This window comes from Beta vulgaris, chromosome 4, assembly GCF_026745355.1.
Source record: "Beta vulgaris subsp. vulgaris cultivar EL10 chromosome 4, EL10.2, whole genome shotgun sequence".
In the NCBI taxonomy this organism is placed as follows: domain Eukaryota; kingdom Viridiplantae; phylum Streptophyta; class Magnoliopsida; order Caryophyllales; family Amaranthaceae; genus Beta; species Beta vulgaris.
In genome coordinates, this window is record NC_079205.1 from 35,044,778 (window position 1) to 35,116,866 (window position 72,089).

Below are 72,089 nucleotides of genomic sequence, written 5' to 3' on the forward strand. Positions count from 1 at the left end.
TTGTCAAAAAACATGTTATTAATGCATCAGTTATAATTAATTAGGAAATCATTAGAATAGGGTAGGCAAACCATGAACACAAAAGTAAATGAAGTCACTGTATGTAGATAACTAATTTTCCCATCATTCTCTACATTATATTACATTTTAGAACCAAGTCAAAAGCAAAATATAGAGATTTTGGGTTAGAGACTAAAAGAATATAGACCAAATGATATTGATTCATCTTCTTGTTCGCATCTTTACTATGAAGTGGCAGTCGTCTATATAGATTTTTAGTCCAATAATTCGACAAATCATTCATGAAATTACACTGAACATGCAGAAAAGAGGAAACACATCAAGCTACTACTATAGTATGGGAAGTGAGATATAGAGCGAATATAACTATTCCAAAAATACTACTTTTTTTTTGATAATTTATTTTGCCTTTCATTAAAACTCAAGAGATGGGGAGACTCAATTCCAAACCAGGTATCCCCTTATCAAAGGAGAATTTTTATAGTGTTTGAAACATACCAGAGTGGAGGTGCCCAACCACCTCTATCAAAAGATACATCAGTCCACAAAAGATCCATTATTACAAAGGAATTACCATATCAGTCATCAGGTGCTAGGCAAACATGGGAACAATTTCTTGGAGCTACATAAAGGAATCTAAGTACAGGCGTACTAAAAACAAAACAAGCATCAATGAATTCAGAGGTTCGCATTTTCTTTTTTTTTTTTGGACTGAATGAAGGCAACATGAACTCGCGAAGCTAACAGAAAAGTTAGACTATTGGGCCCACGCAAGGAATTCATCCCTTCTGCTCAAGCCTTGTTTAGCCATGGAGTCTGCCACAAAATTTGATCTTCTCCCCTTGTATTTGATCTCAATAGCGCCATTAAAAACCGGGCTCCTTATGTAATTTAGAATGAAATTCAAATTCCATGGTCCCCCAGAATTGTCGTTGCACCATTTAACAACATTAGCCGAGTCGGATTCGATACAAAATTTCAGGCTTGATGTACGATTGCTGCTCACATGAATTTTAATAGCCCGATGTATATCGAGCACCTCAACCCAATTCCATAAAAGGTATTGGCATGAAAAAAGACAGATGAATATTCCACAATTATTGCGAAGAACACCTCATAAGGCTGCCTTGGATTGAAATACATCCACTGAAGCATCAACATTCCATTTAAGTATATCATTAGAAGGTGGGGATCATTCATTCGAAGTGGAATTTAACGAGTTAAGTGGTAGTGCACATACCGAAGGTGACCATGAAAGACAAGATGGATTACGATTTTACGAAGGATCTCCTCCGAACTATGAGGGAAAGGGTCCCCCACCCTTTAATCCACCAAGATATCCTTAAGAGGACAGTTCTTGCAATTGTCGCAAAGAGCATGATGAGTTCTCAAATATCCCCGCATTCCGCTCTTTCGATAGTGACCATAAGATGATGAAGAAGCTGGCAAACCATACTTTTTTAGAGAAGACACCTCTGCTTCGTAATAGCCATTGATCGAAGGTGTGCCTTAGAGAAGGGAATGACCCATTCAATACCCTAGAGATGAAACCACCATGTCCATAATTTCCAGGAAAGGTCACAATGTAGAAATAGGTGATTGGAGCATTCTTCGAAGGAGCCACATAATACACACATTGATTCCTCCAGAGGAATAACGCCTAACATGGCATGTTTCTTTTTTGTATTTAACTTGGCAAGAATAGCGAAGCAAGCAAAGATTTCTATTCGATACGGCACGAGCCCACGCCATATTCCTTTAACTGCATCAAAGCGATCTAGATGATGGGATTTGGCAAGTTCTTGGGTGCACGACTTTACCGAAAAAATGCCAAATTTATTCGGTTCCATATGAGATTGTCCTTGCCATTTGCGAGAAGAACTGCCCTCCTCGTATGGAATTGAGTGTTTCTCGCTCCTGAAGATCTGGAGGCCATAAGGTCCTCTTCTAATTCAGACTCCACTGCCAAGAATTCCCATCACAGAACCCACATGATGCCACTAGAGCATCTGGGGATTTGCTAAGGAGAAACAAACGTGGGCATGGATTTTTAAGGGGTATCTCACCCACCCACAAATCATGTCAGAAGAGTGTTTTGCTGCCATCACCAATCTGCTTCCTTACCATCTCTGTCACAAAGGTTTTCACGGTGTCATGATTAAAAATTATGTTGCATATATATTTCCAAGGTCCACCACACCTAGGAGGAGCAGTGTCGTATGTGAAGAGCGAAAAGTACCTGATTACTTCATGCCAACGGGAGTTAGGCTCGTGAAAGTAACGCCACATCCCCTTGAATAATAGAGTCACATTCTTAAGGTGCAACCAAGTTGTTTAGGAAGTTCAAGAAACTTCCAAGCAAGAAGAGGAACCATATTTTTTCGTAGCTCCCACCCCAAAAAAAATTCCTTTGAAGTTTTGTGATTTTTTCTATTACCCCTTATGGAATTGGGAAAATAGACATGTAGTAAAGTGAAAGATTTGTGAGTGATGATTTTATAAGTGTTGCTCGCCCTCCCGTTGAGAGTGGGCTACTCTTCCACAATGCAAGCTTTTTCCTCATTCGTGCAATTATTGGGTCCCATAAATTGAGCCGAGAAGTTGTGCCACCAATTGGTAGACCCAGGTTAGAGAAATGGAAAATTACCAATCTTACAATGAAGGCTCTCGGCATTGTTTTGTAACTATGAAGATGAACCATTGATACCAATCAAAGAGCTTTTATGGAGGTTAGTTTGTAGCCCGGAAGCAATCTGGAAAGCAACTAGAGCCATTTTAATTTTTTGAAAATATTCCAACTTCGAGGCACAGAAAATACAGTGTCGTCTCAATTTCAATTCCTTCCCATAAGGAGAGCACGGATGCTTTTTTGTATGATGAGATTTAGGGACTCAACAATAAGATCAAAGAGAAAAGGTTATAGAGGGTCACCCTGTCGAAGACCATGATGTAACTTAAAAGGAGGTGATGGGGAGCCGTTAATAAGAATGGAAGCAGATGTCATTGTCACACAAGCTCTAATCCAATCACGCCATTGTGAAGGAAAACATATTTTTTCAAGCGTCCAATACAAAAATTTCCATCATACGCTATCGAAGGCTTTGTGCAAGCCCAGCTTCAGAATAGTGGCCTTCTTTTTATTGCGTTTGCATGATTAAATTAGCTCACTTGCAATAAGAGCCCCGTCAAGTATCTTCCTACCTCTTATGAACGAGGATTGTTGAGGACCACTTAGAGAAGGCATCACCTTTTGGAGTCTTCTGGCAAACAATTTGGCAATTATTTATACACACAACCTACCATGCTGATAGGTCTATAGTCCTTGAAGCCATGAGGGGAATCTATTTTGGGTATTAAGCCTATAAAATCGTTGTTGCAGCCACGTGGAAGGCGAGAGTTAAGCTGAAATTCCGCCACAATATCATAGAAATCCCATTTGACGACTTCCCAAACACTCTTTACAAATTTGAAGTTAAACCCATTCGGACCTGGAGCTTTAGAGCTGTCACAAGATGCAACGGCATTATTGATCTCATCGTGCGTGAAAGGAGAAGTGAGAGTTTCGACTTGAGAGGAATTCAGCTGCTTGAATTCACGGTTTTCAAAAGTGGGCCTCACTTGGTGATCTTCTTTGAAGATTTTAGAGAATAAAGATACGGCCTCCTTTTTTAATTCGTCTGGAGAATCAATAAGGCCTCCCTCAGAATCAACAAGTTCAATATTGTTCTTGCGACGTCTTATGGAATCAATTATATGAAAGTAGCGTGTGTTCTTATCCCCTTCTCGTAACCATTTGGCTCTTGAATTTTGGGGTCAATATGCTTCCTTGTGCATGTACCATTGCCATAAATCCAGCTGAGCAGATTTTCTGTCATTGAATTCTTGCGAGTCAAGCATGCCATCATTTGTGCACATGTCATACCCATGAATTCTATCTTCAAGTTTATAGATATTATCGTCAATGATTCCAAACTCTAAGCGATTCCATGCTTTCAGATTGTGCTTGACAGTTTTTATTTTGTCCACCAAATGTAATGACGGGGATTGAGCCCATGCCTCTTTGATATTTTTTAGGCATCTCGGATGTGTGAGCCAACAATTGATGAAACGAAACGGGCGAGGGCCCCCATTCTTATTTAATGATTGCACAAGTAAAGGGCAATGGTCCGAGATCGATATTTTGAGTATAGAAGCCTTTAGTGAAGGATGGAGGAGATCGACTGCCATGTCACAAATATACGATCCAAATTGCTTTTTGGTTGTCCCCTAAACCAGGTGAACTTCCCATTGGAGGTAGGTATTTCGAGAAGTTGCAAGTTCTGTATGAATTAATTGAAGTCTTCAGAACCAGTAGGGGTATGAGTTGACTACCCCTATGAGATGGCTGTAAGATTTCATTGAAGTCCCTTATTAACAAACATGGTACACTGAGGGATGTACAAAGATGAAACAGATCATCCTAGATTTGAGCTCTAGCCTCCATATGATAAGAGTTGTATAAATTAATAATACAACATTTGAGATTGATGGATGAAATATAACCTGAGAGAGCAATCCAATTCTTATCACAAATAACAGATTCAAATCAGAAGAAGTTTTTATTCCATATTGAAATTAATTCTCTAGAGCTTCCATGGGATAGGCATGCGAACCATTCGAAATTGTCATCCTTCCACAAAGAGTTAAGGATTCGAGGATTAAATTCCTCTAACTTAGTTTCTTGGATGAAAATCATGTTAGGATTATGTTGATTAATCAAGTTTGCGAAGCACACTTCTTTTTATTTTTGCACCAATTCCACGAATATTCCAATATAAGAGAATCATTAATCTGGTGAATATCTGAGGGGATGAGGTCAATCAGACCTGATTTGCAGTGCAATTAGACTTTTGAGTCTTGAGAATCTCCACAATTCTGTTATGTAGTGCTGACATAGGGCCATCAAAACGGATGCCAAATTTTTTCGCCAACTCGATAATGGCAGTAGCACATATGTTTTCAAAGTCATGATCATGATATGGCTTTTCTCTAGCTTGACAATATAACACCGTTTGATTCCCAATATACATAATAAGTAAAGTGGAATAACACCCTCATTCATTTAATATAGTTAACCTTATGGGCAGGAGCTAAAGACAAATCAGATGCTCACTTGATCATTCTTGATCATAGTGATATTTTGCTAGATTTTCAGTCATTTTTGACCGAATTTGTAGTATATTTGCGTTCACCCTGTTTTATATTCATAATATAGATGGAACTACCTGAGATGAATATGAGTTGTAGAGTTGGCAAAATGAAGCAATGAAAATACAACACACGATGAGAAATGGTATGCTTGCACCATACCCCATATCCGCTCAGACAAAGGAGCACATAGTGCTATACAAACTTGTATGAGGAACTTCAAATGGAAACAACTTTCCAACAACAAATTGGATGAAGGTAATTCCAGTTGGATGTGAAATCTTGTTTCGATGTCTTTCCAACAACTATTCATAATCTTGATTTGGATATAAAACGAAGAAGTTATGCTCGTTTTAAGTTAAACTGTCCTACCATATCATAAAGAATGGTGCGCCCGCACCTGATTTTGGAACCATTCGAATCTGCAAAAGAAAAAAACTTGAGGCTGCTTAAAAACAAGAGTTTTTGTTTTAAGTTTTTATTATGCACTTATTCTAGACCATAGCAAGGACTATTAGGGTTCATATTAGAGAGAAAATTTGAAGCTTTTGGCTAGATTATAGAATCATAGATTATAGTTTGTGATTCCTACAGCATCAAAGAAACTTTTTATTCCATTTAATTTCAAAGTTTCAGTTTTATTCCATCTTTTCATGGTTGTTCTTGTTCTTCCTTATTATTAGTTCTTCTTTATTAAAGTTTCATAATTGATATTAGGGGTGTTCGCGGTTTGGGTTGGTGCAGTTTGGGATGTAACCCAACCCAAACCGCAAATATACGGTTTGACATTTTTCCAACCCAAACCGGACCGCACTTTTGGCCAAACCAACCCAAACCAAACCGCGCAAAACGGTTTGGTGCGGTTTGGTTTGCGGTTTAACCATTTTTTCCTCCGTGACATTAATTTTTTTAATCTAAGAGTAAAAAAAATTGTTAACAAATATAAAGAGTCCAAATAAATAGGAAGTTGACTTCATAATTAAATATAAATTATTATTTATCAAAAGTGTCCAAGTTATTTACCTCAAACTTCTTTTTTTAGTTGTATGCCACCTTGTCAAGTGTATTTAAAAAAAATAAAAATAGATAATTTTTTTTGAAAAAAAGATCATATAAGATTGCGGTTTATGGTGCGGTTTCGGTTTACAAAAATTAAAACCCAACCCAAACCGCGAACCGCGGTTTGCTTGAAATCATAACCCAAACCGCAATTTTGAAATCGCAAACCAACCCAAACCGCGAAAAAACGGTTTGGTTTGCGGTTTGGTGCAGTCCAGACCGCACTCTGAACAGCCCTAATTGATATATCTATTAGATTAATTGTCTCTTAATCATGTTTAGCTCTAGATTAGTCTTAGATTCCATGTTTAATTGCTTAAAATCCATGATTAGTGAGTAGTTTCTTATCCACGGTTAGGGTGAAAGTAGGGAGTAGGCTTAATTATTTTGTAATTGTGATTGTGATGTTCTAAAGATGTTTATGCATTGATCTTGGATTTTTGAGCCCTTAGGATAGATATTGATCACATTTATACTTTGGTATTTTGACTTCAAATGTTCTTATATCAAATTGTGAACTCTTTTATCATCTCTAAGAATCAACTTAATTTATAGGCCAATATGTTGGGTATAAATTAAGGGGATCCTTTATTTGGGGTCATCTAAATTTATTGAATCTCTTAATCAATAAACTAAAGACCATTTGAGATAGGATTTAATTGATTGATTAAGTGATTATTTGTTGAACCCTAGTTTTGATGATGACAACGGAACAAAGATGCAAACGAAGAAGTGGACTATCGAGTTATTTAAGTGCATGAATTTCAAGGTATCATTGAAAGGAACAAAGAGAATACTAAGTCAAGGAAGAAATCAAGTTGTATTTTAAATACTAAGTGAAGATGTTTCCCTATTTGATACTGGAGCAGCATTGGAGCCTGAAGAATAAAGCGAAGAGTTTTATTTCTAGTTCCATTGTCAAGGAACGAGTAAAGATGGTAAGGAATTGTCGCAGTTTTTATTTGAGAATGATAGTTTGTTCCTTTGTAAGGAACAAACGAATTGACACTAAACTAATAAGTGAAAGGAACTAACAAATAAAAGGAACTAGAGTTAGGTTGAAGCATTACAACGGTACATTGATGACAATTAAGAAGATAATGCCTAGAATATAGGTAACCGTTTTTATCTAAGGAAAAATCTGATTTTATGGAAAATCTTTAAAAAGATAATAAAAATATTATTCGGTTTTTACGGAATTTATTTAAAGATTATATCTTTATTAAAATAATTTAGTTTCAGATTTAATATTTAATATGCTTTAAATTAAATCTGATTTTCGAGTAATGCTCAAAGTAGTTACTATAATTTAGGAGCAGTAACTAAAAACACTCCCACGTCTAACAGTGATTATGGGATCATGGGATGTTTTGAGGAACGTGTTCCTTGTGGTAAGGAACATCATGGGATAATGGTTTTTCACAAATGCATGTTTTAATTCCCACGTTCTAGATTACTGTCACTATAAATAATAATGTCTAAGTAAGTTCCAAATTGTGTTTGACTAAGTGTTTTAGTGAGTTTAACTAATTAAAGTGTCAGTGCCTTCATTCTCTCATAATAGCCATCAGTTCTTTGCTTTCTTACTCTAATTCCACTAAGCTTATTTCGATCAATTGTATTTTGGTTTTCGGGGTAAGGGGACTTTGAGTGAAGTTCTGTGACAGAGAAGCTTTGAGTAAAGCTAGAAGGAGTGAGAAAACTTCGAGTGATGTTGATATGATCTGTGTTTAAGGGAACAGTGGCCCAGAAACTTGAGTTTAGGAACTCAAGGTGTGGCTCGTAAGTAGAATTAGGTTGTAACAGTTTACAGAAAATTTCGAGTCAAAGTAAATAAGACGAGAAACAAAGTAACAAAGGAATTATATTTCAATAAATGTATTGAGTACAATCTCTGTAAACATTTTATAGTGAAAAAATAAACTAAGTCCTCTGATTCTGTTTCGTAGCTTGAGAGTGACACGTGTTGGTGTCGACGGGGAGTTGAATGTAGACTGACCTGTTTTCAATGTCAACCTGAGTTTGAGTGTGGGATGACGTTTTGTCAACGTCAACCTGAGTTTGAGTTTTGTTTGGGTATATTCGAATGAGGGCTGACAAAGCTTGAATCTCAGTCGAATATGTTTGAGTGTGTATCTGAACAGTCGGCACAGGTTTGATGTGCTTGTTGACTAATTGTGGAGAGAATTCTAAGAGAATTTGATGAGCTCTTGAGAATAATGATTTTCCCTGTCCTCAACTGAGAGATGTGAGGTATATTTATAGGGAATGGGGATCCCTTCATGGACTTGGTATTAATTCATGGGTTTGGGACCCGTTTATGACTTGAAAGTCTTTTTTTTTTACCTTTGCCATTTGACCATCTTATTTGAACTAGTAATATGGGCTAGCCCAAATATTTTAAAAACCCAAATTATATTTGTTTAATTTAATTTGGATATGTTATTTGAGTGGACTAAATTAATTAAATTGGGCTAATCATATTTATTCTTAGCTCAATAATAATCAATTTATTTTAATGTAAAATACTAATAAATTTTTAGTGTCTACAAATTGCCCCCTCGAGACCATGTCACGTATACGACTTGAAGTTTTTAAGGGTGACAGGGTCTCGATAAATTTGAGTTTCACTTGATAATGGTTTGACAACCACTGTGTTGTTTGACGATTTTCTTTTTACAAGTAGAGTCATGAATTTTCCCAACTCTATCAAGTCTTAGATTTAAGAGTTACAATCTTAATCTGGTTAGGATTTTCTGTTATCGACTAAAACAAATCGTATCCTACTAGGTTTTGGCTTTTGATGCACCAGTGTACAAATACACGCACCTTCTGCAAATCAAACCACGCCATCATCTTCCTGTTATTTACTTTTTTTTTTCCTTTGACTCTCGAACACCCACCAATACTGTTGTGCATGTACATGTTATGTTTTATGCACATGTTATGTTTTGATGATGAAAATTATTATAATATGTTATAGTATGAAAGTATGTAACAGTTGCAACAGATGCATGAAGAAAGAAATTAATAAGAAGACTTTGAAGAAAAGAAGAATCAAGATTGAAGTCAAGTTTATATGTTCTTAGAATAGTTACTTTGTTAAAATGTAATATGCTCTAACTTGGTGATATGCTATGTGCTAAATTAGAAATATAAAGTTAGTATAATTATTATTTTCTTTGAGTTAAGAAAGTAAATAATTTATTAAAATTATATATCTATATAAAAAGGAAATAGTTTTCAAAATCAGAAATAAAAGGATTAGGAAAACGTGTTTTTAGAAAAAGATTTTATAAAACCGTGTTGAAAAAGATTTTGATAAAAAACGATTTTGAAAAAGATTTTAATAAAAATTGTTTTGATAAAAAGTTTTTAAGAAAAAGATTTTAAAAATGATTTTCATAAAAAACGTGTTTTAAAGAAAAAAGATTTTTACAAAATCAGTTTTTAAAACGTGTTAAAAGATTTTTTCAAAACATGTTTTTAAAATGTTTTTAAAAGAGTATTATAAAACTGAATTTCCTAAAAACAAGTTTTATAAAATCAGATTTTATTTTGGAAAATACTTTTGAGTTGAAAAGAAAATCTTTATGGAAAACATATCTTTTTGAATAAAGATAAAGAGGAAAAAAGATAAAGTTTGATTTTCTAAAAGAGATTTAAATTCCTTGAATTAAGGAATTGAAAGATATCCTTTGAAAGGATATTCGTCCAATCCACGTTATATAAAAGGGATTCATAATTCACTTTTAGATCTCACGTTTTCAGAGAGAAAAATCGAGTCTATTAAAAGCTGAAAACTATTTCCTCTGGCACTGAGCATAGCACTGAGCGAGTCAGATTTAAGTTACTATTTCACAATTGTAATTGTCCTCTAATTGCTTGACTAAGAAGCACATCATTGAGGATCGTTCTTTCTTTGTAACTTTAACATTATGAGAGTGTCAACACTTAGAGTTAAGTGTTGGGAGTCATTACTAGGGTTAGTAGTGAGGGGAATCTTATTGTATCAAGAGTTTGATATTTTAGGATTCAAAGAAATAAAGAGTTTTGTTTCTTGTGGACGTAGATCTCAGAGGTGAGATTGAACCACGTTATATCTTTGTTTGTGTCAAATCTAATATCTTTTAAGTTTATTATTCGCAAAAACTCAAATCAGCGATTTACGAGTGTTTGGCACAGTGCCAGGCACTGAGCCACAAAAGGATTTTTGCGAAAATCGATTAGACTTCACCACTCAATTCAACCCCCCTTCTTGAGTGTCACCTTGTGTTCCAACAAATACTAACTCCTTTTTCCTATCCTGCATTAATATTTTGATAGCGCTCAAGTGTCATCACCAAATACAAAAATTCTAAAGAAGTCAGAGGCTTCTCCATTTGCATCCAACAAGATACTAGTGGTTATACTCTACACTTTTCTTTTTCTTAAAGGTTTGTGAATGTTTATTTAATGTCAAGGCACATGTATAATCCATCATGATCTCCTGTGTTGGAATTCTTCATCAACATCATCCGAATGTTTTTTTCTTTTTTAAGAAAAACTCTTGGCTTTGCATACCAATTTGTTTACTGTTCCTTTTTCCTTTTTTTGTTTTACTTAGCAACAAATTTCATGTGTTAGAAGAACACACGTTCAAACTTCAAACCTTGGCATTGCTTTCTATGCCATGATGCTTGAATCTTGATATCCTATTAGCCTGTAGGCTATAAATAAATAAATCCCCAAGAACCCCATATCCGTGATCACTGATTTCAGGCACTTCCTCTACTTCTTTCAGAATATATAGCAGTACTGCGTCGCCCGAAAATTAAGACTCGAGCCTTCTCACAACTCTACGTCCAGTAAGTTTCAATCTTCGCACCCCTTTTTTTTCATAATATCCATGCTTAACAAACCAAAAACTTGTTGCACCCTTTTTTCTTCTACCGGTGATTATTATATACATGTTACTCAGTTTGTGCCTTGCCTTTTTTTTTGTTTGTATGGCAGAGGGTTTGTATGTTTGGAGGAGAGAGAACTGAGACTTTGTAATTTGTTTTTTTTTTTTTTTTTTTTCTGGACTGTATGATGTACTGCAGTTTATTTGCTATAGACTCGCATACCCGGTGTGCACTTGGTTTGACTTGTTGTATAATGCAACACCAAGCAGGTGACCTGGCTCTACACGCCAACATCTGCGTGTGATATATGTAACCAGTAGGAATCCACTTAGTATTGCATGCAGCCTTATTCGTACTACGGTACTAGGCAACACCAATTCAAAGTTCTTGAGAAGAACAACTATACAACCCGCATCTTGCAAGTTATATATATATTTTTTGTTTCATTAATGGACTTCTGAATTTCACCTTTTCAGTTTGAATTTCGGTGATTTATCTTGTTGCCCCTATTTAGTCTCTTTGTTTCACACCCTTTTTTTTTCCTATGTGAGTGTGCATTTTTTTTTTGGCACAATTAGGTCTTGAACTACTTTGTTTGACTTGCAGCACATCATATTTTGTGAGATACTGAACTTCTAGACTATCTTTGAAGCGTTGCAGAAGCTCAAGACTAGTGAGGTGATGATTTTGTTACACCCTTTTTGTCTAGAATATTTTATTAGTATATTATTTTTTTGTGCATGTGTACCCGTGTATTTTTGTGTGTGTGTGTATGACAGGTTCACTTGAAGATGGGGACTTCGTCGTGATGGGCCACATGTCTTTAGCACTGTGAGCCTGTCAGGGGTGTTACTCATATGTCTTTAGCACTACGACAGTGACACCTCCAGACAGTCCCTTGAAGACGAAGACGAAGGCGGGGATTCCGTCGTGATGGGCCACATGTCTTTAGCACTGTGAGCATGTCAGGGGTGTTATTCATATGTTTTTAGCACTGCGACACTGACACCTCCAGACAGTCCCTTGAAGACAAAGACGAAGGCGGGGATTCCGTCGTGATGGGCCACATGCCTTTAGCACTGTGAGCCTGTCATGGGTGTTATTCATATGTCTTTAGCACTGCGACACTGACACCTCCAGACAGTCCCTTGAAGACGAAGACGAAGGCGGGGGATTCCGTCGTGATGGGCCACATGTCTTTAGCACTGTGAGCATGTTAGAGGTGTTATTCATATGTCTTTAGCACTGCGACACTGAGACCTCCAGACAGTCCCTTGAAGACAATCAGACTCACCCTCAAGGTATGTTGTGTAGCCCATGATTATTTGTTTTGTCAAATGATTATTTGTTTTGTCAAATGATTGTTCATCAAGCCAGCGTAGTTCCAATGCACGTATGTTTCTTTCAACATATGCAGTTTATCCTCTTGCTTATGAGTTAACGATGCTCTTACTTTTCAAGAGTAGTAGGGCTTCAAAAACTTGTCGTTGATAGGCCCCACCCGTAATCCGTCAGCGTCAACAATTTTATAGGCCCCATTAGTGTACACCTCTTTGACAACGTATGGACCATCCCATTTAGAACTGAATTTACTTCCCGTCTTGCAAAAAATAATGATGGATCTCTTAATTGCTAGGACCATGTCTCCAACTTGAAAGGAGCGGGGTCGAACTTTCTTATTGAAAGCGCGTGACAGGCAAGCTTGGTAGCACTCAGATTTTTGTTGTGCTTGGAGTCTTTTTTCGTCAAGCGCCTCCAACTCTAAGTCGGAGTTTATCATTTTCATCAGAGGTCAAGCCTTCTTGTATGGCAATTCGCAATGATGGAATTTGAAATTCCAGGGGGAGAACGGCCTCAATGCCATACACGAACGAGTATGGGGTTGACTGTGTGGCTGATTCATATGTCGTTCTATATGCCCATAATGCTTCCCCTATTCTTTCATCCCAATCACGTTTGGACTTCGCAACCACTTTGCTCAATAAACTACAAAGTGACTTGTTGAACGCTTCAGCTAACCATTCGCAGGTGCATTGTACATGGATGATCTATGTTGTGTGAATTTAAACTTCTCACATAAGTTTTTCATCAACTTATTGTAAAATGGTGTTCCATTGTCCGTGACAATTCGTTGGGATACACCATATCTATAGATGATGTGAGTACGAATGTAGTCAACAACATTTTCTTTTTTCACTTCACGTAGGGGGATGGCTTCTGCCCACTTAGAAAAATAATCAGTCGCTGCCAAAATATACGCTTGTCCAGCAGATGACTTTGGTGTAATTGGGCCGACTACGTCAAGTCCCCATGCTTCAAATGGCCAGGATGCGACTGTGGGGTGCAATGGCTCTGGAGGTTGATGAATGAAGTTAGCGTGAAATTGGCGAGCTTCACATTTCTTTGCATAGTCCATGCTATCTTGTACCACGGTTGGCCAATAGTAACCCATTCTTTTAATACGGTCATGTAGTTTTGGACCTGACTGATGAGCGCCACAGACTCCAGAGTGAGCTTCCTCCATGGTTTGTTTTGCTTCTTCATCTCCAAGACATCTTAACCAAAGACCATGAAAGGATCGTCGATAGAGAGTCCCCTTATAATATATAAACCGTGAGGCTCGACGACGAATCTTTGTCTTATGTTTTGGATCACTTGGCAATTTTTCATGTTCCAAATAATCAATAATTGGTTGACGCCAATCTTCTTCGTCGATTTGATAGACAGAGATTATGTCGACTTCTTCAGCATATTCGTCAACACCATCGTCATCAGGAGTAACAACCCATTGTTTGCAAACGGATACATTCATTCTTTCTTCTGCCCCAGTGCCAAAGTGGCTGCAAGCCCAGCTAGCACGTCAGCCATCTTGTTGGCACTCCTTGGAACATGTTCTAACTTGACGGTATCGAATTTGTCAAGCAATTGTGATGCTTGCCTTTGATAAGGGATTAGATTATTCTTTTTGACTTCATATTCACCTGACAGTTGTTTTAAGACCAATTGGGAGTCCCCGTGAATGTCTAAATCTCTAAGTCCCATTTCGATTGCCATTTGGAGGCCTATTATGAGTGCTTGGTACTCAGTCATATTATTTGAGCACAGTTGAGTTAGCACAAAAGACAACTCCAGCTCCCGCACCGTCATGACGAGCGGCGCCGTCAAAGTACATTTTCCAAGGTGGGAGTATTTCAATGAAAAACACGTCTTCACCTGGCAAATCGTCTGATATCTCCCCTTCTGCAGGGACTGGGTGGTCCGCGAAAAAATCTGCTATCGCTTTCCCCTTGACAACCTTTTGCGGAACATACACAATGTCATATTGTTTCAAAAGCGTAGCCCACTTTGCAAGTGTGCCAGACAACACGGGCCTTGAGAGAATGTATTTTATTGGGTCAGACCTTGAGATGAAACGTCATCCCACACTCAAACTCAGGTTGACGTTGACAACAGGTCAGTCTACATTCAACTCCACGTCGACACCAATATGTGTCATTCTCAAGCTACGAAACAAAATCAGAGGACTTAGTTTAATTTTCATTATAAATTATTTACAGAGATTGTACTCAATACATTTATTGAAATATAATTTCTTTGTTACTTTGTTTCTCGTCTTATTTATTTCGACTCGAAATTTTGTGTATACAGATTTTGGCACGCTCGTGGGACTACTCTGCCTCTCATCTCTTTTCGTCATCAACAACAAATCTGAGAAATGGCCTCAAGAAGAACATCTCTCAATCTTCTGAAAACTCTGCTGACACCACACGAATGTAACGTTGGGTGATTATATGGATGATATGACTCTTGGTTTTCGCACCAGAGGAATGAAGAAGGCTGCTATTGTTGCCGCCGCTGCAAAGCTCCGAAGTGCGAACGTTCCTACTAGGCCAAGAAAGCTCTCTAAGCCTACTACTACTGAATCATCTGTCGTGCATGGCTCATACAAGGAGCGTGAAACCCCTGTGTTTGGCTCAATCGCTTTGGCTGAACGTGAGCCATCATTGATTGCTTCTCAAATATGGAAGCAACTCTCATCTGATAAGTCAGACAGACTGACTGTCCACACTAGCCCTCTCTTTGACCCACTCAATGTGGGGAGTGACGATGAGACAAGTGATGACATTGTTGACTCATCACCTAAAGATTATCGACTTAGAGGAACCCTTACTTCTCTCAGTCAAACACTGCTGCTGTTATGGTGACTTCGGCTAAGACAGTTGAGGAACAACTTGCTGAAATGAATAGCCTACTCCAAAAATTAATGAAGATGAGAAGAAAAAGATGCTCAAATCTGACTCCAAAATGAGCAAATTGCTGCCCTCAACAAGAAACTTGAGGGGGGCGACGCAGCATCAAGATTGGATATATAGGGGTGAAAGCGAAGGCGATAGTGGTGAAGACGATCGCCGCCCACCCACAGCTCGACAACTTGAGTTATTAGTAGCTCACGCTATCAAAAATCAACTCGGGTAAAGTTCTCAAGGCAGTCATCGGTATATAAAGCCTTATACCAAAAGAATTGACAAGCTGCATATGCCACTTGGCTATCAGCCCCCAAGTTCCAGCATTTCGATGGGAAAGGAAATCCTAAGCAACACATTGCTCACTTTGTGGAAACATGCAATAATGCTGGTACCACAGATGATTTCCTGGTCAAACAATTCGTTCGTTCTCTTAAAGGCATGGCCTTTGACTGGTACACTGATTTACCCTCACAATCCATCGACAGTTGGGATCAAATTGTAATAGCCTATATTTTAAGCAGGTTTAATAACGACTTTATAAATGAGATTTGATAAGTATAATAGCTTATATTTTCAGACACGTTTTAGTCAAAGTTAGCTATGTTCATATTAGTAAAAGAAATTACTTTGAGAATTATTTTTTTTATCGTCCAAAGTAAGTTCTAAGCACAAATAAGTTAGTATGGATTTTATATAATAGAGATATTGAGTTAAGGATTTCAAGCTTTGAAATAAAGAGAAATCCATTTTTAATTACAATTTATCTCTCCTTGAGTCATCTACTTTAGATGCTAAAGCATCACTCTCTCCTCTTCATAACTTCTCAATCAAGTGCCAAAGTGTATTATTTTCCATTGATCAATTATTCTCTTCAAGATTTCAGTTTAATTACCCAAGTGGTTAAGAATTGGGAGAAACCTTAAAACAAAAATAAAACCCCAAAACCTCAATTTTCTCTCTCCTCTGATTTTATACCCCGTACTGTGCATGCTCAATTTCTTCATTTTAGATTCGGAATTTACCCAAACTTATTGAATCAAAGTTGTAGATCTCGAAAAGGTATTGAACTTAGACCCAAAAATCACTTGATTTGGAGATCGGAGCTATGAGTTATGGTCTTTGCAAGTTTGGTGTTGCTACCTTCATTTCTCTCTCCTTTGTTTTTATTCCGACAATCTGTTACCCCAATTATCTACAACATGCAATCAATCTTTTGCTCTTTGTTGCTGAATCAAAGTTGTAGATAACTTCGAGCTAATGAATTTTGGCACAAAAATCACTTGATTCGGGTTTGGAGCTATGAGTTATGATCTTTGTAAGTTTGGTGTTGCTACCTTCATTTCTCTCTCCTCTGTTTTTATTCTGACAATCTGTTTCCTCAATTATCTATAACATGCAATCCAATTTTACTCTTTTTTCTGAATCAAAGTTGTAGATCACTTCGAGCTAATGAATTTGAGCACAAAAATCGCTCAATTTGGAGTTCGGAGCTATGAGTTACGCCTCACACAAGTTCAGCACTGCTGTTGTACTTTGTGTTGCGTTGCTGTCGTGGTTGGCTTGTTTGCCCATGTTGTCATTGCTAACTTGTTGCCTTGTTGCTGCCATTGTTGGTATTCCTTTCCATATGAAGGTATAAGCTAATTTTTCTTAATTCCCATCTCCTTTGATTCCAATTCAAGTGTGGTGCAATTGATTTTATATTCATTTTAGAAATAAACTTGGTTCTAATTTTGTTATTGATTAGCAAATATAGTTATGATAAGAGTTGTTAAACTTAAAGATTGAAATTTTATCTTTCTTATTGGATTGAAGCTTCTAATATGAAGTAAGCCCTTAAGTAAGTTTATAAAAACTGATTTTTATAAATTATGTTGTTTGATAATACTCTCTGAAATCAGAATGATTTGTTAGAGATGAAATTGATGTTGTGAGTTGGATTAGTAGAATGGGTTGTATATAAAGTTGTGGTGGTTAGTTCATGGAAGAGCTTAGAAAGTATGAGTAATTCAATTTGTTTATCTAAATTGTTGTGAGGATGGTTAATGATTGTTGTTATTGTTTTGAGGTCGTTGTTGGAGTATGTATATGGAGATAAATTATGAAGTTCGAGCTATAGTGGTTATCCAGAATGTCGAATTATTTGGAATTGTTTCAAGGTACACACATGTCCTTCCACCTTTGAATCTATATTCGTGTTTTATGTGATTTCATGTGCTGAGCTTAATAAGCCTTTTATATAATACAAAATTATTCAAAGTGTTATTCTGTGTTTACAAGAGTTGTTAACTACATATTTGGTTTTAAGCTAGAGCGAAAGCTTTTATGTGATGAGTTTTACTGAGTGATATTTTTATGAAGAACTGATTGGAGGTAGTTGAATCCTTCAATAATATCGATGTGTGATATTATTAAACCTACTTGTTTCCACATCGAATTTATAATAAGCTTCTTATGCTTAGTAAGTTGATCTTTTATATGAAAGTGTAGCTATGAGAATTAAAGCAAGGATCTTTAGTATATCTAACTATATAAATGGTTTTACAACAAGTACTCCGATTTATGAACTAAGCGGGACGTCGACTCGATATATTATGAACTTGCTTTCGATTTAAACTATAGTTATATTTGAAAGTTTCAGAGAAAAAGAAAGGAATTTTGATCAAGGATGTTGAGTTAAAATTTCAGGTTTAAACAATTGTGAAAATATTGTGATATAAGTTTATATGGAATTTGAAAGTATGAAAAACTCTTTATTATGGTTTGAGATTTTGATTATATATGATCATGAACTTTGAAAATTATGACTGGAGTTATGAGCAAATATGGACTCGTAAATTATAAATCAGGTTTTCTAGTTCTATTAATGACGGGGAGGATCTTACTCCTTTAAATTTTTATGAAGAAGTTCTCATAGGAAAAAGTCTCTCAATTTGGGTCAATTTAATGAACATTATTTTCGGATTTAAGTTTGGAAACACGTAAGTCTAGTGAAACAAGTTATATCTTTACAGAATATCATGGATGAATTATGTTATATGGAGTTTGGAATCTAAGTTAGAATGAGTTTGCTGTGAGATGGGTACTTGTGAAGTTCTGTTTAAGAAATACAATTGTCGTTTTGAGGATATTATTAGAAGTAGTCAAATATTCCAAGATTCACTTATGGCGTATAAACAAGGCTGAATGGTATCACTCGATGATATTTCCGAAAAACATATGGAGCTTGATTATGTAAGAATGAAGATTTGTGATGTCATAATTGAAGGATGAAGTAATTGTTGGGAGGTTCTAACTAAGAATGAAGATGTTATGTGTGGACTAGATTAGATAGTTAGGGAATAGTAAATTGGATTGAATTTCAAAGGTCAAATATTAATTTATGAGTTAATGGAGTTGTTAAGAGGTTTGTGAGTTCAGAGGATGTGTAGGATTTGAGATATGAATGTCGTATCAGTGAAATAAAGGATCCAATCTTGGTGGTGGTTTAGAGAAGTATCGATTAGAGAGATATAATTTACAATACTTATGTAATAAAAGATCATATCCGCAAAGGGGTCAAGTAAAAGAGTTTGGAGCATAATTTCGTCTATTGGATGAGTAAGATTATGAAAATGGATATTGGAAAGAAAAATATAAATCTAGATAATAGAGAGCATGGTAATTAAAGTTATATAATGACAATACTAAGCGTATGGTGTTAAGCTAATATGAGCTTTCAGTACAAATACATGGGGACGTATGGTTGTGAATTATAAATTTGAGAAGGATGAGGACAACGAGTGGAGTATTGGGAAATATGGAGTGAGATATTTTCATAGTAATTGTAGGTGATTTATGATAATGTAATAAGGTTATATTCTGGCAATGAAAGTTCATGTATTGGGAATAAGAAAACCTTTAAGGGGAAAATTCATATCATGAGAATTTTGGAATGCTATAGTTTAGATGCTATAAGTTAAAGACGGAAGTCCAAGTACAAAGAGAAACTATTATGATGAAGGGAATTGCCAAAACATGTTGAGGATACCTTATAGTCTACAAGTAAAATATTACAGGTTAATCGCACGAGCTTAGAATTGGGTCTCGATTATAGTTAATTATCTTATAAGTCTTTGAGAAACATATTTTACATTTTGATTATGTTATGGGTTCGACTGCGGAGAGACATTTGATTTCGAATACGTTTTATGTATATTACTTCCTTTAAAAGAATATTTAGGTAAGTGAGATTATTTGAGTTCGAGTTGTGTTATAATAAGATTATTGAGGTTCAGGTATTTTGGATTGTTAATTACATTTCAACTTTGTTTTGTTTTATATTAATTTACGGATGGAAGTTTAAGTCGTTGATACACTTTGGAATTGAGTATGCGATACGAATTAAGAACAAGAGTAAAGTTTTGAAAGATATAAGTTTGTGTTATTGAGAAAATAAGCATTATGATTTAGTTATTGTTTTATGGGGAAAGTAAACAATAATGGAGCGAGATTCAATATGTTTATGGAGGGTATTGTTCCTTTGAGAGTCATGACCCAAAAATTATTGAGGTTAAGTTTTGGAAATTCCTAATTCGAAGTACCGAGCAGGAAGTTATGTTCATTTTAAGTTCAGTATTTTTGCTGTAATTATTTTGACAAAAGTTCCAAATGTTCAAGTTAACTCAACCCTTTTGGTAAAGTTTAAATGAGCACACTAAGTGCCTATACGACTTTTACAAGCAGTAAAGAATTGATTATTTCCTTATATCTTTACACGTAACTAATATGTGAAATTGTTGACGTAAAACAAAAGATTTCAAAAGAAGATCCAAGTCTTGCAATGATTAGCAACACCATAGTAGTTGTGATTCTTTTCCTCTTCATGGATAAATATGTGTTCTTTGGAACACGTGTGAATTGATAAACTGTGCATTTAAACTATTTATTAAATAAACTATGGATACAAGTGGGTAAAGGCCGATACCAAATAAGGTACGGTATGAACAACAACCCTTGGAGGATGGGTGATCTCCTTTCGAACCCTCGCTGGGTGGGTGAAGTCCAGCAGATAATAAAAATGGGACATGTCCTGGTTAAGGCTTGCAAGCATAAATATTTAAACGGTGGGGTGACGACCTCCATTAGCTTAGAGACAGTCGGCTCCTTGTGTAAGGACCCCTCTCTATTCGTGTTCGCTTTACCCAAAGAAATTAAATGCTATAGACCCAAAGGGGTTTGAATGATCTAAGTGGTGATCTTCATGATAAAAATTCTTACTTTAATGCGATTGTGCAAGGATAGTAATCCTGAAATTTTTAAGCAAGCAGCTTACTTGTGAAGCATGCCGAATTCTAGCATGAATTGTGTATGAATGGTCTTAAGCCACCAAAAATGGGGTTTTGGGATGAGCTTATGTATTCAACTGTTGTTGAAATTTGTCCTTATGGCAAAGAACTTATTATCTGTAGTATATGTATGAGTACTCTTTATCAGACTTCTAGTTAAGGGTTCTTGGTGTCGTAATAAAGACTTTTCTAACTATTTGATTTTAAGTATTTTTGAAGTTTGGGATTGTTCCACTTGACGAGTAATAAACCGCACAACTATATTTTAAGCCACTAAAATGAATTTCTGGTTGGACAGTGTGTGTACTCAGTTTTTCTGATTTTGTTCTTGGAACCTGTCCTGGTGGGGGCAGGGTTCATTGTTAGTGATTTTGCAGGGTTGATGTCGAGGACTTGGAATATGATTATTGATCAAGAAGAAGATTTTTATGTTTTGAGATGGTGAACTGAGGTTAAAGTTCGATGCGTTTGGAAGTATTTGTAATCTGTTATTTGATTTTCAAGTTGTTATGTTGTGGGCCCCTGACCCACAGATCCAGAATCATTTTTATAGGTTTTGTTTCCGCTGTGAATAAATGTAAATTCGAGGATTGTTATGTGTTGATTGTGTTTAGTGTATCTTAAGTGTGATTAGTTAGCAACTCGGAAGTGCGGGCTGTTACACAAATGGAGGAGGAATTCCTGAACAGGTTCTATAGCACTAGACGTATTGTCAGTATGACTGAACTAACTAAGACTCACCAGTGGAAGGATGAGCCAGTCATCGATTACATCAATCGTTGGCGCGCATTGAGTCTAGAGTGTAAAGATCGCCTGACTGAAGTCTCTGTTGTTGAGATTTGCATTCAAGGGATGGATTTGGACTTGCTTTATATTTTACAAGGTATAAAGCCTAGGACTCAAGGAGAGAATCATGCAACTTGCAATGTTGTCGAAGCTAATCACGCCTCTGCAATGTTAGATTCCTATTGGGAGGCTCAAACTCTGCAGTTTGGGAGTCTGGAGCCAGTAATTGTACATGTGTTGTGACTAGTTCTTCAAGTTGATGAGGTGCCATTTGTTGAGAACAATAGCCCAACTAGCAACCAACAAGAAGTGGATGATGAAGGGTGGACGTTAGTCACTAGAAGGAGACCTAGACGATAGTCGAAGCCTCAACCAAAGGTTGCTTGTCGTAAGAAGAAGCACCAAAAAAGGAAAAGCTCAAGACGCTCGAAAGAAAAGAAAACGTCAAAAAAGCATACTAAACAACAAGTATTGCCAATTGACTTACTTGAACAAGACCCACTTACTCCTGTGATCTTGGAAGAATTCTTTCCTGAAGATTACTTTACTACTGTTACTGTTAATGCTACCTCATTCATTGAGAATAATGAAGAAAAAGAAGAAGAGGGAGATCAAGAGAAGGTTAAAGAAAATGAAGTCTCTGTTAAAGTGATTGTTCAACATTCAGGGTCAGAGATAGATGCAAAGATATTATCTATCTTAGAAGCTCTTCCTACACGCATGGGATGGAGGCAGATCTTTCATTTGCCTCGAGAAATGTGTCGATAGGTGGCTCTTGCACTTCAGCATCCAGAACTATACCTTGTCAAAGTGAAAGATGCGGGAGAGCCAATAGAAAGTTCGGCTAAATGTACGTCATGTAATTTTGCCTTGGCCTTCACTGATGAAGACTTATTGTTGGGTTCAAAACCTCACAACCGACCCTTGTTCGTTGCTGGTTATATTTTTGGCCAGAGAGTGAATCGTATCTTAGTGGATGGAGGTTCAGCTGTCAACATCATGCCAAAGTCCACCATGATTGATTTGGGGATTACTATGGAAGATCTTTCTGATAGTCGTCTAATGATCCAGGGGTTCAATTTGAACAGTCAGCGTGCCATAGGTATAATACGTCTTAACCTTGTGATGGGAGAGTTAACATCATCTACTCTCTTCCATGTTATAGATACAAAGACGTCATATAAAATGTTGCTTGGACGACCATGGTTACACGAAAATGGGGTAGTCGCATCAACCCTTCATCAATGTCTGAAATTTTATTGATGAGGAGAGAAGAAAATAAATGGAGATGTAAAACCCTTTAGCATGACAGATTTGTACTTTGCCGATGCTAAGTTTTTTGAAGATGAAGAACCCTCGAGTGAAATGTTGCCACCTAAAATTTCTTCAACGGGGAAAAGGGGTACAAACAAAAATGGTGACATTCCATCATCATCAAGCTCTAGGGAGTCAACCAGCACTGAGATGCAACAACAAAAATACAACGAAAAGGTAAAAGAAGAAGTTGTTGCTCAACCCCTTAAAGCATTAAAGAATTCAGTAACTACTACAGTTTTGCGATATATTCCTAAATCACGTCGTAAAGAAGGAGAATCACCTTTTGCAGGGCATCAGGTCATGAAAGTAGGGCCAAAGGAAGAAAAGGGAGTAGATGAGACTACTCTTCAATGTTTAAAGCAAGAAGTGGTTGTTCCTTTTGCCCAGAGCCAACCACAATCAAATTGCTAAGCCTCCGACATCGGAATCTGTTGATCAATCTAGGAGAAAATGGCTTAAGAAGGGTAAATTTGACCCAAACGCTTATAAGCTCTTGGCGAACTCTGGTTATGACTTCGAAAATCCAGCGTCCATGGGAAATGTTATTGAGGTTGAGCCTCATGGAATCAATGACACACAAAAGAAATTACAAGAATATGGCGTTGAGGTACGTCTGACTAAAGTTGGTTTGGGATTTGAAGCTCCAACACCCATCAAAATTTCCGCACGGCGTAGAGGGACAACCTCTTCTCACAATATATTACTATGGAGGAAGTCGAAGAACATGAGGGTGAAGAAGGTGCGACCCAGCAAAAAATATCGGTCTTTGATCAAATACAGTCGCTGTCATAAAGAACCATACATCGGTTTTGACAGACTTGGTGGAACGAGCTAAATGAAGGTGTGAAACCAAAAACACAACACCCTTAAAATTCTCGATTCTCTAAGAAGAAGCATTGTCTTTAAACGTCTTGGCGCATCGACTCAATGATAAACAACCAAGAGTCCAAGACAGTCAGTACAAAGTCGCATCACAAGAGGAAAGATGAAGTCAAAGGCGAGGACGCACCTCAAAGTGTTATTCCATCTCGCATGAGGCGTACACAGGTGGTAGACATCATTGAACATACACCTTTGAAAGCCAAAGGTCGTGTCATAGTGTTAACAAATCAAAGGAGTTCGCCTAGTCAAGAAAAAGAAAAGGATGTTGAATTTGTTTCTTCAAACCATATCACAGGGCATGAGGCTCCTGAAAGTGACGAGGAGATGGAAACAAATGAGGCTCCTAAAACTCTTGAAGATGGGGGGCAAGCCACCGTTGATGAGTTAAAAGAGTTAAACCTTGGAACTCAAGAAGAGCCACGCCCTGTCTACGTCAGCGCTTCTCTTACCCTACCGGAAGAACAAAAATATTCCATGTTACTCTCTGACTATAAAGACGTATTTGCATGGAGCTATAAGGAGATGCCAGGACTGACCGAAAGTCGTTGTCCATCGTTTACCATCAAAAGGGTGTCAGTCCAAAGAAGCAATCTCAAAGACGTTTCAGGCCAGAACTAATTCCTGAAATTGAGGCAGAAGTAAACAAGCTCATTGATGCAGGATTTATTCGTGAAGTCAAGTACCCTACTTGGATAGCAAACATTGTGCCAGTACGAAAGAAAAATGGACAGTTACGAGTTTGTGTGGACTTCCGCGATTTGAATGAGGCGTGTCCAAAGGATGATTTCCCACTCCCCGTAACGGAAATCATGATTGATGCTACCACTGGTCATGAGGCTTTGTCATTTATGGATTGTACAGCTGGATACAATCAAATCCACGTGGCTCCTGAAGATCAAGAAGCAACTGCATTTCGTACCCCTAAAGGGATATTTTGTTACAAAGTTATGCCTTTCGGCTTGAAAAATGCCGGAGCTACGTATCAGCGTGCAATGCAGAAAATTTTCGAAGATATGATGCATCAAATTGTGGAATGCTACGTAGACGACTTGGTGGTAAAGTCTAAGAAGAAGGAGAATCATTTACATGACCTTCGTCAAGTCTTCGAAAGATTGCGAAAATGGAAATTAAAGATGAACCCTCTCAAGTGCGCTTTCGGCGTCACCTCAGGAAAGTTTCTAGGCTTCATTGTAGGCACAGGGGCATTGAAATTGATCAAGCAAAGATTAAGGCCATCCAAGAGATGCCTGAACCTAAGAACCTAAGGAGTTGCGTGGCCTCCAAGGGCGTCTCGCTTACATTCGAAGGTTTATTTCCAATTTGGCAGGCAGATGTCATCCTTTTAGTCATCTCATGAAAAAGGATGCCCCATTCAAATGGGATGACTCATGTAAAAAGGCCTTCGAAAGTATCAAGAAGTATTTGTCTTCTCCCCCCGTCTTGGGGGCACCAATAAAAGGGAAACCACTCATCCTTTATATCGCAGCGCAGGAGCGATCCCTGGGGGCAATGTGTGCTCAAGAGCAAGAAGATCGTAAGGAGACAGCTCTTTATTATTTAAGCCGAACTTTGGTGGGTGCTGAATTGAATTACTTCCCCATTGAAAAAATTTGCCTTGCTTTGATTTTTGCAATCCAAAAATTATGACATTACATGCAAGCACATACAATGCATGTCATCTCAAGGTCTGACCCAATAAAATACATTCTCTCAAGGCCCGTGTTGTCTGGCAGACTTGCAAAGTGGGCTATGCTTTGAAACAATATGACATTGTGTATGTTCCGCAAAAGGGTGTCAAGGGGCAAGCGATAGCAGTTTTTTTCACGGACCACCCAGTCCCTGCAGAATGGGAGATATCAGACGATTTGCCAGGTGAAGACGTGTTTTTCATTGAAATACTCCCACTATGGAAAATGTACTTTGACGGTGCCGCTCGTCATGACGGTGCGGGAGCTGGAGTTGTCTTCATTTCTCCAGAAAAGTGTATACTGCCATACTCTTTTTGCTAACTCAACTGTGCTCCAATAATATGGCTGAGTACCAAGCACTCATAATAGGCCTCCAAATGGCAATCGAAATGGGACTTAGAGATTTAGACATTCACGGGGACTCCCAATTGGTCCTAAAACAACTGTCAGGTGAATATGAAGTAAAAAGAATGATTTAATCCCTTTCAAAGGCAAGCATCACAATTGCTTGACAAACTCGATACCGTCAATTAGAACATGTTCCAAGGAGTGCCAACAAGATGGCTGACGCCTAGCTGGGCTTGCAGCCACTTTGGCACTGGGGCAGAAGAAAGAATGATGTACCCGTTTGCAAACAATGGTTGTTACTCCTGATGACGATGGTGTTGACGAATATGCTGAAGAAGTCGACATAATCTCTGTCTATCAAATCGACAAAGAAGATTGGCGTCAACCAATTATCGATTATTTGGAACATAAAAATTGCCAAGTGATCCAAAACATAAGACAGAGATTCGTCGTCGAGCCTCACGTTTATATATTATAAGGGGACTCTCTATCGACGATCCTTTCATGGTCTTTGGTTAAGATGTCTTGGAGATGAAGAAGCAAAACAAACCATGGAGGAAGCTCACTCTGGAGTCTGTGGCGCTCATCAGTCTGGTCCAAAACTCATGACGTATTAAAAGAATGGGTTACTATTGGCCAACCATGGTACAAGATAGCATGGACTATGCAAAGAAATGTGAAGCTGCCAATTTCACGCTAACTTCATTCATCAACCTCCAGAGCCATTGCACCACCACAGTCGCATCCTGGCCATTTGAAGCATGGGGACTCGATGTAGTTGGCCCAATTACACCAAAGTCATCTGCTGGACAAGCATATATTTTGGCAGCGACTGATTATTTTTCTAAGTGGGCAAGCCATCCCCCTACGTGAAGTGAAAAAAGAAAATGTTGTTGACTTCATTCGTACTCACATCATCTACAGATATGGTGTACCCCAACGAATTGTCACGGACAATGGAAACCATTTTACAATAAGTTGATGAAAAACTTATGTGAGAAGTTTAAGTTCACACAACATAGATCATCAATGTACAATGCACTTGCGAATGGTTTAGCTGAAGCTTTCAACAAGACACTTTGTAGTTTATTGAGCAAAGTGGTCGCCAAGTCCAAACGAGATTGGCACGAAAGAATAGGGGAAGCTTTATGGGCATACAGAACGACATATAAATCAGCAACACAATCAACCCCATAATCGTTGGTGTATGGCGTTGAGGCTGTTCTCCCCTTGGAACTTCAAATTCCATCATTGCGAATTCCATACAGGAAGGCTTGACTCTGATGAAAATGATAAACTCCGACTTGCTGAGTTGGAGGCGCTTGACGAAAAAAGACTCCAAGCACAACAAAAATCTGAGTCTACCAAGCTCGCCTTCACGCGCTTTCAATAAGAAAGTTCGACCCGTCCTTTCAATTGGAGACATGGTCCTAGCAATTAAGAGACCATCATTATTTCTGCAAGACGGGAAGTAAATTCGTTCTAAATGGGATGGTCCATAGTTGTCAAAGAGGTGTACACTAATGGGGCCTATAAAATTGTTGACGCTGACAGATTACGGGTGGGCCTATCAACGGCAAGTTTCTAAAGCGCTACTACTCATGAAAAGTAAGAGCATCGTTAACTCCTAAGCAAGAGGATAAACTACATATGTTGAAAGAAACATACGTGCATTTGAACTAAGTTGGCTTGATCTTGTAAAAGCAATTTGTTGATATTTTACAAGTACGTAGGCAGCTAGGGTAACATAAAAATTACTCGAGTGCAGCCACACCACGAAAAAAAAAAAATTATTCAAAAATTGTAATACTCCTGGCCCGCAAGAGTATAAACTGTGTACGGCGAAACAAAAAATCAAAAACAAAAATAAATGTATACTCCTGGCCCGCAAGAGTATAAACTGTGAACGACGAAGCAACAAAAAAAAAAAGTTCCTAACTCCTAGCCCTTAAGAATGCAAATAGTGAAGGACGAAATCAAAACAAAAGCAATTCTTGGGTTAATGAACAATCATTTGACAAAAGAAAAAAATCATGGGCTACACAAAATACCTTGAGGGTGAGACCGACTATCTTCAAGGGACTGTCTGGAGGTGTCAGTGTCGCAGTGCTAAAGACATATGAATAACGCCCCTGACAGGCTCACAGTGCTTAAGACATGTCACCCATCACGACAGAATCCCTGCCCTCGTCTTCGTCTTCAAGGGACTGTCTGGAGGTGTCCGTGTCACAGTGCTAAAGACATATGAATAACACCCCTGACAGGCTCACAGTGTTAAAGACATGTGGCCCATCACGACGGAATCCCTGCCTTCGTCTTCGTCTTCAAGGGACTGTCTGGAGGTGTCAGTGTCGAAGTGCTAAAGACATATGAATAACACCCCTGACAGGCTCCAGTGCTAAAGATATGAGGGCCATCACGACGGAATCCCTGCCTTTGTCTTCGTCTTCAAGGGACTGTCTGGAGGTGTCAGTGTCGTAGTGCTAAAGATATATGAATAACACCCCTGACAGGCTCACAGTACTAAAGACATGTGGCCCATCACGACGGAATCCCCGCCTTCATCTTCGTCTTCAAGGGACTGTCTGGAGGTGTCAGTATCGCAGTGCTAAAGACATATGAATAACACCCCTGACAGGCTCACAGTGCTAAAGACATGTGGCCCATCACGACGGAATCCCCGCCTTCATCTTCGTCTTCAAGGGACTGTCTGGAGGTGTCAGTGTCGCAGTGCTAAAGACATATGAATAACACCCCTGACAGGCTCACAGTGCTAAAGACATGTGGCCCATCACGACGGAATCCCCGCCTTCGTCTTCGTCTTCAAGGGACTGTCTGGAGGTGTCAGTGTCGCAGTGCTAAAGACATATGAATAACACCCCTGACAGGCTCACAGTGCTAAAGACATGTGGCCTATCACGACGGAATCCCCGCCTTCGTCTTCGTCTTCAAGTGAACCTGTCATACACACACACAAAAATAAAATTACACGGGTACACATGCACAAAAAAAATAATATAAAGATAAAATATTCTAGACAAAAAGGGTGTAACAAAATCATCACCTCACTAGTCTTGAGCTTCTGCAACGCTTCAAAGATAGTCTAGAAGTTCAGTATCTCACAAAATATGATGTACTGCAAGTCAAATAAAGTATGTTAAGACCTAACCTTGTTATAAGAAAATACACACACTCACGTAACAAAAAAAAGTGTGAAACAAAATAGGCTTATTGGTATTGCAACAAAAAGAAAACATATAACTTACCGGATGTGAGTTGTATTGCTGATCATATGACCATGCAAATTACGGTAAGCTATCATGATTTTGACAAAGTAAAGAAATTCATTTAGAGATACTTCACAGTTACAATTGCACACTCATGAAACTTTGGGGAAAAAAAAAATTATTTAAAGGAGAAGTACTAAAGGCTGCGTGACCATATACTGGTGGTTGTACATATACTAAACAAATTCATGTTGACACACGTAGGTATGAATTCACAATTGATTATACAAACTAAAAGAAAACCTAAAGTGATATACTTCCCCAGAGTTGTGCGATATCATATTCATCATAACATTAAAAAAATAAAAAATTAAACCGACAAACACACGACAATGTCAAGCGAAGACCATTCTTTTGTATCTTTGGTGATGAGGACGCTAGGGAATAAAGAAATCAAAGTAATGTTAGTGCTGCTGCTGCATGGTGCAGCTGCTGCACATTAATCATACAAAGGACAAAATATATATGTATATATATATATCAAGATCGAAGAAGTATTTGCGCTGCACTGATCATACGAAAATCTGAGAGGACGCAAATACGCAGGTCAACACAAATGATGGGAAGCAAATATCACGTACTCATGCAACAGAACAAGTTGAAGATTTGGAGAACAATAAGAAATAAACAATCTTTAAAGTGTTTGACCTCCATTGATGAACTTGAAACAAAACAAAACCCAAAAAACCCCCCACCATTAACTCCCTATTGAAACCCTTGCAAAACAAAACAAAACAAAAAAAAAAAAAAAAAAAAGCAGACAAGCAGCTAGTAAAGAAATTGATTCCATGATTTTGATGATGAATACGGAACTCAAGTAATCAAAAAAAAAATATCTTGCTTCCTATTGTAAATCAACCGAGATACAAAGAAGAAGAAAAAGAATTGAAGTACACCTGTAAACCTGTTGATTTTGTGATGTCGACGATAATGAAAAATCTTACTCTGCATATTAAACCAGTTATGAGCAGTGGCGTATCCACGATTCCAACCCTATGGGTTCGGAGCCGGTAAAAAAAATACATTCATTCAATCAAAGTTCAATTCATTAATTTAAATATCAAACTACAATAGCTAAATAGAATGTTAATTCATTACATTACATCAATAAAAAAAAAATTACAGAAGCATCCTACGAGTTTTCATACTTTGAAAACATTTTAATACATCATCATCACTAACTTGAACAAAAAGATCTCTCTCAAGAAATGTGACTAAGCTATCATTCAATAGTTGATCACCCATACTATTCCGCAATTTGTTCTTCACATAAGTCATTGAAGTGAAGACTCGTTCCACACTTGCCGTTGCCACCGGAAGAATTAATACTAGTATTATGAGCAAGTAAACTAGTTTATAAGAATGATGCTTTTTTGTTTCAACAAGCATCATAGAAAGTTCATTAATATCATTCACTCCTCCAAACCTTGCTTCTTTTTTCATGTCATCATAAAAATATTGAAGTTCATGTCGAAGTGTTGTCATATCATTACATGGGAACTCTTTTGGATAAAACTCGGCAAGCCTAAGCCACTTTTGTGTATCAAAGGCCTCAAATGAATTGATAGGATTCAAGCAAGACATACATATAAGCAACTCCATATTTTTCTCATCAAACCTATTGTTAAGCTCTTGAAGTTGCAAATCAATAACACTTAGAAACATTTCAACCCGAAAACGATGAAGATTTGGAACTTTGGCAAAGAAGCGTTTTGATCTTCCACGAGGAATGTACAAATCATTCATATCAACAACATCAATCTCATTTTTAGCACAAAAAGAAGTAACCATCTCCAAAAATCTTTCCCATCCATGGTCTCTTAACTTTTGCAATCGATCCTTAGTTAAAGAGACAAATGACATGGCATTAACAATATCTTGGTCCCCTCTTTGCAATGCTTGACATAATTTTTCCGTTTGTCCAAATATTTCTGACATCAAGTGTAACATGAAAACAAACTCAAATGACTCAAATGTTGACATAATAGCAATAGCTTTCATACGATCCTCTTTATTACCCTTACTTGCTCCAATTTCAATCCTTGGTTTAATCCTTGTCCACTCTCAATTTCACCTAAATCTAATGCCTCTAGAACTTCTTGAGCTTCTAACTCCCGAATCATCTCCCTTCTTTTGCAGGAAACTCCAATAACGTTCAATAAAATTCCAAGTTGCTCAAAGAGCCAAATACAATCATCATTATCTTTAGCAACCGTTTATCTCACCCCTCATATTACTAGCCCCGTCATAACCTTGACCACGAACTGCAGACAAACTCAATGAATGATCCATAAGCAAAGTTTCAATTGCATTTTTTAATGTCAACGCCATGGTATCCTTAACATGCACAATTACAAGAGATCTCTCACTTATTTTCCCTTTTTTATTAACATAACGCAAGCAAAGGGCCATTTGTTCTTTTTGAGACACATCACTAGATTCATCAGCTAGTATTCCAAAATAATCACCCCCAATATCATCAATAAGAAGCCTAGTAGTTTCTTTTGCACAAGAGTTAATAAGGTCCTTTTGGATCATAGGAGAAGTCATGGTATTGTTCCCTAGAGCATTACCTAAGACAACTTTGCTCACATCACTATTATTTTCAGCAAACCATGTTAGAAGTGCAAGAAAGTTCCCTTTGTTATCCGAGACGTTACTTTCATCATGTCCACGACATGCTAACCCTTGACCCAAAAGAAACCTTAGACATTTCAATGAATATGTCAAGCGAGATTTATAAAGGATCTGAGCTTCTGCAGTATAAGAGCTAAATGACTCAATCACAGACGACTTTGGCTTAGTGAAAAAATCAAATTTTTCTCTAGCTTTATTATGAGAACTATTTAGATCCCCAACATGCATTTCAAATCTTTCAGTTTTGTTCCAACCTCTAAAGCCTCCATTAACAAAGCAATCATGTGTCCCCAAAGACTTGATTTTGTCTTTGAACAAATAGCACACAAAGCAAAAAGCCGCATCTTTTTCAACACTATATTCAAGCCAATCATACTTATTAAACCAAGTAACATTAAAACGACGCATACCTCCTATCTCTCTTTGAGGAAATTCATGTAAGAGTGGGGCACAACGTTTTTGGGCTATGTATCCTCTCCTCACGGCATCTTGTTCATTTGATGGGAATGCCAAGATTGGGATTCTTTTTCCGGGGTCATGTGGAAGAAGATCAACATCATAAGTGTGATCATCGGTACTAGCATTTGAATTATCTTCTCTTTGTGGTGTACTTTGAAGTGGTGGTATGGATGTTGAGGGCTCATTATCACGAATTCCACCTTCTTGTATTGGATTTAGAGGTTCTCTTGAACTAGGAGAAGAACAAGTGGATGATTTTTGTGACTTGTTTCCCGCACGATCTTTCCAAAAAAATTCTAAACCCTTCATAGTCACAATACAATCTACACAATAACACAAGCAAGAAATTTCAACTCCATGAGTCTAAACACTACAAAGTTCACTCACATTAATCATTCATTCATCCACAATCTACAATCTACAATCTACAATCCACAATCCACAATCCACATTCATTCATTGAAAATTTATTCAACATTCACAAATCACAATCCAAACTCCAAAGTCCACAATTCACATTCATTCATTGAACATTCAAATCTAAAATTCATAAAGCAACAAATTCATTCTATGAGTAATTGAATATTGAGTAAGTGGCTAAGTGCTAAGTAAATAAGTAATACTAACAAGTAACAATTTCACAATCCAAAGTCCACATTCATAATTAAATTGAAAAACAATAAAACTGGGTTCGGGAACTACCTGCTGGCTGCTGGTCGGCGTCGCGGTGGGGACTGGTCGTGGGCCGTCGTCGCAGCGTCGATGGCGGCTGGTCAGTCGGCAGACGGCAGATCAGATGTGACTTTGGGTCGCTGCTAGGGAGTTAGTAGTTAGGGTTTTGGTTTGGGAGGAGAATGGAAAATGTTGGCTGGGGTGTGGGGGAAAAGAAATGAGAAGGGTTAAAAAAAAAAAAGGTTGTACGAGGTTTCGAACCTCGGACCTCAAACTCCAAATCCCGCGGCCCATGAGACACAAAACCACTGGGACACATGCTTCTTTCATGTTTTATTTCACACGCATATAGTATATATCTAATATCTAAAATATTTTTTAATTTTTTTAAAAAAAAACGGGGCAATTTTTTTTCCAAAAATCAGTGGGATCACCTGAACCCAGTGAACCCATAGTAAATCTGCCCCTGGTTATGAGGTAATTATATGGTGCGGTCAAATTGTTTGAAAAAAAAAAACAAACGCACCAAAGAAATAAGAAGGTAAGGTATGGGGTTACCTTATTCACAAAAGACGAAGTTGGTTTGCAAAATTACAGGTCAAACCCAAAATTTGGGTCTGTAGACGAAGACCATCAAGTATAGCAGCACTCAAATCTCAATAACTGTCACGAAGTGAAAACGCACTACTACAAAAAAAGACAAAGATAACTGTTAAATAAGGCTTTACATAACAGTTTTGAGGCGTTATCCAAGTCAGTGTAATGTAAAGTAAAACATAACACCTGATGAACGTGTTATGTTTGCTAGAGAAAACATAACAGTTATTTATAATACACGTTATATCGCTAGATAACATATTTTGTAAATAAGCGTTATGTTTGTTATTTATATGACAAATTGAAAGAAGGAAAATTTAACACTTATCTTGAATAACTGTTATGTTTTCCTATACTATATATAACATATTTTACCTATAACTGTTATCTATGATATTTTTTTTTTTTTTTAAATAATCAAATTCTCATTTCACGCATCTATTGGCAGTAGGCGTTACAGCACGCAACACAACAATGTCATACGATACACTACCTGTATCCACTGTATGATTAATATTCAACCCTTAAAATCATATAATCAATAAATTGAACATGACATTCCAAACTTCTAAAATTCTTTATATCACAAAATAATTCAACCAATATTCATAATTCTAAACTTCCAAAAACTACTATATATACATATCAATATTATTCTAAATCATAAACAAGATCAAATTTAGCCTATAGTCACATCCACATGATGTCAATATCAAAATCCAAAAATTGATATTCAAATCTTAAATGTATATGTACGTCAAAGAAGGGGCTATGGTAAAAACTCATTCATCATCGGTTCTTGGAGTTGATCCCTGAATATGTAATCCATACACCTCTTTGAGTTCATCAATGTTATTTTGAGAGCTTGGAGGAGCGCCATGATAGTACTACAATAACATTGTTTAAAATAATATGTCATTGATCATGAAAACTAGAAAAGTCATTGAATATAATAGTATGTAGTTAAAGAAAATAAATTAGCATCAACAATCATAACATGTATATAAGTAGAGATACCTGGTATCAAATAATAAGGCGTAAGAATGCAACAACTAAAAAATAAGTATCACTACAACAAAAAAGAAATGAATGTATGAACCTTAAAGAACCACCTAAGTGTCTAGTCTGAATCCCATTTTACTACTTTCCTTCCTCAACAACATTAACATCCATAACTTGTACTCAGGCTGCAAATTAGTCGAAATTTATTTAGTATGTGTATTAACTAAAAATTGAATCCAAATTACTATTATAAAACAAAAGCATTAACCCATTAACAGCTTTATATAAAAAAACAGTACATGATTTTTCTGAGCAGCTGCTTATGCATTAGCTACAAGCTGAGTGCAAACTCCTAGTGAGAGGGTGGTTAGCGGCCTTCGGTTTCACAATGCCATTGTCATCTCTATCAGCCACTACATTTCCATATCTCCTAAAGGTGGCCTGTTCTTTTTATCTCCTTCACCATTCTTCTCCTAAACTCCACCTATTTTTATTTTTACACACCCCAACTTTTTATTTAGATCTTTCTCAATGTACAAGAATCAAACATACCCCATAACATAAACTGAAGGAAACTTAATATCAATGAACTGGATATATTCCATAATCTTTTTTTTTTAGCAGACAGATGAATCATAAAAAGAAACTGAAATCCAAGTAAACAATTTAAACATGTTTCCAGTTCCACATTAAATCAAGTTAGCATGATCATATTTTTTTCAATGTCAATATAATAATCACTTTTGCTTTAGTATTAGATTACTTTCAGAAAATAATCAAAGCAGAAAACCAATCAAATATTAGGACATTAAAGATGGAAAAGGAGAAAAGTTATAAACATGAAGACATTGCTTGTTTGAATCATTTACTATGCCTAGCAAAATTAAACATGAAAAAAGTCGCACATCTACCACACAGGAGAAACAAATAATAGCATGAACCATATATATAATATCGTTTTCACCCCTCATCCAAAACATTACATATTATATAAACTACATCCCAAGTCCAAAAAAAGCACTCATACACATCATCATACGGTTGACTTTTACAAAATACTCACCTGAAATACATAAGCAGAAATGGGATCTTAATAAATTAAAAACATTTTAAGAAACAGACTGTGTCAAATATACCACTTGCAAAATCTTACTGATATTCAAAGCGAAGCTTTCACTGTTCCTCGTCAGTGATACAGTAATGGGGAGATGGGCTTCAACCAGACTTGAAGCATCCTTTTGTTCAGTTACTTGTTCAGGATTCACATGTGATGTAGAGGATCCTACATGTTCTTCCGCATAGGCCCCCTTTAGCTCATTATCATTAGGTTGGATTTGCTCATTTGACTCGGAGCAAACATGATTCATCAACAACATTAGCCCTTGTAAATCTCAAGCAACTCGTCTGCAGCCATACTGAATGAACACAAGAGAGCAACGCTGACATCAACATATCAATAGAGTTGGCTAATTTATTTATTAGTCCAAAGAAGCAGCAAAACATGGACTAGGGGCAACAGCAACTAAGACATCTGAACTGGGCTCCAAGGCCCAGGAAAAAGCTCGTGTAGGAGTTGGTGCAACAACCCAATTTATATCAGAGAAGTCTCGTCCAGTAGCTGAAACAGCTTCTGATAAACCCAACAAGCCAAAGAAGCCATATCGACTGCGGGCCAAAAGTCTATGCAGTACACCAGTGAGAAGGCGGCACAAGCTAAAGATACCACTGTGAGCTCCACAAAGACGGTGGCAGGGTTCATGGGGGAGAAGGCAGTGGCTGCAAAGGATGTGGCGGTGCAGACAGGTAAAACTGCAGCTTAGTATGCAGGGAAGGTAGCAAAAGAGGTGAAGGATCAGGCTGTAGTTGTTGGCTGGGGGCTGCCCATTACACTACAGAGGTTGCTGTGGAGGCTACAAAGAAAGCAGGTGGTGTGGTCGGAAAGGCTAAGGACGTAATGGCAACTGCTGCCCATAAAGCAACCGAATTGGCTGAGAAGCCAGTTGCTGTGGCAAGAGATGTGCAGTAGACACTGGAGAAAAAGTTGCGGATTACACTGCTCGCAAGAAGAGGGAGGCCGAAAAATACAAGGAAGAGAAGCACACGCAATATGAAGCGGTATAAAGGTCTTTGCTTAGCGTTATATATACCAAGGTGAAGGGTTTTATTTGTTTACCATTCTGGGAGTAAATGCAGAAGGATGAAAACTGAAACTATAAGAACCTCTATTATAGGAAACAAATAGAGGAACACGATTATGGGTCCAAATTGTCCTCTCATCAAAATCTTTCATTATCTTTAAATCACCTCTTTCATCACCATACATAGGCTAGAAAATATAAGAAACAAAATGAATTGGTTAAAAGTTTTGGAGTATGAATCCATGGTAACTGTGGAGAGATCTCCTTATTGTAATTTGTAAGATAAGGTTACTATGAAACAATGTTTCAAGTACATGGATACCATGGATAATTTCCGAAATAATTTAATACCAACTGACTCGGCATTGCAGAGGTTTCAACTCATACAACAATCTAAGCGAACTGACATAATTTGCAACAACTGCCAACATAACCAGCCTTTTTTTCTAACTTAAGAGGCAATTCCATCTTTTACTCGTGACATGGAATGGAAACATGAAGATTAGTAATTGTGGTGATATAAGATGATTAGATTGTGGTCATATCAGATGATTAGAGATTAATTCATGACTATGACTAGAGACTCAAAACTGCAAAAGCTTTCCATTCACAACCAAACTAAAAGACTAGTAGTCATGAACAACAAGATCACTCACGGGTTCAGCAGGGGGTACTACAACAAGTGGTTACATTAATTTAGGATGATGGAAGTTTCTTGTAATTTCGAACTACAAATCACCGATTATGCAGCTCCAAAGAAAATAACAGTAAAAACAATAGATATAGAGCAAGTGAAATGAATTTAATGCTCGTAACAAACAGGAATTGAAGCATTTGCAATAAAGGCAAATCAGTTATCAATCAAGGCAATAATTGACAAGTAACACTCCACACACAAAGGAGATCTGGAACTTTAAGAAAAATTAGGAGGAGATATCACCGATTTTGGGGTTGTGACAATTGTTGGTGGACCGATCTCGCAGGCGTGACTCTGAAATCCGCCTTCAGAAGATCGACCATGACGACAACGTTGACCCTGCCCCGCAGTCGGAGCTCCGACGGCTCATGGAAATAGCAGCCTTGCTAGGAAATTCCTCTCTGAAATTTATTTCATGTCACAACAACAGATACCAATCAATTTGGACTGAGAAATTACCATGATTCCAGAACATCAAATACTAATGAAGAAAAATGGTGAAAGGAGGAGAGGGAGTTATGTGAGTTGAAGGGAAAACCGTTTGTATTTATTTCTTTTCTTTTAATTTTATTGTTTTCTCTTTTGAAGGGAGGAGAGTAGTGCATGAATTAAAATTTAGTTTTCTTCTTTAGAAAAAATATAAAATAATTTATCAATTAATGTGTTATATAAGAAAAAGTAAAAATTGAAAAGGGGAAAAAAAGATAACAACTAAATTACTAACTGTTAAGTTTGTGGTAACTAAGATAACAGGTCTCATAATAGCATGTTAATTAAAATTATAGATAACAATTGTGAAATTGACTGTTAATATAGCTATGTTATGTTTGCCCACATTTGTAGTAGTGACGGTACCCGTGCAAGTATTTATACACTTTGGTGAAGAAAAAAAATTGAACCTAATACTTATTCGATTTGGATTATTTCTCCGAGTCCAAAAGTTAATAGAGTTGTAAATAGTTCATAACTCTAGGAAACAACTCTCAACACGGTAATTGTCACCTACTTGCTAAACCAAACAAAAATTCGAGACCTTGTCACGATTAAACACTTCAAATCGTGTACGTGACACCGTCTCGAGTGGGCAATTTGTAGACACTAAAAATTTATTAGTGTTTTACATTAAAATAAATTGATTATTATTGAGCTAAAATAAATATGCTTAGCCCAATTTAATTAATTTAGCCCACTCAAATTACATATCAAAATTAAATTAAACAAATATAATTTGGGTTATAAAGTATTGGGCTAGCCCAGATTACTTAGTCCGAATAAGATGGTCAAATGGCAAAGGTAAAAAGACTTCCAAGTCATAAACGGGTCCAAACCCATAAATTACCAAGTCCATGAAGGGATCTTCATTCCCTATAAATAGACCTCACATCTCTCAATTAAGGGGACGGAAATATCATTATTCTCAAGAGCTCATAAAATTCTCTTAGAATTCTCTCTGCAATTAGTCAACAAGCACATCAAAATTGTGCAGACTATTCAGATGCACTCAAACATATTCGACTGAGATTCAAGCTTTGTCAGCCCTCATTCGAATATACCCAAACAAAACTCAAACTCAGGTTGACGTCGACAAAAACGTCATCCACACTCAAACTCAGGTTGACGTTGACAACAGGTCAGTCTACATTCAACTCCCGTGAAACCAACATGTGTCACTCTCAAGCTACGAAACAGAATCAGAGGACTTAGTTTATTTTTCATTATAAACTGTTTACAGAGATTGTACTCAATACATTTATTGAAATATAATTTCTTTGTTACTTTGTTTCTCGTCTACATTCGACTCGAAATTTTGTGTATACAGTCGTCTACGTAGCATTCCACAATTTGATGCATCATATCTTCGAAAATTTTCTGCATTGCACGCTGATACGTAGCTCCGGCACTTTTCAAGCCGAAAGGCACAACTTTGTAATAGAATATCCCTTTAGGGGTACAAAATGCAGTTGCTTCTTGATCTTCAGGAGCCATGTGGATTTGATTGTATCTAGCAGCACAATCCATAAATGACAAAGCCTCATGACCAGTGGTGGCATCAATCATGATTTTCGTTATGGGGAGTGGGAAATCATCCTTTGGACACGCCTCATTCAAATCGCGGAAGTCCACACAAACTCGTAACTGTCCATTTTTCTGTCGTACTGGCACAATGTTTGCTATCCAAGTAGGGTACTTGACTTCACGAATAAATCCTGCATCAATGAGCTTGTTTAATTATGCCTCAATTTCAGGAATTAATTCTGGCCTGAAACGTCTTTGAGATTGCTTCTTTAGACTGACACCCTTTTTGATGGCTAAACGATGGATAGCGACTTTCGGGTCGAGTCTTGACATCTTCTTGTAGCTCCATGCAAATACGTCTTTATTGTGAGAGAGTAACTTGGAATATTTTTGTTCTTCCTGTTGGGTAAGAGAAGCGCTGATGTAGACAGGGTGTGGCTCTTCTTGAGTTCCAAGGTTTAACTCTTTTAACTCATCAACGGTGGCTTGCCCCCCATCTTCAAGAGTTTTAGGGGCCTCATCTGTTTCCATCTCCTCGTCACTTTCAGGAGCCTCATGCCCTGTGATATGGTTTGAAGAAACAAATTCAACATCCTTCTCTTTTTCTTGACTAGGCGAACTCCTTTGATTTGTTAACACTATGACACGACCTTTGGCTTTCAAAGGTGTATGTTCAATGATGTCTACCACCTGTTTACGCCTCATGCGAGATGGAATAACACTTTGAGGCGCATCCTCGCCTTTGACACTATCCTTGCTTCTTGTGAAGCGACTTAGTACCGACCGTCTTGGTTGTTTATCAATTGAGGTCGATGCGCCAAGACGTTTAAAGACAAATGCTTTCTTCTTAGAGAATCGAGAATTTTGCAAGGGTGTTCGTGTTTTTGGTTTCACACCTTCATTTAGCTCGTTTCCACCAAGTCTATCAAAAACCGATTAATGGTTCTTTATGTCAGGCGACTGTATTCGATCAAAGACCGATATATTTTGCTGGGTCGCACCTTCTTCACCCTCATTTTCTTCGACTTCCTCCGCAGTAGTATATTGTGAAGAAGAGGTGGTCCCTCTACGCCGTGCGGAAATTTTGATGGGTGTTGGAGCTTCAAATCCCAAACCAACTTTAGTCGGACGTACCTCAACGCCATATTCTTGTAATTTCTTTTGTGTGTCATTGATTCCATGAGGCTCAACCTCAATAATATTTCCCATGGACGCTGGATTTTCGAAGTCATAACCCGAGTTCGCCAAGAGCTTATAAGCGTTTGGGTCAAACTTACCCTTATTAAGCCATTTTCTCCTAGATTGATCAACAGATTCCGATGTCGGAGGCTTAGCAATTTGATTGTGGTTGGCTCTTGGCAAAGGAACAACTACTTCTTGCTTTAAACATTAAAGAGTAGTCTCATCTACTCCTTTTTCTTCCTTTGGCTCTACTTTCATGACCTGATGCCCTGCAAAAGGTGATTCCCCTTCCTTACGACGTGATTTAGGAATATATCGCAAAACTGGAGTAGTTACTGAATTCTTCATTGCTGTAAGGGGTTGAGCAACAACTTGTTTTATATTTTACTTGTATTTTTTATGTTGCATCTCAGTGGTGGTTGACTCCCTAGAGCTTGATGACGATGGAATGTCACCATTTTTGTTTGCACCCCTTTTCCCCGTTGAAGGAATTTTAGATGGCAACATTTCACTCCTCCTCGATAAAATTTCAGACATTGATGAAGGGTTGATGCGACTACCCCATTTTCGTGTAACCATGGTCGTCCAAGCAACATTTTATATGACGTTTTTGTATCTATGACATGGAAGAGAGTAGATGATGTTAACTCTCCATCACCAGTTTAAGACGTATTATGCCTATGGCACGCTGATTGTTCAAATTGAACCTCTGGATCATTAAACGACTATCAGAAAGATCTTCCATAGTGATCCCCAAATCAATCATGGTGGACTTTGGCATGATGTTGACAGCTGAACCTCCATTCACTAAGATACGATTCACTCTCTGGCCAAAAATATAACCAGCAACGAACAAGGGTCGGTTGTGAGGTTTTGAACCCAACAATAAGCCTTCATCACTGAAGGCCAAGGCAAAATTACATGACGTGTATTTAGCCGAATTTTCTATTGGCTCTCCAGCATCTTTCACTTTGTCAAGGTATAGTTCTGGATGCTGAAGTGCAAGAGCCACCTGTCGACACATTTCTCGAGGCAAATGAAAGATCTGCCTCCATCCCATGCGTGTAGGAAGAGCTTCTAAGATACATAATATCTTTGGATCTATCTCTGACCCTGAATGTTGAACAGTCACTTTAACAGAGACTTCATTTTCTTTAACATTCTCTTGATCCCCCTCTTCTTCTTTTTGTTCATTATTCTCAACGAATGAGGTAGCATTAACAGTAACCGTAGTAAAGTAATCTTCAAGAATTCTTCGAAGATTATAGGAGTAAGTGGGTCTTGTTCAAGTAAGTCAATTGGCAATACTTGTTGTTTAGTATGCTTTTTTGACTTTTTCTTTTCTTTCAAGCGTCTTGAGCTTTTCCTTTTTTGGTGCTTCTTCTTACGACAAGCAACCTTTGGTTGAGGCTTCGACTGTCATCTAGGCCTCCTTCTAGTGACTAACGTCCACCCTTCGTCATCCTCTTCTTGTTGGTTGCTAGTTGGGCTATTGTGCTCAATAAATGGCACCTCATCAACTTGAAGAACTGGTCGCAACACATGTACAATTACTGGCTCCAGGCTCCCAAAGTTCAGAGTTTGAGCCTCCCAATAGGAATCTAACATTGCAGAGGCGTGATTAGCTTCGACAACTTCATCAAAATCCAGTACAATCTTCCCATCCTTTGCAAGTTGCATGATTCTCTCCTTGAGTGTTATACACTTTTCTATAGGATGACTAATCAACCTGTGATACCGACAATAGTTAGGATCAGAAGTCCTACCGACCTCTGCAGGATGCTTAGATTCGGGTAATTCAATGACTTTGTTTTCAAGCAAATCATCTAACATCCCTGATAAATCAGAGTCTGGAAATGGATATTTCTTTGCTTGGAGTTCTTTCAAGGTTGGCCTATTTTTCCTAGGTTCTTTCGAAGGTGAACCCTTATTGTTTTCAGTACCAGCCTTGCTAGACATCTTGACAGGCAAGGAGGTAGTTGTGATCGACATTGACTCCTTAGTCAAACTTTTGGCAGTCTTGTCAGTTTTCTTAAAATCCTTCTTCTCTTTCTTGTACTCTGAAAGAAGTGTTGCTTTTGCCTCTATTGTTGGCAATGGTAAGCTCCATGTCATGAGCTCGCGTAGCCAACTCCTGAAAAGTCATAGGCTTTATACCTTGCAAAATATAAAGCAAGTCCCAATCCATCCCTTGAATGCACATCTCATCAGCAGAGACTTCAGTCAGGCGATCTTTACACTCCAGACTCAATGCGCGCCAACGATTGATGTAATCGATGACTGGCTCATACTTCCACTGGTGAGTCTTAGTTAGTTCAGTCATACTGACAATACGTCGAGTGCTATAGAACCTGTTCAGGAATTCCTCCTCCATTTGATCCCAACTGTCGATGGATTGTGAGGGTAAATTAGTGTACCAGTCAAAGGCCATGCCTTTAAGAGAACGAACGAATTGTTTGACCAGGAAATCATCTGTGGTGCCAGCATTATTGCATGTCCAACTTAGGATTTCCTTTCCCATCGAAATGCTGGAACTTGGGGGGCTGATAGCCAAGTGGCATCTGCAGCTTGTCAATTCTTTTGGTATAAGGCTTTACATACCGATGAACTTTCCCCGAGTTGATTTTTGATAGCGTGAGCTACTAATAACTCAAGTTGTCGAGCTGTGGGTGGGCGGCGATCGTCTTCACCACTATCGCCTTCGCTTTCACCCCCATCTAGTCTTGATGCTGCGTCGTCTCCTTCAAGTTTCTTGTTGAGGGCAGCAATTTGCTCATTTTGGAGTCGGATTTGAGCATCTTTTTCTTCTCCATCCTTCATTAATTTTTGGAGTAGGCTATTCATTTCAGCAAGTTGTTCATCAATTGTCTCAGCCGAAGTTACCATAACAGCAGCAGTGTTTGACTGAGAGAAGAGTAAGGGTTCCTCTAAGTCGATAATCTTTAGAGGTGATGAGTCAACAATGTCATCACTTGTCTCATCGTCACTCCCCACATTGAGTGGGTCAAAGAGAGGGCTAGTGTGGACAGTCAGTTTGTCTGACTTATCAGATGAGAGTTGCTTCCATATTTGAGAAGCAATCAATGATGGCTCACGTTCAGCCAAAGCGATTGAGCCAAACACTGGGGTTTCACGCTCCTTGTATGAGCTATGCACGACAGATGATTCAGGAGCAGTAGGCTTACAGAGCTTTCTTGGCCTAGTAGGAACGTTTGCAGTTTGGAGTTTTGCAGCGGCGCCAGCAATAGCAGCCTTCTTCATTCCTCTAGTGCGAAAACCAAGGGTCATATCATCCATAAAATCACCCAACGTTACAGATTTTTGTGGGGTGTCAGCAGAGTTTTCAGAAGATTGAGAGATGTTCTTGCTTGAGGCCATTTCTCATATTTGTTGTTGATGACGAAACAGAGATGAGAGGCAGAGATAGTCCCACCGAGCGTGCCAAAATCTGTATACACAAAATTTCGAGTCAAAGTAAATAAGACGAGAAACAAAGTAACAAAGGAATTATATTTCAATAAATGTATTGAGTACAATATCTGTATACATTTTATAATGATTAAATAAACTAAGTCCTCTGATTCTGTTTCGTAGCTTGAGAGTGACACGTGTTGGTGTCGACGGGGAGTTGAATGGAGACTGACATGTTGTCAATGTCAACCTGAGTTTGAGTGTGGGATGACGTTTTGTCAACGTCAACCTGAGTTTGAGTTTTGTTTGGGTATATTCGAATGAGGGCTGACAAAGCTTGAGTCTCAGTCGAATATGTTTGAGTGTGTATCTGAACAGTCGGCACAGGTTTGATGTGCTTATTGACTAATTGCTGAGAGAATTCTAAGAGAATTTGATGAGCTCTTGAGAATAATGATTTTTCCCTGTCCTCAACTGAGAGATGTGAGGTCTATTTATAGGGAATGGGGATCCCTTCATGGACTTGGTATTAATTTATGGGTTTGGGACCCGTTTATGACTTGAAAGTCTTTTTTTTTACATTTGCCATTTGACCATCTTGTTTGAACTAGTAATATGGGCTAGCCCAAATATTTTAAAAACCCAAATTATATTTGTTTAATTTAATTTGGATATGTTATTTGAGTGGACTAAATTAATTAAATTGGGCTAATCATATTTATTCTTAGCTCAATAATAATCAATTTATTTTAATGTAAAACACTAATAAATTTTTAGTGTCTACAGTAACAGAGTTGTTTGGCCTAATTAGTGAAAGAGTTGAGTTTAAAATCTCTAGTGGTCGAGGTTGTTTCTTCTTGTTGGGCCAAGAAGTTTTTCCTCGTAAAAAATCCCTTGTGTTCCTTTAGCTTGTTTATTTGTTTAAGTTTGAATTTCGGCAAAAAGTTACGTTTATTTCTACACATACAATTCACCCTCCCCCTCTTGTAGTTTTCCTAGTGAAATAACAATTGTTATCAGAGCCGGAACTCACGAAAGATAGGAAACCCAATTGAGAAAACGTTCCAAGGAACAATGAATACCACCGAGAAACTTGAGGAAGGTTACTCTACGCAAAGGCATCCCATGTTCAATGGGAAGTTCTACTCCTACTGGAAGAACCAAATGGAGATATTATTCATCAAGGCGGAAAACTTCCAGGTATGGAGAGTCACTGAAGTTGGTGATTTCGAGGTCACAACTACAAATGACAAAAATGAGGTAATTCTGAAACCCTGCTCTGAATATGACAAAGTTGATTTTGGAAAAATGGAAGTAAATGTCATGGCTGTTAAATTGTTACATTGCGGACTTGGACCCCTTGAACACAATAGGATCATGGGATGACATCCGCAAAGAAAATATGGGACTTACTAGAAGTAACCCACGAAGGAACTAATGAAGTCAAAAGATCTAAAATTGATTTACTAATGAATCAATATGAACTGTTCTCCATGAAGACTAAGGAAAGTATTCAAGAGATGTTTACTTGTTTCACTAAAATTATTAATGAGTTAGCTTCTCTTGAAAAGTTTATTTCATCAAAGGAACAGGTTCGAAAGGTTCTTAGGAGTCTTCATAAGGACAGATGCATGGCTTAGGTCACTGATTTACAAGAAACAAAAGATTTCACTAAGTTCAATTTGGAACAGTTGGCTGGGTCACTTATGACTCATGAGCTTCACCTTGACACTGAGTATGGTGAAAGCTCGAAATCAAAGTCCATTACTCTCAAAGCAGATGTTGAAGATGATTTTGACTCAGAAGAAGAGGAAGCAACACTCATGGTTCGAAAATTTCGAAAGATGTACAGGATCATGAAAAACGGGAACTTTAAAGGTAAGACTAAAAGGTTTTCTAACAAAGATGCTTGTCAGAAATGTGGAAGTACAGATCACTTCATCAAGGAATGTCCACTTTGGGAAAATAATAAAACCAAAAAAAGGAACAAGGAACGCTTTGCTGAAAGGAACAAGGAACCAAAGGCACCTTTCTCTAAGGCAAACGTTCGAAAGGCAATGGTACTGCTTGCGGAGATTTAGAGACAGAAGAGGAAGAAGAACAACAAACTGAAGAAACTGCAAATCTTTTGTTATTTCACTATTTTCATAATGACATATAATTAAAGTTTACATGATTTTAGTTTATTAATCCGGTTTTTAGTATTATATGTTAGAAGTAATTTTTATATGTCCTAGATTTATTTTTCTGGTTTTATTTATTTTATTTTGTTTGATTTATTCTTTTGAGTTTTAATTTGTTTAGTTATCTTTAGATTTCACAAATAACATGTTAAATAACTTATGAAGAATCGATTAAGTGTTTAAGCAAGATTAAGTTGTTTATAACTTATTTGTGACATCTGGTTAATATTATGGATGTAACAAAATTGAATATATTAAGGTTCCATAATATTGTGTTGAGTTAGTGTGTGTGTGCAGCATCTTTTGGTTGCCTACAATCTAGGAGCCGCAAATCACTAACCTAAGGATGCGCTTAAAAATAGAACGTTGAGGTAGTTCCTACATTTTAGGAACCACAATAACCACTCTATTTTTAAGGTGTGTGAACGTGGATAAGTGGCTACGTTTAAGGAAGCCAACTGCCAACGGAATTATCAACAGACATATTGTGGAGAAGTTGCTGAAGCTACGTGGGATAATGGAGAAGATCGTGGAGAAGAATACGAGAAGAAAAAGGTCCCTACAAATAGAGTTTTGTAATGATCTTGAAATATACTTTCAGAATTTTATGTAATATTCTTAGAGAAAGTACATTCGGTTTTCTTCTTCTTAGAAATTGATGTATTATAGATTGGGTTGAGTGAATCTAAGTCTGTAATCATTTTGAGAAAAAAAGAGAAAGAGAAATAGAAGAGAGAAAGAGAAAAGACTTTGAGTGAATTCAAGGGAGAAGTCAACTATTTAGGGGGAACAGGCTGACAGGGAACCAGTTCCTAGAGGAAAAGAGTTGGTCCAAGTTTAGGTTGTACAAAAGAGAGTCTTTTGGACTAAAAGTTATTAAAGAGAATTGAGTCAAAATTCCTCGTAGTCAAGGTTTTTCTTCCTATTGGGCCTAGGAAGTTTTCCTTGTAAAAATCTCGTGTTCCTAGTTCTTTTTATATCATGCAATTATTTCTTTCTTACTTAATCATTCTTTTATTTCCTCAAAAAGTTTGAAAATCTCTCCAACTACAATTCCCCCCCCCCCCTCTTGTAGTTCCATAAGTGTTCGTCCAAGACGAACAATTGGTATCAGAGCCTAGTTCCTCCAAAATCAGTTAACACTAAGGAGCTAGTTCCTGGAAAAGATGAACACATCAGGAGAAAGATTGGAAGAAGGTTACTCAACTCAGCGTCCCCCAATGTTTAACGGCAAGTATTATCCATACTGGAAGAATCGTATGGAAATATTTATCAAGGCCGAAAATTATCAAGTTTGGAGAGTAATAGAGATCGGCGACTTGGAAGCCACAGAGAAAAATAAAAAAGGTGAACGAATCCCCAAGCCACTTTCCAAATATGATAAGGATGACTTCGACAAGATGGAGATGAATAACTTGGCCAAAAAGATTATCCACTGTGGTTTTGGTCCCGATGAACACAATCGAATCATCGGATGCAAATCAGCCAAGCAAATGTGGGAACTTCTTCAAGTTACTCACGAAGGAACAAACGAAGTCAAGCGATCAAAGATTGACATGCTCATGCACAAATATGAGCTATTTCAAATGAAGCCTAAGGAGTCTGTTCAAGAGATGCTCACAAGATTCTCCAACATCATAAATGAACTTGAATCTCTAGGAAAGATCATCACTCCCAAGGAACAAGTACGAAAAGTTCTACGAAGTCTTCCTCAGGATGAAATATGGATGGCAAAGGTTACCGCCCTACTTGAAACTAAATATTTCACCACATTCAATATCGAACAACTTTTCGGTTCCTTGTTGACTCATGAAATCCATCTAGGAACTCATGAGGTTGACTCTAATAGGCCTAAGGCATTGGCTCTCAAGTCCGATGACTTAGAGGATTCAGAAACTGACGATGAAGAGGCAGCACTGATCGTGAAAAGATTCAAAAAGTTCTTCAACAAGAACTACTAAGGGAAGAACGTGAAAAAGCAAGGAAAGTTAAATTGTCACAAGTGTGGAAGTCTGGATCACTTCATAACACTACTACATAAATGAGCTAATGCAACCCCTAAAAACCGTTGCAATAGAGCCTAAAACCGTTGCAATAGAGCTATTGCAACGGTTGAACAACCGTTGCTGTTGCTGCCGTTGCATTAGGTCTAATGCAACAATTTTTAGGCCTATTGCAACGGCTAATACAAAACTGTTGCAATAGGGCAAATACTTGTTGCATTAGCTATAGAGCTTATTGCAACGCGTCTATAGCTATTGCAACTTCATACGATAGCTATTGCAACGTTCCTAGAACTCATATTGTGTCCCATTTTGGCATCTATTGCAACACCTCTATATATATTGCAACACCATCATACCACTATTACAATGCCTCTATTACTAATATCATGCCTCATTTTGGCACCTATTGTAACACCTCCTTAGCTAGTGCAACTCCAATACCATAGTAGTCTAGTAATACCTTGATATACGTAAAATTATATATTCATAAATTTATTTTGAAATTTATACACAGAAGAGGAACTATGCATACAATGTTCATGCTCCCATGAACAAATATACGAAATACATCATTACAAAAGTATGTTAACTAAAAAACTATATAAAATTTATAGTTTCTCAATTCTCTTCAAGAGAACTTCTACATGTAAAAATGCTCCAATAAATCACTCCACATCTAGAATGCTTCTATGCCATCCTATAAGCAGCTAGTTTATTGAATGTGGCATTCCATTTCTTCATTTATGACCACCTGCAAATTCAAACGTATTTGATCAAATTAGTAAACATCAATGTAATTAAGTTTCTTTAAACATAATTGTCCTATTATACAATAAAATATAGGCATGCATAACGATCAACGTAAAAGGAATGAATTACATTCACTCTAAGTAAAAGTTTGGTTCCCGCGACCCAATATGAAGTTTTGCTCAGGGATAAAGTCCCATAAGAACTCTACCAGCCACTAGTAGAAGAAACATCAAGTGCTACAGTTAGAAACGTCAAAAGAGTGAGTAAACTTGGGTCGGAAAGAGTGAGTAAACTTGGGTTGGAAAGAGTGTTAGATATGTGAGTAAACTCATAAATGTCAATTTGAACTCCTACCGAATATTTCAAAAATCATCGCCACAAAAAAGCAGCAAAGGAATATAACAACTATTGGAAACAACTCGAATTATGAAATTCGGATGTGGAACATTGAACAAAAATCATATCTAGTATATTGCCTTACATAGTGTACAAAAGAATATGTGATGAGGGCTCATATATCAATTAAAGCCTACTAAAAGTATTATATGCTATTCCACAAGTTTAAATAAAAGAAAAATGTCATCAGCAACTCAAGTAAAAGAATAACACGGATCATAATACATAGGCAATAAATAGAGATATGTTATTCATGTCAAAGATAAAGAGCAAGTCCAAGCACAACGGGAGCACATTTGACAGATCTCTGAGAATATGAAACCAAACTTAGAATAATTAAGACAAGAAAAATACTAGTGGAAGTAGAACAAGCTCGATGAAAATTAGTTCCCTCTTTGCGTTCTTTCAAAAAAAATAAAAAACAGAAAGCAAAAATATGCAAAGATTGGAACCATTAAGGGCAATCCCTCGTGTGGGTTATTTTGCACAAAATGCTAATACTTCATATTATTTCAAGCCAATATTCCTAAAGATATTCAATCTGATTACAAGTAGCCATTTTAAAAGTAGTTGCTCTATATATGAGAGCAGCAAATTCTGCTGCCATGACAAAGACTATGTCTCGCTATTAGCAACATTGAATCAACAAAGCCAATTCTCAGCCACAAAACCTACCCATCACTCAACAACACCTTTAAGAAGAAAATGAGGATAGAGAGAATGTTTGAAATTTGAAATTAAGCAGAAAATCATGCTAGAGAAAACAAATTCAATGAATTCCAACCGATAGTGTGGTAACCACTACTAATTCACCAATTTAAACCAAAACAAAAGAAAAAAATATATCAAAACTGAAGACAAATTAATGCGAAATCGAAAAAATATCAGAGAAATAATTTGAAATGATATAAGAAGAACAAATGAACTAACCTGGTGAGGAAAGAAGGGGTCATGCTTGGATATGAATTATTAGTGAAATTTTATGTTGAAATTTGAAATAGTCCTCTCATTTTCTTCTTTAGCTATGAAGCATCTTCATTCTTCACCTCAATTTTCCACTATAAAAATAGTTCAAAAGCATTTCAAGAGAAAATGATAAGAATTGAGACAATTCGGTATGTGTAAAAGTTTAATTCTGTCCTAAAGGACTTATATTAACCCTAAATTTCGAAATTCATGTAAACCCAGAATTCAAAGCAGAGAACCTACAATAATCTTAATTATAACAAGAAAAAGAGTGAAGAAACACAACATATCAAAGCAATTTCATCTTAGAGAAAAACGGACAGTAGATCTATGAAGCACTAATTTCATCATAAACAACGTTTTGATAAACAAGCCATATTCCATATATACTAAAAGTTATTATATACATAAACAATGAGAGCAAACCTCTTCTCATATAAAATGGCGGCGATGAGATTAGCAAATTAAATGTTTAACGCTTCATATCTCTCTCCTCCCTCACATTATACAATTTGTGCCGATACACAAGCCTCTAATATCTTGAAATAATTTTCAAAAAACATTTGACATTATCAGCTCACACATTTCACATTAGTTCCGAAACAAACAAAAAATCGTCACAAATCTCAAAAACAAGAAACACTTACCGAGTCTAAGCATCGGTGCCGAGACCAGAGAGACCGATGAAAAGACGATCGTGAATTTGGTAAATACGCTGAAAATCAGTGGCAATTGTTTGAAGTTGAACCCCTAATCTTCGGTCACTAGCAATTGCGAAGTAATTTTTCCCAACCATTGCCACTAAGGCACTTCCATTGTACTCGAAGATCTGTTTATTTCATCACATAAATGTTCCAAAATCAAACTCAAATCGACAAAAATCAAGAGGGGTGAATTCCGACTAAGACGATAAACTCTGGCGAGAAATCAAGAGGGGTGTTCGTGTGCGGTGTGACTGTGTGAATACGAGTGGCTGTGTCAAAGAGGGAAGGGAGAAAGTATTAGGGATTTTAAGAAATTTTTGGGGAAATGAAAAAGGAAACCAATATATAATGCTATGAGATAAACATGTACACTATGTAACTGCTATCAATAACTGTTGCAATAGATTTGCAAGATGTTGCATTTAACAGTATAATGCAAGGGTTCAATGTAACCTTTGCAATAGGCGTTGCACTAGTACTATGCGTTGCAAAAACCTGTTGCATTAGCATATGGCGTTGCAATAAACCGTTGCAATAGCATATGGCGTTGCAATAAATTGTTGCGTTTGCTTCAAAATGTAGTAGTGTAAAGGAATGCCCTCTCTGGGAAAATGAAAAGAACAAAGGAAAGTACAAGGAGAAGGGAAAGGAACAACAAAACCTTTCTTAAAAGTTGATATGAGAAGGGCCATGGTAGCTGCCTGGGGAGAATCCGATCAGACGAGGAGCAGGAACAACCAGAAGAGGAGACAACTCATTTATGTCTCATGGCAAAAACAGACGAAGAAGAAGACTTGCCAAACAACAAGGTACGCATAAATGTTATTGAAGAAGAGTTAAAAGAACTTTCAAAGAATCAATTAATAAAACTACTTTTGGAAACCTTAGATGACTACAAGGCCATTTGTGTTAGAGAAAAGAAATTTAGAAAAAGCCTTAGAAGTCACCAAAGGACATTCAAATTGGTTTAAAACAGTGAATGCAAACATTGAGGAAAGATTCTTTGAAGTCTTTGATGAAAACCGACGTATTCGAGAAGCTTTTGAAAATGCTAAAAATGAAAATTATTTCTTGAATATGGAAATGGCTGAATTGAAACTATTCGTTCCTGAAGGAACCAGTTCCTCTATAAATACCAGATCCGAGTTCGAAAAGTTAAAATTCGAACATGAAAAAGTTTTAAGTAAATATCTGGTACTTAAAGAGAAAATGGAATCTTCAAGAACGACTTCCTGATCCGTAGTTGGATACAAAAATATAAAAATGAAGGAAGAAGTGGTTAGATTTCAATCACAAGAAGAAGAACAAAATGAAAAAATATGTTGATCTTCCAAGCAGCCGAATATGCTCTTACTGTGGGAACAGTGGACACTTAGTGTCTGACTGTTCCTCTAGAGAAGAACATATTGAAATGACCACCCACTTAGTTAAACAAGTTTGGAAAATTAAGAGAAATACAAGCCCGACAGAGGAACCCAAGTCAAACTGGGTTTCTACCACTGACTGAATGCTTTGATATAGGCTAAAGTGAGGGGGAACAACCTGTGGTTACTGGATAGCGGTTGTTCTAAACACATGACAAGAGATAAAGAGAAATTTCTCCCGCTTTCAACCTATGATGGAGGAACTGTGACCTTCGGAGACAATCTTACCGGTAACATAGTTGCAATGGGAAGGTAGGAAAGTCTAAGTCACATTCCATGACAATGTATTTTTGGTCGAGGGTTTAAAACATAATCTGCTTAGTATTTCAATTTTGCGACAAAGGGAACAGTGTAAATTTTACTGATGAAATTGTGTAGTAAGTAATGCAGGAACAGGTACCAAAATCAGAAGGAACAAGGAAAGGGAAACCTACGTTGTTGATCTCAACCTTGTTCCTAGGAACAATCTAACGTGTTTAAGTGCCTTCGACAATGAACCACTTCTTTGGCATAAAAGATGTGGTCACGCAAGTATGGCATTACTCCAGAAGCTAAGTGGTAAGGACTTGGTGGTTGGATTACCAACTATCAAAGTCTCAAACCATGAAGTTTGTGGACCTTGTGCAAAAGGTAAACAAGTTGGATCCTCGTTCAAATCAAAGAAAATGGTAAGCACACAAAGTCCCTTGAATTGATTCATATGGACTTGTGTGGCCCTGTTCGAATCCAAAGTCGATCTGGTAAGAGATATGTGCTTGTAATAGTTGATGATTTTCAAGATACACTTGGGTTATTTTTCTCCATAGCAAAGATGAGCATTTGATGAATTTGTTAACTTTGCTAAAAGAACTCAAAGAATAAGTGGTTTTAAAATTAAGCACTTGCGTTCTGATCATGGTAAGGAGTTTGAAAACTCCAAATTTGATGAGTTTTGCAGAAATGAAGGTCTTGATCACAATTCTCAGCTCCTAGAACTCCACAACAAAATGGCGTGGTAGAACGGAAGAATCGCACTTTGGAGGACATGGCAAGAACAATGATCATAGCAAGCAACCTTCCGAAGAATTTCTGGGCTGAAGCAGTGAATACGGCATGCTACATAATCAATAGAGTCATGCTAAGACCTATTGTCTTGAAGACCCCTTATGAGCTACTCAAAGGAAGAAAACCCAATATCTCATACTTTAGAATCTTTGCTGTAAATGCTTTGTACATAACAATGGTAAAGACAATTTAGGAAAGTTTGATGCTAGAAGCGATGAGGCTGTTTTTATTGGATATGCTTTAAGTAGTAAGGCATATAGAGTTTACAACAAACGAACAATGTGTGGAGAGGAAAGTGTCCATGTTATTTTCGATGAAACTAACTCTCTGCAGGAACCAAGTCATGAAAATGACTTTGAAATAGGACTGACTCGTATTGAGGAGTCAGTAAACATTGATGAGGAACTAACACCTGCAGGAACCGACAAAAAGCATATTTCTGAAGAAGAGATAGATGTTCCTGATCCTGTTATAAAGGAGGAACAGGCACTTGAAACTCATCCAGTAGACGAGACAAATGAAGCTCCTCAATCTAGAGGAGCAGAGACAAGAGATTTGAACCAAGACCTGGAAACACTTAAATCCCATCCATTGGATTTAATAGTAAGTGATATTGAAAAGGGAACTCAAACGAGATCCCAACTGAAAAATTTATGTGCTTTCCATGCCTTTTTGTCTATGACAGAACCACGAGATCACAATGATGCCCTACTGGAGTCTGACTGGATAAACGCCATGCAAGAGGAACTGAATGAGTTCCAGAGGAACAAGGTCTGGCACTCTTGAGACCAAGCCTAAAAACCAAAAGGTGATTGGACTAAAATGGGTCTTCAGGAACAAGCTAGACGAGATGGAACAGTCATAAGAAACAAAGCCAGACCTGTAGCCAAAGGGTACAATCAGCAAGAAGGTATTGACTTTGATGAAACCTTGCTCCTGTAGCTAGAATAGAAGCAATAAGAATTTTGATTGCCTTTGCATCATTCATGGGTTTTAGGTTGTACCAAATGGACGTCAAATGTGCCTTTTTAAATGGATATTTGATTGAAGACGTCTATGTGGAACAACCTCCTGGTTTTGAAAACCCGGATCTTCCAATCATGTCTATAAGCTAGATAAAGCTCTTTATGGGCTTAAGCAAGCTCCTAGATCATGGTATGAAAGACTTTCAAAATTCTTACTTTCTAATGACTTTATACGAGGCAAAGTTGATAGGACCCTGTTCCTTCGATCCAAAGGAACAGACATCCTAGTGGTTCAATTTATGTGGATGATATAATTTTTGGTGCAACTAACGAATCTCTTTGTAAAGAATTTGCTGAGTTAATGCGTAGTGAATTTGAAATGAGTATGATGGGAGAGTTAAATTCTTTCTTGGTTTGCAAATCAAGCAAACTGAAAAGGAACAATGATCCATCAACAAAAAACGTAAAGAGTTATTGAAAAAATATGGACTGGATCAAGCAAAAACAAACCATATCCTATAGGAAAGGTACAAGGTTAGATGAGGATCAAAGTGGTAAGTCCGTAGATCAGAAACTCTATAGAGGTATGATTGGTCCTTACTTTATCTAACTGCTAGTAGGCCTGATATATCCTTTAGTGTTGGTTTATGTGCTAAGATTCCAATCAAATCCTAAGGAATCCCATTTGACAGCTGTTAAAAGGATTCTTAGATATTTGAAAGGAAGTGAGTACCTTTGTTTGTTCTATCCTCGAAGTGACATCTTTGATCTAGTAAGCTATTCCGATGTTCACTATGCTGGAGACTTGGTGAATCGCAAAAGTACATCGGGTATTATCCAGTTCCTAGGATCAAGCTTGGTTTCTTGGAGCTCAAAGAAACAAAACATCGTTGCTCTTTCCACAGCAGAAGCTGAATACGTGGCAGCTGCTGCATGCTGTTCTCAGGTATTGTGGATCAAACAACAGGTACGTGACTTTGGCATTAAATTCAAGTGTGTTCCTATATTCTGTGATAACACTGGTTAATATTATGGATATAACAAAATTGAATATGTTAAGGTTCCATAATATTGTGTTGAGTTAGTGTGTGTGTGCAACATCTTTTGGTTGCCTACAATCTAGGAGCCGCAAATCACTAACCTAAGGATGCGCTTAAAAATAGAACGTTGAGGTAGTTCCTACATTTTAGGAACCACAAACAACCACTCTATTTTTAAGGCGTGTGAACGTGGATAAGTGGCTACGTTTAAGGAAGCCAACTGCCAACGGAATTATCAACAGACATATTGTGGAGAAGTTGCTGAAGCTACGTGGGATAATGGAGAAGATCTTGAGAAGATAGTGGAGAAGAATACGAGAAGAAAAAGGTCCCTACAAATAGAGTTTTGTAATGATCTTGAAATATACTTTCAGAATTTTATGTAATATTCTTAGAGAAAGTACATTCGGTTTTCTTCTTCTTAGAAATTGATGTATTATAGATTGGGTTGAGTGAATCTAAGTCTGTAATCATTTTGAGAGAAAAAGAGAATGAAAAATAGAAGAGAGAAAGAGAAAAGACTTTGAGTGAAGTCAAGGGAGAAGTCAACTATTCAGGGGGAACAGGCTGACAGGGAACCAGTTCCTAGAGGAACAGAGTTGGTCCAAGTTTAGGTTGTACAAAAGAGAGTCTTTTGGCCTAAAAGTTATCAAAGAAAAATGAGTCAAAATTCCTCGTGGTCAAGGTTTTTCTTCCTATTGGGCCTAGGAAGTTTTCCTTGTAAAAATCTCGTGTTCCTAGTTCTTTCTTATTTCATGCAATTATTTCTTTCTTACTTAATCATTCCTTTATTTCCGCAAAAAGTTTGAAAATCTCTCCAACTACAATTCACCCCCCCCCCTCTTGTAGTTGCTTAAGTGTTCATCCAAGACTAACATCTTTGCCTCATGGCAAACATTGATGAAAAACAAGATGAAGAGAATGTTGAGGTAAGCCAACATGGACTTGAGTCAGACCTAGATTGCAAAACTAGGGCTGAAATATTTGATCTTCTTTATGATGCAATTCTTGAATATAGAGATGAACGTTAAAAACGTGAACAAACTGAAGAAGCTCTTAAGGTCTGCAAAGAACACATAGAATGGCTTAAGAAAATGTAAACAGATGTTGAAACTAGATTCTTTGCTTTGTTTGACAAAAACGTAAAAATCAAAGAATATTATGAAAGTGTGAAAAATGAAAATTATCTCATCAATTTAGAAATTTCACACTTGAAGGAGTTTATCCCTGTTCTAAGTTCATTTGATATTATATTTACCCCTTTGAAAGGATATAGATTTGAGATCGAAAATTTAAATAAAGAGAAAACTGTTTTGAAGGAACAAATCTGTAATCTTAAGAAGGAACTGGTTGTTGCAAGGAACATAGGCAAAACGATGGTCGTTCCTAAGTGGATGGAGAAACCACATACTAAGAGAAAAGAAGGTCTTGGTTTTGAAAACTACAAGAAAAGGAACTACCTAGCGATAAATTTTGTATGTATTGTGGAAAGGTAGGTTATTACATAAACCAATGTCAACTAAAAACTGAGATGATTGGCAAGAATGTGAAGCAAAAGTAACAAAATATGGGTCGTCAAATCAAGTCCTAGTTAAGAATAGGAAACCACGAAAGAGGGGGTTCCTACAACTAACAATTAGTTGATTTTTGCAGGTTAGAGTGAGGGGGAACAACACATGGTATCTTGATAGTGGTTGTTCCAAGCATATGAGAGGACACAAAACTAAGTTTCTCTCACTCTCAACCTACAAAGGTGGAAGTGTGACAGTTGGTGACAATAAGAAAGGTTGATGACTATGAAATTGGGTTGGTACAAACAAGTGAGAAAAATACAGATTCAAATGAAGAAGAAGAAGTAAAAGAGGAAAGGAACGAAGAAAATGAAAATAATCACAACAATGATGTTCCTATTCGTCAAGGTGAATGAGTTGTTCCTATTCCTCAAGACGAAGGAAGTGAGTCTACTATGGCTAATAGAGGAACAACTGATCATAGCTCCTCATCTACTCAAGGAACTCACGAGGAATAACCTGTTCCTATAAGAGAGTTTCAACCAAAATCCTGGAGACAACAAAAGTCACATCCAATGGAACTCATAATCAGTGACATATCAAAAGGTACGCAAACTAGATCTCAGTTAAGGAATTTTTGTGCATTTCATGTGTTCCTATCAATGATGGAACCACGAAATCATGAAGAAGCCCTAACTGACTCTAGTTGGAGCACTGCCATGCAAGCTGAATTAAATGAGTTCGAAAGAAACAAGGTATGGCATCTAGTTCATGCTTCTAAACAACAAAAAGTAATTGGCTTAAAACGGGTGTTTAGAAATAAACTAGATGAGTATGGAACCATTGCCAAGAACAAAGCTAGACTTGTAGTAAAAGGTTATAATCAACAAGAAGGAATAAACTATGAAGAAACCTTTGCTCCTGTACCTAGATTAGAAGCCATTAGAATTCTAATTGGATTTGATGCTTATATGGGATTTAAATTATATCAAATGTATGTTAAGTGTGCATTTCTAAATGGCTATTTAAATGAAGATGTATATGTTGAACAACCTCCTGGATTTGAAAACAAAAATCTTCCAAACCATGTCTACAAGCTTCACAAGGCTCTCTATGGGTTAAAGCAAGCGCCTAGATCATGGTATGAAAGATAATCTAAGTTCCTTTTAGAAAAAAATTTTAAAAGAGGAAAGGTGGATAAAACCTTGTTCCTAAAATCGAAAGGAACTGATATTTTACTTGTTCAAATATATGTTGATGACATCATATTCGGAGCAACAAATGAAACATTATGCAAAGAATTCTCAAATCTCATTAGTAATGAATTTGAAATGAGTATGATGGGTGAGTTAAATTTCTTTCTTGGGTTACAAATTAAGCGAACTGAAAAGGGAATAATTGTTCACCAACAAAAATACATAAAGGAACTGTTGAATGTTAGTCTTGGACGAACACTTAAACAACTACAAGTGGGGGGTGAATTGTAGTTGGAGAGATTTTCAAACTTTTTGCGGAAATAAAAGAATGATCGAATAAGAAAGAAATAATTGCATGAATAAGAAAGAACTAGGAACACGAGATTTTTACAAGGAAACTTCCTAGGCCCAATAGGAAGAAAAACCTTGACCATGAGGGATTTTGACTCAATTCTCTTTAATAACTTTGGGCCAAAAGAATGACTTTTGTACAACCTAAACTCGGACCAACTCTGTTCCACTAGGAACTGGTTCCCTGTCGGCCTGTTCCCCCTGAACAGTTGACTTTCTCCCTTGACTTCACTCGAAGTCTTTTCTCTTTCTCTTTTCTCTTTCTCTCTTCTCTTTCTCTTTCTCTATTCTCTTTCTCTTTCTCTCTTCTCTTTCTCTTTCTCTTTCTCTTTTTCTCTCAAAATGATTACAGACTTAGATTCACTCAACCCAATCTATAATACATCAATTGATAAGAAGAAGAAAACCGAATGTACTTTCACTAAGAATATTACATAGAAAATTCAAAAAGTATATTTTAAAAAGGTCGTTACAAACATCTATTTGTAGAGACCTATCTTCTCGAGTTCTTCTCCACGATCTTCTCCAAGATCTTCTCCATGATCTTCTCCATGATCACACGTAGCTTCAGCCACTTTTCCATAATATGTCCGTTGTATTTTTACCGTTGGCAGTTGGTTAGTTAGGCTTCCATAATGTCAGCCACTAACACACGCGCACCTCCATGTTCACACGCCTTGTAAATAGGTTGGTTGTTGTGGTCCCTAAATTGTAGGAACTACCTCAATGATCTATTTTGGGGCGCTTGCTTAGGTTAGTTTTTGGCGGCTCCTTGTTTATAGGAAAACAGAAAATGCTGCACACAAACTAACTAAACAGAATATTATGGAATCTTAATATATGAAATTTTTACCTCCATAATATTAACAGATTCTCATAAATAAGGTTTAACAACTTAATCTTGATTAAACTCCTAATAAATTATTCATAAGTTATTTAACATGTTATTTGTGAAGTGTAATAATAAATAAACTAATTAAAACTGAAAGAATAAATCTAAAACACATGAAATTAAATCTAACATAATAAACTAAAAACGGTCTAATAAAATAAACTAAAATCAAATAAACTTTAATTATATGTCATTATCAAAATAGTGAAATAACAATATTCCCCCTTTTTTATTATGACAAATAATTAACAAAAATTTTTATGTTTTTATGTTTTGAAATAAAATTTAAAGACTAACACTATATCTCACAAAACAAATAAAATACACAAACTAACTTAAGTTACACTCTACTGAGACTGGGAACATGATCAGACTTGACTGGGAACTGGGATGAGAAAAACATGCATAGGAACTAAGATAAAAAAAATTTAGACACTATATCTCTTCCCCCTTTGTCATTACCAAAACCAAGAAATGTACCTGCAGCACTAGAGAGTCAACAGTCTAGGCAACAACCAAGTTGCTCAAACATAGATCTTTATTAGCCATCAAAACACACAAACAAAATAGGCATGCAGAAAGCAACATTATAGACAGCATATTACGCAATATGTAGAGTAAGGCAGAAGAAAGTAAAGAACTTAAAGAGAAACTAAAAGTACTTCATGTGTCTCAGAAGGGCACAAGAAGAGAAATCCAAAATATTGATTAATAATTACAGCCACAAAAAACTAGTTCAATTGTTCTAAAGTTAAGAGAAGTTAGGGTTTGGATCGTTTGAAGAGAGAGGAGACCACATAATCAATCTTGGAGAGCACACCATCCACCTTGTTCCTGATCCCAGTATCAGCATTCTTGATGGCAAAAAAGAGGGACTGGTAGGTAGTTCAACTTTGCATTGTTTGAAAACAGAGGAGAAAAGATTTCCATAACCCACTTTGGTGTTGTGGGTAATGCAGTGAGAGAGATGTGAAATTATCAAGGAGGGAAGGTTGATTTTTATGTTTTCGGCAGGGCAGTACATAATGGAAAGATCCATTAGACTTGGCTGGGTTCTTTTTGAGGAACGGGGTAAAATGAAACGCCAAACTAATTGGAATAACAACTTATGAAATGAAGACAATTCTTTTTGATCTAAAGATAAAGCATGTGAATTGCCATTAAAGAAAACAAGAATTTGAGCATTTGAAACTCCATTTATGTTCAGCTTAGCCCTACCCTTAGTGTAATCCTTGTAACCCTCATTTGGAACATCAAACCATTCCCCCAGTTTCTTCTCAGTTATAGTAACCACAAACCCATTTACTATTGACACACAAACACCCTCAGTTATGGTAAACCCAGAACAAAATGCTTTCATTTCTTTTTCATAAAGACCCTCATCCACACTAACAATTTTCAGCCATTTCTGAAATTTTAAAATTTTCAATAATTCATTCCACTTAAACTTTTTGCACCATGCAACATCGATACAAAAGCCCACAAGAAATTGTGAAGATTTTGTTTTCTTACCTCGCTTTGTAGGTACAGTAATCTCTTGTTCTTGATCGCTTTCAACCTTGTTTTCACCATCTTCCTTTTTCGGAGAGAGAAAAACAAGAGCAGAGGATGGCGATTTTGACCCGGTAGAATCTGCTTCATTCTTGGATGATTCTTGAGCACTTATTTCATCATGGGATGGTGTTTTCTCTCTTGGGAAATTTTCATGATCACCGAAATTTTGGGTTTTGGAAGACATGGTGAAAGTGTTTTGGTGTGAGGTTGAAGATGAGAAAGGAGAGAAAGAGAGAGAAATGAGTTGATGTGAGAGGGAAATTATGAGGGGTCAGTGATGTGATGTGTTGGGGTTATAAAGTAATCATGATTCCGTGTGAAATAGAAATGGAGAGTTATGTTTAATGAAACGGTTTATGGGATTTTGGAAGGCATTTAATGAAGTTTCTTCATCTAACTTAGATTAATTGAACGTATAATAGTGGCTATAATTCAGATTGATGTTTTTAATTTTTTCTCTTTTTTTTTGGACGGAAAGGTGTGAAAAGAAGAGAAACAAGGAAATTTGGAAGGGGAAATAGGAAAATAGAAAATTAAAAATTACTCTTGCATATGATAAACTTGTGTCCATAATGTACAAACTACATACGTACCAAATATGTGCAAGGACACTAAGGGTAATATTCAAGACTATGTGAGTCTTATACTTGACCCTAGGTGTATGAATTTTAATTCATGAAGTTGCAGGACATACTTAGTAAGAAACTTGGGGGAATCAACATCATGTGTACATTTAAACAATTTTTATCATTCCTAGTTCCAAGCGTATCTTTTCAAACCTGTCCCTAGATAGAGGTTTTTAGTCAATATGTCAGCTATTTGATTTTAGTTGGACAAAAATCAACTTTGACTAATCCCTTCTCTACATTGTCTTTTAGGAAATGATGTCTAATGTGAATATGCTTGACCTAGAGTGATGAACTGGATCCTTGGAAATGCAAATGCACTAGTGTTATCACAGACTATAGGAACACACTTAAATTTTATGCCAAAGTCACGTACCTGTTGCTTGATCCATAATACCTGAGAGCAGCAAGCAGCAGCTGCCACGTATTCAGCTTTTGCTATGGAAAGAGTAATAGTGTTCTGTTTCTTTGAGCTCCAAGAAACCAAGCTTGATCCTAGGAACTGGATAATACCCGAGGTGCTTTTGCGATTCACCAAGTCTCCAGCATAGTCAGCATCGGAATAGCTTACTAGATCAAAGATGTCACTTCGAGGATAGAACAAACAAAGATCATCACTTCCTTTCAAATATCTAAGAATCCTTTTGACAGTTGTCAAATGAGATTCCTTAGGATTTGATTGGAATCTAGCACATAAACCAACACTAAAGGATATATCAGGCCTACTAGCAGTTAGATAAAGTAAGGAACCAATCATACCTCTATAGAGTTTCTGATCTACGGACTTACCACTTTGATCCTCATCTAACCTTGTACCTGTTCCTATAGGAGTATGGTTTGTTTTGCTTGATCCAGTCCATATTTTTTCAATAACTCCTTTACGTATTTTTGTTGATGGATCATTGTTCCTTTTCAGTTTGCTTGATTTGCAAACCGAGAAAGAAGTTTAATCTCCCATCATGCTCATTTCAAATTCACTACGCATTAACTCAGCAAATTCTTTACAAAGAGATTCGTTAGTTGCACCAAAAATTATATCATCCACATAAATCTGAACCACTAGGATGTTGTTCCTTTGATCGAAGGAACAGGGTCCTATCAACTTTTCCTCGTATAAAATCATTAGAAAGTAAGAATTTTGAAAGTCTTTCATACCATGATCTAGGAGCTTGCTTAAGCCCATAAAGAGCTTTATCTAGCTTATAGACATGATTGGAAGATCCGGGTTTTCAAAAAGGAGGTTGTTCCACATAGACGTCTTCAATTAAATATCCATTTAAAAAGGCACATTTGACGTCCATTTGGTACAACCTAAAACCCATGAATGATGCAAAGGCAATCAAAATTCTTATTGCTTCTATTCTAGCTACAGGAGCAAAGGTTTCATCAAAGTCAATACCTTCTTGTTGATTATACCCTTTGGCTACGAGTCTGGCTTTGTTTCTTATGACTGTTCCATGCTCGTCTAGCTTGTTCCTGAAGACCCATTTTAGTCCAATCTCCTTTTGGTTTTTAGGCTTGGTCTCAAGTGCCAGACCTTGTTCCTCTGGAACTCATTCAGTTCCTCTTGCATGGCGTTTATCCAGTCAGACTCCAGTAGGGCATCATTGTGATCTCGTGGTTCTGTCATAGACAAAAAGGCATGGAAAGCACAAAATTTTTCAGTTGGGATCTCTTTTGAGTTCCCTTTTCAATATCACTTACTATTAAATCCAATGGATGGGATTTCAAGTGTTTCCAATGCCTTGGTTCAAATCTCCTTGTCTCTGCTTCTCCAGCTTAAGGAGCTTCATTCGTCTCGTCTACTGGATGATTTTTTTGGTACCTGTTCCTCCTGTATAACAGGATCAGGAACAACTATCTCTTCTTCAGAATATGCTTTTTGTCGGTTCCTGCAGGTGTTAGTTCCTCATCAATGTTTACTGACTCCTCAATACGAGTCAGTCCTATTTCAAAGTCATTTTCATGACTTAGTTCCTGCAAGAGTTAGTTTCATCAAAATAACATGGACACTTTCCTCAACACACATTGTTCGTTTGTTGTAAACTCTATATGCTTACTACTTAAAGCATATCCAATAAAAAAGCCTCATCGCTTCTAGCATCAAACTTTCCTAAATTGTCTTTACCATTGTTATGTACAAAGCATTTACACCAAAGATTCTAAAGATGAGATATTGGATTTTCTTCCTTTGAGTAGCTCATAAGGGGTCTTCAAGACAATAGGTCTTAGCATGACTCTATTGATTATGTAGCATGCCGTATTCACTGCTTCAGCCCAAAAATTCTTCGGAAGATTGCTTGCTATGATCATTGTTCTTGCCATGTCCTCCAAAGTGCGATTCTTCCGTTCTACCACGCCATTTTGTTGTGGAGTTCTAGGAGCTGAGAAGTTGTGATCAAGACCTTCGTTTCTGCAAAACTCATCAAATTTGTTTTTTTTCAAACTCCTTACCATGATCAGAACACAAGTACTTAATTTTAAAATTCTTTGAGTTCTTTTTGCAAAGTGAACAAATTCATCAAATGTCTCATCTTTGCTATGAAGAAAAATAACCCAAGTGTATCTTGAAAAATCATCAACTATACAAGCACATATCTCTTACCAGATCGACTTTGGATTCGAACAGGGCCACATAAGTCCATATGAATCAATTCAAGAGGACTTTGTGTACTTACCATTTTCTTTGATTTGAACGAGGATCTAACTTGTTTACCTTTTGCACATGGTCCACAAACTTCATGGTTTGAGACTTTGATAGTTGGTAATCCAACACCAAGTCCTTACCACTTAGCTTCTGGAGAATGCCATACTTGCGTGACCACATCTTTTATGCCAAAGAAGTGGTTCATTGTCGACGCACTTAAACAGTTAGATTGTTCCTAGGAACAAGGTTGAGATCAACAACATAGGTGTTCCCTTTCCTTGTTCCTTCATAATTTTGGTACCTGTTCCTGCATTACTTACACAACATTCATCAGTAAAATTTACATGTTCCCTTTGTCGCAAAATTGAGAAATACTAAGCAGATTATGTTTTAAACCCTCGACCAAAAATACATTGTCTATGGAATGTGACTTAGACTTTCCTACCTTCCCTATTGCAACAATGTTACCGGTAAGATTGTCTCCGAAGGTCACAGTTCCTCCATCATAGGCTGAAAGCGAGAGAAATTTCTCTTTATCTCCTGTCATGTGTTTAGAACAACCGCTATCGAGGTACCACAGGTTGTTCCCCCTCACTTTAGCCTGTATCAAAGCAATCAGTCAGTGGTAGGAACCCAGTTTGACTTGGGTTCCTCTGTCGGGCTAGTATTTCTCTTAACTTTCCAAACTTGTTTAACTAAGTGGGTGTTCATTTCAATATATACTAGGTGTCCACTGTTCCCACAGTAAGAGCATATTCGGCTGCTTGGAAGATCAACATATTTTTTCATTTTGTTTTTCTTCTTGTGATTGAAACCTAACCCACTTCTTCCTTCATTTTTATATTTTTGTATCCAACTCACTGGATCAGGAAGTGTCGTTCTTGAAGATTCCATTTTCTCTTTAAGTACCAGATATTTACTATAAACTTTTTCATGTTCGAATTTTAACTTTTCGAACTCGGATCTGGTATTTATAGAGGAACTGGTTCCTTCAGGAACGAATAGTTTCAATTCAGCCATTTCCATATTCAAGAAATAATTTTCATTTTTAGCATTTTCAAAAGCTTCTCGAATACGTCGGTTTTCATCAAAGACTTCAAAGAATCTTTCCTCAATGTTTGCATTTACTGTTTTAAACCAATTTGAATGTCCTTTGGTGACTTCTAAGGCTTTTTCTAAATTTTCTTCTCTAACACAAATGGCCTTGTAGTCATCCAAAGTTTCCAAAAGTAGTTTTATTAATTGATTCTTTGAAAGTTCTTTTAACTCTTCTTCAATAACATTTATGCGTACCTTGTTGTTTGGCAAGTCTTCTTCCTCGTCTGTTTTTGCCATGAGACATAAATGAGCTGTTCCTCTTCTGGTTGTTCCTGCTCCTCGTCTGAATCGATTCTCCCCAGGCAGCAACCATGGCCCTTCTCATATCAACTTTTGAGAAAGGTTTTTGTTGTTCCTTTCCCTTCTCCTTGTATTTCCTTTGCTCTTTTCATTTTCCCAGAGAGGGCATTCCTTTATGAAGTGATCAGGACTTCCACACTTGTGACAGCTTAGCTTCCCTGGCTTTTTCAAGTTCTTTCCCTTGTAGTTTTTGTTGAAGAACTTTTTGAATCTTTTCACGATCAGTGCTGCCTCTTCATCATCAGTTTCTGAATCCTCCAAATCATCGGACTTGAGAGCCAAAGCCTTAGGCCTATTAGAGTCAACTTCATGAGTTCCTAGATGGATTTCATGAGTCAACAAGGAACCGGAAAGTTGCTCGATATTGAATGTGGTGAAATCTTTTGTTTCAAGCAGGGTAGGGACCTTTGCCATCCATTTTTCATCCTGAGGAAGACTTCGTAGCACTTTTCGTACATGTTCCTCCGAAGTGATGATCTTTCCTAGAGATTCAAGTTCATTATGATGTTGGAGAACCTTGTGAGCATCTCTTGAACAGACTCCTTAGGCTTCATTTGAATAGCTCATATTTGTGCATGAGCATGTCAATCTTTGATCTCTTGACTTCGTTTGTTCCTTCGTGAGTAACTTGAAGAAGTTCCCACATTTGCTTGGCTGATTTGCATCCCATGATTCGATTGTGTTCATGGGGACCAAGACCACAGTGGAGAATCTTTTTGGCCAAGTTTTTTCATCTCCATCTTGTCAAAGTCATCTTTATCATATTTGGAGAGAGGCTTGGGGATTCTTCACCTTTTTCATTTTTCTTGTGACTTCGAAGTCACCAATCTCTATTACTCTCCAAACTTGATAATTTTCGGCCTTGATAAAATTTCCATACGATTCTTCTAGTATGGATAATACTTGCCATTAAACATGGGTAGATGCTGAGTTGAGTAACCTTCTTCCAATCTTTCTCCTGATGTGTTCATCGTTTCCAGGAACTAGCTCCTCATGTTAACTGATTTTGGAGGAACTAGGCTCTGATACCAATTGTTAGTCTTGGACGAACACTTAAACAACTACAAGAGGGGGGTGAATTGTAGTTGGAGAGAATTTTCAAACTTTTTGCGGAAATAAAAGAATGATTGATAAGAAAGAAATAATTGCATGAATAAGAAAGAACTAGGAACACGAGATTTTTACAAGGAAAACTTCCTAGGCCCAATAGGAAGAAAAACCTTGACCACGAGGGATTTTGACTCAATTCTCTTTAATAACTTTAGGCCAAAAGACTCTCTTTTGTACAACCTAAACTCGGACCAACTCTATTCGACTAGGAACTGGTTCCCTGTCAGCCTGTTCCCCCTGAACAGTTTACTTTTTCCCTTGACTTCACTCGAAGTCTTTTCTCTTTCTCCTTCTCTTTCTCTTTCTCTTTTTCTCTCAAAATGATTACAGACTTAGATTTAATCAACCCAATCTATAATACATCAATTGATAAGAAGAAGAAAACCGAATGTACTTTCACTAAGAATATTACATAAAATTCTGAAAGTATATTAAAAGATCGTTACAAACTCTATTTGTAGAGACCTATCTTCTCGAGTTCTTCTCCACGATCTTCTCAAGATCTTCTCCGTGATCTTCTCCATGATCACACGTAGTTTCAGCCACTTCTCCATAATGTGTCCGTTGTATTTTACCGTTGGCAGTTGGTTAGTTAAGCTTCCATAATCTCAGCCACTACCAGCCACTTCCACGTTCCACGCCTTTAAATAGGTTGGTTGTTTGTTCCTAAAATTGTAGGAACTACCTCAACGATCTATTTTGGGCGCTTGCTTAGGTTAGTTTTTGGCGGCTCATTTTTATAGGAAAAACAGAAATGTGCACATAACTAACTAAACAGAATATTATGGAATCTTAATATATTAAATTTTTACCTCCATAATATTAACAGATTGTCACAAATAAGGTTTAACAACTTAATCTTGATTAAACTCCTAATTAATTCTTCATAAGTTATTTAACATGTTATTTGTGAAGTCCAAAAATAAATTAACTAAATAAAACTGAAAGAATAAATCTAAAACACATGAAATTAAATCTAACATAATAAACTAAAAACGGTCTAATAAAATAAACTATAATCAAATAAACTTTAATTCTATGTCATTATCAAAATAGTGGAATAACATTGAAGAAATATGGCCTCGAAAACTCAAAGATAAATCACACTCCTATGGGAACTTCAACTAGATTAGATGAAGACTCCATAGGAACAAGTGTTGATCAAATAAAATATAGAGGAATGATTGGTTCACTTTTGTATCTAACTACTAGTCGTCCAGACATAGCTTTCAGTGTTGGTTTGTGTGCTAGATTTCAAGCTAATCCCAAGGAATCTCAGTTAACCACCGTGAAGAGAATTCTTAGATATCTTAAAGGAACAGATGATCTTGGACTCTACTATCCAAGAAGTGACACATTTGAGTTAAAAGGATATGCTGATACTGATTATGTTGAAGATCTTGTAAATAGGAAAAGCACCTCAGGTATGGTTCAATTTCTTAGTCATAGTTTAGTTTCTTGGAGCACCAAGAAACAAAACACAGTCGCTTTATCCACTGCTGAAGCAGAGTATGTAGCTGCTGCTGCATGTTGCTCTCAAATGCTTTCGATAAAGCAACAACTATGTGACTATCACTAGTGGAAAAATGAAGAAGGACTGCGCAGAAAATGGCCTGTAGGGTTGCGCTTCTCTGCACACGACATCGTGTAGCAAGCTGGTGGCAAATAATTCTTCTCCGAATCCTCCACCTTTTTACTTTTCTGTGTTTCATCATCAACCCTTTCCTCCCCTCTTTTCTTCTTCCTTCCGTCCCTTTTCTGAGCCCACAACTCTGGTCGAATCCCCTCTTTTTCCAATTAAAGTCGTGACACCTTAACATCTTTTGTCTTGCCCGGAATATTCATAAGTGTCGCAATAATAGCTTCACAAACATTCTTCTCTATGTGCATGACATCCAAACAATGTCTGACCTTTAGATCTTTCAATATGGAAGTTTCCAAAAATTGGACTCCTTTTTCCATAATCATGTAGGTCGATCAACCTCACTAGCAGGTTTACCAAAGACTGTTTCAATGCCCTTCTTATTATAAACTTCAGTACAGTTAATGGTCTATGAGCAACTTTTTCTTCAACCATCCTCGAATGCCTTCTTCTTAAACCGATAGGGATGGTCGCGGCTAAGGAGCCTTCGTGTGCGCATATACACATGTTTGCAGCCTTAAGGTGTGTGGATTTCATGTCATCTAAACAAATCGGGCAAGGTTGTTTTCCTTTAGTCTTATACCAGATAAGTTCCCATAAGCTGGATAATCGTTCATAGTAAAAAGCATGGCATCAGAGTGAACATTCATTAGCATACGCATCAACTAACCTCTTCGTTCCACATCTTCTGTAAATCTTCAACAAGCGCTGAAGGTATACATCTATGTCATTTCCAGGTTGTTTGGGCCCGATATAAGAAGCGACAACATATGTACTTGCGTTTCATGCACAACCAAGGAGGCAGGTTGTAAACCACTAAAACTACTGGCCATGTACTATGCTGCGAACTGAGATTGCCAAAAGGGTTCATGCCATCCGTACATAATCCAAGCATCAGATTCCTATCCTCATTACCAAATGACTTATGCACCCTGTTGATAGTTTTCCACTCAAGTGAATCAGCCGGATGCGTGAGCAGACCGTCTTTCTTCCAACGATCTGCATGCCACCCCAAATTCTTCGCATCTCCTTTAATTGAGAACATGCGCTTAAATCTATGTATTATGGGTAGATACCACAACACCTTGGCTGGTGGTCCTTCACTACCTCCAGCTCCTTCACGCTTGTACCTCGACAATCCACAACGTGGACACTCATGTAAATGTCATACTCATTCGATAAAGGCACAATCGTTAGGACAAGCATGATCCGCTCGTACTCTAAACCCAAAGGACACATCAACTTCTTCGCATAATAGTACGACTTTGGCAGTTCATTTATTTCCATCAGGGAGCATCTCAGCTAAAACTTCCAACAACGATGTGAAACTAGAGTCTGTCCAACCAGCGTTCGACTTAATGTTGAACAGTGTTACCACCGTGGAAAGTTTGGTGTACTTTGTACAACCTGGATACAATGGCTTTTCAGCAGCCTGAGACATAGACTCAAAAATACGAGGTCGTCTACATGACTGATCTTCAACCTCGTGTATCATCTCGTCTACCCGATCCTATCGTCATCTCCAAATTCATCATCCAAATTCTCATCCCCTAACTCATCATCATCCTTCTTTTTTTCTTCACATACATCATTCTTTACTCCAGAGCTTCCTATCACTACAAAAAAAACTACATATAGAGGCAATCCAAAATTGCATCTAAATATATATTTGTAGCCTCTAATGGTGTTTAGAAGCAATTTTCTCGCTGCCTCTAATTAGTCCGTCGCTAATTATAGGTTGCCCCTAATGCCACCTTTTAGAGACAAACAAGTTATGGTGTTGCTAATTGTTGGTTGCCCCTAATGCCACCTTTTAGAGACAGACAAGTTATGGTGTTGCCTCAAAATATAATTAGAGGCAACCATATATATTCTTGCCTCAAAATATAATTAGAGGCAACAATATATATTCTTGCATCAAAATATAATTAGAGACGATATAAAACATATTGCTTCTAAAAACTACATATATTTAGGGGCAACCATATAATTTTATCTCGCAATATAATTAGAGGCAATATAACGAATTGCTTCTAAAAACCACATATATTTAGAGACGATCATATGATTTTGCCTCGAGATATAATTAGAGGTAATATAAAAATGTCTCTGAAAATTAATATATTAAAGGACAACCACATAAATTTTATTCAAAACATAATTATAATCTTCCCTCCTTTACAAAAAAAAATTAAAATCAATAAAGCTGAAGAATTACTTGTATTACAAACACAATACTACAAGTTGTATTTCATTTTCTCTAGTACATTATACATTTACATCAAAATATGATACATCTCCCTGTCAAAAACAAAAATAAAATACTAATCAAGACTAAGTGATAATACATGAATCGTTCAAGATAAAAACAACAATAAAAAATGATTAAGTATCTTTCTCAACATAACTCCAAGTGATCAAGGGCAATGAAACCTGCTAGAAACAACAAAAAAAGCAAGACATGTCAAGGTTTTTCACGAATTTTCTTGTTTTAGACTTTCAAAAATAAAACTATGCTTTCATGACACTAATAGACTCAAGTTTTGTCTAACGTGGACAATAATATGATTAGTTGTCGTCTTACCTAAATTGCAAGAGAAGCCTACATGAAAAGTGAGAAATGAATAGGATAGAATGACGAATAAGATAATAGATTTTTTAAAGAAAATAGACCAGAAAACACGACATGAAGAAGAGAAACAAACTAGAAGTGATAACAGATTCTTTTTCAATAGTGACAGTAATTTTAGTACCTGCAATTTGGTTGCCTTATAATATGCCTTCGTCCAAGAAATCTCATTTCAAGGCAAAAAAAAAAAAAAAAAAAAAAAAAAAATTTCTTCATGACAAATGATTATGCAATTTATGATTACTATTAGTTATCAATATCTAAATCATTTACAATCCCAACTGGCAACCCAAAAGCCCTTGAGAATTACAATCCCAACTATAACTACAGGTCTAATATAACCACAATAAGAGCAACAAGCAACCTGCAGTAATATAGCAAAACTATTATCTATACTTCTAATGTCTAACGCACCAAGCTATACACAAAATCTATTGAGTACACTGTTCAACTTCAAAGATACAAAAATTTCAAAACTAAAACGTATGAAATCTGGTATGAAATTGATTGAAATTGTAATTAAAGCACTAAAACTGAAGAAGTTGTAACTCAAGCACTTAAAGTTAAGAAGTTGTAATTCAATTCTTGAATCAAAACATCAAACTTCATCAATTATGAATTTACCTTGCATATGAAGACCACTCTAACATATTTTAGATGTAGGAAGCAATCAACAGCCAGTATACCACTTTAAAGATTAAAAGAAATGCCAGCCTCCACCTGTCGTACCTGTAAAATAATATACAACCACACCTAATTTGTCATCTATAGAGCTAGTTAAGAGATGGATCTTCAATAATATCAATCAAACCAAGGATAACCAAAGAAAACTTAAAGAGGAACAGAAAAGGTAGGGCTAAATATAACATAAATCCAAGCTATCATACTAGATAAAGAGCGGCGCACTATCATTTCACGTCTAAAGCTCCCATATAAGCATTTTCTATTCAGAATAACAATATTTAGGCACAAGTATAGCTTGGACACACTCTTAATTAGATCAAGAGCCTGATAGTAGAGCAAGAAGTTGATGGTACTGAGGAAGAGACAAAATTTGCAGAAATTTGACATCAATTACACTAATACACTTACTAAGACTACATAATAAGAGCATCACATACATTAATCACCTAAATATTTCAGACCTATAAATATGGTCACCTCTTTCATCTATTACTGCCTTCAGAAAAACAAAATGGATGGTTAGAC

The 72,089-nt window shown here is 37.0% G+C and overlaps 3 protein-coding genes and 2 long non-coding RNA genes across 8 annotated transcripts in view; 1 reads left to right on the forward strand and 4 right to left on the reverse strand.

The window, feature by feature from the left end:
• The first annotated feature begins 16,232 nt into the window (after positions 1 to 16,232).
• LOC104899058 (uncharacterized) lies at positions 16,233 to 21,321 on the forward strand. 3 transcript variants are annotated; one of them, XM_048643053.2, is made up of 4 exons: positions 16,233 to 16,715; positions 16,830 to 17,033; positions 17,469 to 17,559; positions 21,081 to 21,321. In XM_048643053.2, exons 1-4 carry the CDS (start codon positions 16,700 to 16,702, stop codon positions 21,091 to 21,093), a joined length of 324 nt encoding a protein of 107 aa, XP_048499010.1. In that variant the 5' UTR covers positions 16,233 to 16,699; the 3' UTR covers positions 21,094 to 21,321. The 3 variants fall into 3 exon arrangements, 2 of the variants coding, with proteins under 2 accessions (XP_048499010.1, XP_057250255.1); XM_057394272.1 differs by having other exon boundaries at positions 21,105 to 21,321; XR_008969031.1 differs by lacking the exon at positions 17,469 to 17,559.
• Positions 21,322 to 30,154: 8,833 nt separating this feature from the next.
• LOC104907649 (uncharacterized) lies at positions 30,155 to 31,036 on the reverse strand. The gene has a single exon (XM_019252643.1). The coding sequence runs from the start codon at positions 31,034 to 31,036 to the stop codon at positions 30,155 to 30,157; it is 882 nt and encodes a 293-aa protein (XP_019108188.1).
• A 204-nt stretch (positions 31,037 to 31,240) lies between these two features.
• LOC125496612 (uncharacterized) lies at positions 31,241 to 32,440 on the reverse strand. Its single transcript, XM_048642116.1, has one exon. It carries the CDS (start codon positions 32,438 to 32,440, stop codon positions 31,241 to 31,243), a length of 1,200 nt encoding a protein of 399 aa, XP_048498073.1.
• A 1,513-nt stretch (positions 32,441 to 33,953) lies between these two features.
• On the reverse strand, positions 33,954 to 35,974 carry LOC125496382 (uncharacterized). Its single transcript, XR_007273042.2, has 2 exons — positions 35,556 to 35,974; positions 33,954 to 34,287 (listed from the first exon to the last, which is right to left on the reverse strand). It is a non-coding gene; the product is annotated as an uncharacterized LOC125496382 (long non-coding RNA).
• Positions 35,975 to 70,428: 34,454 nt separating this feature from the next.
• Positions 70,429 to 72,089, reverse strand: part of LOC104901257 (uncharacterized) — a 3,252-nt gene continuing 1,591 nt past the window's right edge. Inside the window, exons 3-4 of one of the 2 annotated variants that reach the window (XR_008969032.1) lie at positions 71,505 to 71,609; positions 70,429 to 70,687 (exon numbers count right to left, since the gene is read on the reverse strand). This is a non-coding gene — a long non-coding RNA (uncharacterized LOC104901257). The remainder of the gene's footprint in view (positions 70,688 to 71,504; positions 71,610 to 72,089) is intronic. The other variant, XR_007273395.2, reaches the window with a different exon arrangement.

What these genes read in the sequence shown, in the direction of transcription:
- LOC125496612 (XM_048642116.1), bottom strand. Translation starts at nt 32,440, where the DNA reads ATGAAGGGTTTAGAATTTTTTTGGAAAGATCGTGCGGGAAACAAGTCA.
- LOC104907649 (XM_019252643.1), bottom strand. Translation starts at nt 31,036, where the DNA reads ATGAAAGCTATTGCTATTATGTCAACATTTGAGTCATTTGAGTTTGTT.
- LOC104899058 (XM_057394272.1), top strand. An exon ending in GTATTCCTTTCCATATGAAG is followed by an intron (nt 17,034 to 17,468) that starts GTATAAGCTAAT and finishes TATTGTTTTGAG; the next exon opens with GTCGTTGTTGGAGTATGTAT. An exon ending in TTATTTGGAATTGTTTCAAG is followed by an intron (nt 17,560 to 21,104) that starts GTACACACATGT and finishes GTGATTTTGCAG; the next exon opens with GGTTGATGTCGAGGACTTGG.